This window comes from Mangifera indica, chromosome 4 (assembly GCF_011075055.1).
Source record: "Mangifera indica cultivar Alphonso chromosome 4, CATAS_Mindica_2.1, whole genome shotgun sequence".
Classification (NCBI taxonomy): domain Eukaryota; kingdom Viridiplantae; phylum Streptophyta; class Magnoliopsida; order Sapindales; family Anacardiaceae; genus Mangifera; species Mangifera indica.
In genome coordinates, this window is record NC_058140.1 from 9833662 (window position 1) to 9905750 (window position 72089).

A 72089-nucleotide genomic window follows, 5' to 3' on the forward strand; every position below is an offset into this window, starting at 1 on the left:
TTGAAATCAATAATTGAATAGAAAAACAACCATCAACTCTACTAAACTATTATCCTCAAAATAAATAACATAATCCATGAGTTTGATACCCCTATCAAAGAGGGATTGAGGTAAACCAAAAAGAGAAAATACTAACTTATTTAGGAAATATATCAATAATAATATTTTATAAATCAATTGACAAAATCTTCTAAATTATTAGTAATATTTTCTACCAAAGGTCTTCTCTACTTTCCTCTTACATGCTATTGTTGCCATGCATATCTTTTGGATTCCCCAAACTAGTAGCTTCAATATCTTTTGAATTTCCCAAATTGTCGCCCTACTTTTTGCCTTTATTTACACTTTTGGGCCTGTGCACATAAACCTTTGTTATTAGGCTTCCATCAGTTTGTTAAGGGTAAGAGAAGCCAATGAGAAATTTGAGTTTCTAGATGTGCTTTACACTGGATCTCTAACTTTATGATCTCAAAATGTTAATGATCAAGCAACATAAGAAAAATTACCAATAACGTGTTCTAAAGTTTATGACAGATCACCAAAAGCTATAAACTTGTCTTATACCGGGTTGAAGGATGATATTTGCGAGGTAAGCAGTAGTAGTTCACTTTCTTATGGTCTTTTGGGTTATATTTTGTTGACATGCTATGAATTATTAAACAAATGGAACTCCAAAGGTAATTGATTTTGAACATGCAATTAGTTAAGTCAGATACTCTTTACTATTGTGCATTATGGAGATTCAATTGCCATTTGTTGCACATTGGCACTATAAAACTCAAATGATATCTTGCGTGTTCTTAGGTCACTACATCAAAGGAAGTGGTAAGATAAAAGGTCTTTTATTCAACTATAGTCTACATTTGATTATCCAAAGATTTACCTCTCATCAATTTTACAAACCGAGAGGATCATTTTTTTTATTTTGGCATAGAAACAAGAATACCCTTATTCTAAGTATATCTCATTCTATTCCCTAACAGTCTATTTCTCCATTATGCCTATTAGGTATATCTCATTACTTTACATTGTAAGGCTAGGACTATTGGACTTAAACTGCAAGGATAAACACAACTTACTCTAATTTTGTCATAAAAATGGCCTTAAAAATATAATATTTTTTCAACACATTTAGTGAGAATAAAGAGAGCTTTATAACAGGAAAGATATCAGTGTAGGCAGCTATAGTAAATCCTTTCCAAGAATTAGGATTCCAACCACAAAAAATGTACACAAACTCCCCTATTAGTTATAACATGTGGTTTTTAAAGCTATGGGTTTTTCTTTTAGTGTTACAGTAATGGAGAGAGCTATCCCTGGCTATTTTAGAAGCTAGAAGGTTGTTGTTTCTTCAAAATACAGTATGCAACATGCTTCTTGCTTAGGGTTTGGTCTATGTCATTTCGGTAAGATGATAAAAAGGTTTCAAATACTACTAGTTTAAAGCTTGGAGTTATGTGTTTCCGTTTATATTTCTTTTCTTATTCAGATTTTTGGTTGAATTGTACAAATAATTACAATGTCAACATTTCATAATGAAAAGTTGTTACCTTAAATCAAATGATTCTTAGTTTTATGAAACAAAGCTTAATTTAGTTTGTGTTATTTTATGGGCTGAAGCTTTAGGGAAATGTTAGCTAAAAAGTTCCTTTACCTTCCAAGTTTCTTGATTTTATCAAATAATGATGTCCTAAGATGTCTTTGAACTCTATGCATCTATCATTTTCAAAGAAGCTTGTGCTTGATTTGTGAAGGATTTTGACAAGAAAATTAAATTTTTTAGATCATGTTCACATTATATGTAACAATGGTAATATAAAATTTACATGTTGTTTCAAGAAATAAAACATAGAAACATATAAATTACCTTGTACCTTGTACCTTGTAATTTGACTTGAAGTTTGGAAGCTTGAATCACTAAAATAAGTGATCTCTTGACTTGCACCCTTCAAGGAAGAAAAATGGATGCTTTCCCGGCAAAAGAAGAAGAAGAAGAGAAAATGTAATATTTTTCTACATTTCTCTCTATTTTATTAAACTAAAACTTGATGTTTATCAAGTTAAAGCATGTGTTCAATTCTCATTGGTTGATAATTAAGAGTAAGATAGAATTTCACACACATTGAATAATTTGTGCCTAAAATTATTCATTCTAACTTTCTAAACAATTTAAAAGTGTAAAATGACAATTTTGCCCCTTTTTTGAATCTTATTTGAAAAATACTATTTTTATCCGTGGAAAGTGCTAGTCAACCATGGATAAATATTTTTAGCTTCATAACACCATTTTCTTTCTTGAAATATGGGTGTGATCTTCAATGTTCATAGTGACGTAGTCGTTGATCCCATATCAGATGATACGTTTCATTATGTCACTGTATAACTCAAAACTATCGTTAACCGATATACTTCATTTTTTGCTACAAAACGAATCTCCTACTTATCATGTGGTGTCATCTAGCAATGTCCTATGACCCCTACATCACAATGAAGTTCAAGTTTCACATAATGTCAAATAAACCTTTCTTACTCACACTTACCATGTAGTGCAATCCCTCCGTCATTACATCTCGATTAAATTTGGATTCATAGAATGTCAAATCTAATTTTAATCTTTTCGAATATCAAGTCATACCTCAGAATGTGCCATATCGAAACTCTTTTCATGTGGACTTTTATCTACACTGGCTAGTGTCTTAGATTTTCATGTTTCTCGATATTCGTATAGGAACTCGGAAGCAATCGAGCTGACGAATCCCTGTATGATCATCACTTGTTCTCTCGCTCAAGCAACATATGATCAAAGTGGCTTCTGAACGAGACATGATTAGTCTCGTGGTATACATCATACGAACCATACTTTCTAGAACGAACACAACTGTGATATCTCAAGTCAAATGATCTATATACTAGTATGATTTACGATGTATCATTAACTACATAATAATGTCCATGTGATCATCATTCAATGGTCACGTTCGATAAACAATATAATATAATAACCTTTGATCAGTTCTCTAACCATCAAATGGTTCCATTGTTTACCCATGTTTATATCTATCATGTCTAATATCATCCATTGATATCTGTGGTGATATAACACACACCCACTATGCAATACTATTGCCCAAATAGATTGCTTATGCAGAGAATAATTTGATGATGTTTATTAAAACTCATCGGGACCTTTCACATGTCATATGCATGTAGCTAATATGAATGTAATATACAACTACAACATAGATATAAAAGTAACACAGAAAATATGTGAAGTGTTATTAATAATGTATATGCAAGATATATAACCCTTAAAACCAACAAAACGATTGGTTTTTATGACATATTCTAACAATTTGATACTCAATGATGTTTATAGGTTTGATGCATTCAAAACTCTCTTTATTATAGCCATCATATTATGAGAATACAAACTAGATTTGATACTCAAGAATAACATTTACATTCATGCAAGATCATGTCTACATTTATGAACAAGCAAGATCATGTCTATATTCATTTTGTTTATTACCAAACACTTCATATTAGCAATTAATAGTGATGTTTTCTTATTTTAGACACACAATTATCACTATATAAACAATGTAAATTTTCATTTTTGAAATTTATTGAAGTCTTCTATTTCTTTCAACGACCTTTTTTATATAGTATTATAGTTATCAATATCTTATGATATATGATACGTATCATAAAATGTATCAAATTAATACGATATAGTGAATATATCATATGATACAATATATATTATTAATACAAATTAATACACATTTTTAAAAAAAATGATAATATAGTAAGAGTGTACATAAAAAATTTTAAATTTTTAGGAATGTTTATAATATTTTTTAAAATGATAACGTGTCAAATAAAATTTTTTATTATTTTAATGTTCTATATTTTTAAAAACTATATCATACAATACAATATAATATTCGATACATGATATAAAAAATTAAGTTTTTAATATATGATACGATACATGATTCAACTACTATGCATGATATTAGAATAGGTTGAACATTTCAACTAGTGAAACAAATCAAACTCAACGAATGCAAATTCTTATGTCATTATATTGAAGCATGACTCATTAAATGATAAAATTGTTATTCGTAGATATAAAATTCATAATTTTGATTAAAGAGTAAATATAATTCTATTAATGATATTATTTGTAATACAGAAAAACATATTAGGTCTATGGTCATTAGTTTATATAAGATGATGTCCCATGTTGAGTCTGATTGAAGTTTTTCAATAGATTGAATAATAGAATATCAAGACAAAATAGGCCAAACGACTATTTTTCATCCAAATTTTAGTTTAATCTCAAAAATATATTTGCGATAGTTGAAAAATTCAAACATTTAACTATAAACTAACTTTTATTAAAATTTTCTGTTAGAGGTGATAGGAAAATCATCATTTTACCGTTAAACCCTAAAAAATTATATCATTTTTTACTCTTAGTTTATAAAACTAACAATTTCTTTTATAATTAAACTTAAAAAAACTTTATTTCTCCCTTTAGAGTTTCAATTTTTTAGGTGACCTACCAAAATTTGACAGCCTTGAAGAAGAAGCGTCTTTTCATTAGCTGTTATGGACGACAAAGTGGTGAACACAATAAATGTCTTCATTTTCAATTGCATTATGTAACATCCGAATTCAGGTGTGTCAGTAAACTCCACTTTCAAAATTACCTCTAGAGTTGATTTTATAACTTGTTGTGTAAAGAAATTGCAAAAGAATTATAGAAAACTGCTAAATGAGCAATATTTTTCAAAGGGGGTAAAATGGTCATTTTATAAAGATTCAAGGGACAAAGTGGGAATTAAAATTGAAGGACACACTTGAAATTATATGGTGGTGCTAAGGGTTTTTGGTAATTAGCTAAGGATAAAATAGTAATTTATGGAAAAGATTAAGGGCAAAATGGTCCAATAGGCTTATAAATTTATTTCTATTCATTTTCTCTCCCATTTTGCTGAGAACCTCCATTGTTGAGCTAAAAACTTTCCTTAACCAAAATTCGTCCAAAAACCTAGCTAAACCACCTAATTTCCAGAGGCCCCAGTTATAAAAAGTGTAGATCTGTCAATTCTGGTCAGTTCTAAGGTAAGAAATTTAATTTTTAAGATATGTGAAATTTGAGAGTTTGATGGATGATCATATTTTTGGTTGATTAAGGTTGCCAGAAAGAAGAAAAGAAGGTGAATAAGTTTAAATCATCTATATAGCCAATAAAAGGTAAGAATTGCATACTTTACATACTTGAAGTAAATTTGAGTTAGGTTATTTAAATAACCTTTACTTATATAAGTGTGTAAGGTATTAGAATTAAGGTGATTTATACTTAAAAGGATAAAGAAATTCATTAGGATTCAGGATGTAATTTTTGGCCATAAGGGTAAAAAGGTAATTTTGGCCATAAGGGCAAAAATGTCATTTTATGCGATATAGGTTAATGTTGTTTAATTATGTGCATGTTATGTGAAATAACCCTTATATTAAGCCTATATTGTATAATTGAAATTAATTTGAGGCATGATATATATATAAATGCATGAGAAAATAATATGATATTTGAGAAGGAATGAAAAGAATAAGGAAAAATAACAAATGCGCATATTTCATATTATGGTTATATATGCATACATGAGGAATCATAACATATGCATGATTTAGAAAAAATAAAGAAAGAGGAAAAATATTTTCTAACCATGCATGTTTTTACAATGACTCATATGATACAGGAAAGCAGAAAACATACTAAAAATCCTTACACGCCAGCTGTACTGTGTGGACAGCAAATAAAATAATCGGTTGTACTGTGTAGACAACCAGCTATACTGTGTGGACAGCAAATAAAATAATCGGTTGTACTGTGTGGACAACCAGCTATACTGTGTGGACAGCAAAGAAAAAATATCAGCTGTACTGTGTGGACAGCAAAGAAAAAAAAATCAGCTGTATTGTGTGGACAGCAAAAGAAAAATATCAGCTGTACTGTGTGGACAGCAAAGAAAAATATTAGCTGTACTGTGTGGACAGTAAAGAAAAAAAAATATGCGTGTAAGAGAGAATTATACTTTGTATGGTGACTGCAAGTACTATCATATGTAGTCTAAATCGATCAATGAGAATGAGAGAGAAACAAATTAGTAAATATTTTATGAAAGTCATTTGCATTAGAATTATGCATACAAGCCTGTGTGGCTGATAAAGAGTTGAGAAAGATGTACGATCAGAAAAAAAAAATGTCATGACACTCATACATGCATAAATCATAATGAGTGAATCATATCTGTATAGTAAGGAAATGAATAAATGTGTGAAAGAAAAGAATTATGATATGTTTTAAATGCGTATTCTGTGTCAATTATTTTGTTGTAAATAATTCAGACACGCTGAGTATGGAAAAGATTATAAAAGATTAATACTGGTATGAAATATTTTAAGTGTTTAGTATGATTTTCTTACTGAGCCATAGTCGCTCACTCCGTTTAATTTAATATTTTACAGGTAAAGAAATGCAGCAAAGGTTCCCGGGGAGCACTAATGAGACATGAGGCTAAGGGAGGAATGCACCATAATTTTGTTGACTTAAATGTTATGATGTATATGTAATATATATATAGATATGACTAGTTTGGAAAATTAGTTATAAAGTTTCTGTGGGTGATAATTTTTTTATGATAGTTATTATTATGTACTTATTTTATTTATTATGATTATGTGATGAAAATCCAGTCGATTGGTAGGACTGGTTTGTGTGAATTACAAATTGGGAGTGTTACAGGGCATAATGAAAAAGAGAAAAATATTCCCCGGGCCCTCTAAAATAGGGGAACTCATGCCGATTTTCTGTAACACACCCAATGGTTAGGAGAGGTTACACATTAGGTCCAACACAACTTTTTTAATATTGAAGGGAAAGAGAAGTGAATTTAAAATAATAATTAAATATTTAACAATACTGGGAACATTATTCATTATTTGTTTAAGATTTAAAAGTTTTTGTTTTTTTGGCACACCTCACATCTGATTCTATTATTTCAATACAACAAATTATATAATATTTAATAACATGATCCTATGTTATTTAAATACTTAATTATATATTTAACACTAAATAAATATAACATTATTCATACAAATATTTCGTCTTGTAAGTCAATAACGAAATGTTATTTTTTTCATGTTTCGATTTTGGTTTTAGTTTTGAAAATAAGGTATGGGTTTTGTTAACTTAGCCGACTTCAAAAATAGGTGTAATTAAACTAGATATTATTTGCATCTAGATTCGCTTACTTTAAATTAGAGTTTAAACTCGAAATCACCAAGCAAGTAATATCTCAATTTGAACTTAAACTTGAGACAAAATCAATTACTTGGCTAAAAATTTAAATTGACACCCTTATTTTTAAATTATTACATTAAAATTATAACTTTTAAATTTATCATTTACCCTATTCAAAATAAAAAAGTAATATCTTAATAATGAAAATTTAAAATGCAAAACCTTTTAGAGTTTACAAATATTGAATTATAAATTCCCAAACTCATTAAATCAATCATTCTCAAACTAGAATTTACCTCAACATTATTAAAAAAATAAAAAAACCCAAAGGATAAATGATTAAATTCATTTAGTTAGAAAGATGTATATTGAATAATTTCAAATTAAACAAAAAATAAATAATTAAATCACTTAATGACTATTAGTTTATATATACATATATATATAGAGAGAGAGAGAGGGAGAGAGAGAAAACCTCTCACAAAGTGCCAAGTGTCAACTATAAAGCTAATCTTTCACTTGACATCAAAGTGTCCATAATGCACAGTATTTAAGATGCTTTCATTATATATATTTTAGACATCAAAGGTGAATAACTTGAACTTATATAACACAAATGAAATAAATTATAAATTAAATTTCACTTAAACAGAAATATATTTATGTCACTACTACAAAAAACAATAAATATATCAACCCAAAAAAAGCCATTGCAGAGGCACCTCAATTCCTACAATCATACATATATTCTTTAATAACCCGATTTTCCAAAGAACAGAAACCAAAATTGAAGCATGAATAAGCAGTATTGATTGATTAGATTTGGGTCAGTTATCTTCAACCATTCATGATTTTACCACCACTGGCTTTGATTTTGGTCTTTTGTTACTGACACTTTTATTCTTGTTCATCTTTTGTTTCTGTCCATGAGGTTTGTGCTCATCTGTTTTTTCGTCAGGATACACTTCCTCAAACTTGATTGGTTTTATAATGACACCAGATTTCTTCTTCACCTGCAAGATTGTATTTGAGGAGAGAAATGAGAAATGTTCATACAAGGAAACACAAGCTAATCGATAACATATGATCGGTCAACAAATTATGTTCCCTTCACAAGGTGGGGTTGCTAAGGAAATGCACTGGTTAGGTCAGAATAGAAATGATATAAGAGGAAAAATCGACCAGAGAATACAATAGACTTTTATCCCAATGATATTTGTTGTAATATACACCTTTTATAAAAATAAATAAATAAAGATCATATGTTATTGATTGCAACACACTCACTTCTGGCTGATTGAGAGCTCCAACGGCAGTTGCTGGATTGAACTCGAGTCCAACAAGAATGCAAATGCTTTGCTTAAAAACTTCCTTTGATGTGAAAGGATAAGGCAATGTCTTTGTGCGTAATTTCTCAGCCTGCAAATCCAAGAACAAGAAGTTGTGTCATACAAACACATCTAGGCATGCTTACCAAAAGTTTTTTGAAAAAAAAAAAACACACATCAAGGCGTCATAAAGCAGGACATGATTATACATAAAATGAACATTTGGATACTGAAAGAATATGTTCAATATCTATTTAACCAATTTCAGTTGGATCTAGATTGATGTTGCAGCAACATATCAATTTAATTTTGGAAGTTTCTTTTAAGTTTTCCAGTTAAAACTTAAAACCAATTCTCAACCAAGCTACCCCAAAACCGAGTTTCTATCTATAAATGCAGCAGAAAATATAAAACCAAAAATAAAGATGTACCTCTTTTTTAGGTAACATAACAAATAATACAATAAAGACCACCAACCTTTTTATCCAACTTCTCAGAGATAATCACATGTCTAAGGTGAGCATCCTTCCTCCTTTTCAGAGCATCTTCATGCTCTTCCACCATCCAAGAAGGTAAGCCTTTCTTTTGCTGCAAACTTGTCCATTGCCCCCAACCTGAAAGTACATAAGGCTTTTCAGGTACAGGATTCTCTTCGTTCAAGATCTTTTCGTTATCCTTATGAAAATCTTCCTCCACATCATCACCAGCAAAAGCAAGACGAGTAAGTTCTTCTTAAAAAGGAAGTTTGTATGATGCTTTAGGTTCAGAAAAGATGATTCCATCCACAATCTCTCTCTTTCGACATCGTCGCTATCACTATTACTTTCCTCATTTGTCTCCTTCACAGTTCCAAGACCAAAACACAGAGCAAAGAAGTGAGAGGCTACTAATCAAATAAACATTAGAGCAAAAGCTGCAAAACAGACAATTGAAAGGGATAAATACCTCCAAACCTTGATTATCCACATGTTCGACAACCTTTGTAGGCTTCTTGGCATCAGTGTCTGTTAGGTACCTGGTGGTCACAGCTGTAACTAGGTGAACTTCTTCCTTTGTTGGTCCAGTGGAGAAGGGATTCTAGGCACTAGCAAAAATGCGTAGGATAGTTTGTATGACTTTCTACTTAATGTAACAATGATTATTGTAAGAAACAGAGCAAGCAATTCAGTAATCTAACTGGAATATTTCATTAAAAGATAGAGTGTGCATAACATTGCATATTTGTTATAACCAACACAAAACAATCGACACTCCCAAGCTTAATACATGAAATCCACCAACAATGCAGCAATATTCAAACAAACTATAAAAGCAATAAACCAACAAAACCCAACTCCCCACCAGCTTTCGAGAGGCTGGAACTCTCCTCTACTCCCTTTCTTCCTTTTCGCCAAAATTGCCTTCCATCTTCCCAGCTCACTATTTCTGGTTTCCTCACTGTCGCACATCCAATCCTCTGTTGCCAGCTCAGCATCCAATGTTATCAGTCTCCATTTTTCCCAGCATATCTCTAAACTTTTGTTGCATGTCTGATGTCCTTTCCACCACTGGAAGGCTACCACCTGGAGCTCCCCTAAGTTGTATACTAATATTGTTATTAGCATTCTCACCAACAGCTTTTGGACTATTGCCTTCCATTCCCATAACTTGTTCTCTGCCATTGCTATCACTGGTGCCCTCTGTCAGCTTCACTATTTGTACCATCGGTTTCATCCTTCTTCCACTTCTCCTCTTCTTTACGTAGACCCGAGCTCTAACAGTGTCCATCTTATTTTCACTTTTCATCTACATATTAATAGTTACCAGTATGAGAATGCCTGATTCTCCAATAGACAAGAAACTAAAGAAACATAATGAAGACAAAGAAGACCTTTTTCCATGTGTCTAATGCAAAAATATAAACATCATATGATGTCTTTGGACCAGGGTCTCCAACTTCATCAAAGCTCTGTAAACCACACGAATATTATTGTCATGCTAATGAGCAACAGGAAGACAGAAAAGTAGAAGCAAATAAGAAATCCCACTAAATCCTGATGACTCTCAAGACCTTCATTAAGTAAGGCAGAATCAATGTTAACATCCTTCTGCAAATCATTGTTTTTTCTATAACCAACTTCTAAATTTTCTTCAGGCTCCAGGTCAACTTCACTATCACTATTACAATAATAGTTATCTGTTTTGACCTAATTATTAGGTTCTGAAACCTCCTTTTGAACAGTACCAAAGACCCTTCTACCACTTGGAACATCTGCTTTTGAATTTTCTTCCTTACCTGTACCCTCCAACTCCTTCAATGATGATTCATATTCTTGAACAGCAAACTTGGCTTCTTCAATATTCCTTCCTTTTATTCATCCCACGCACCTATAACAAACAAAATTACTCAAAAAATAAGTAAACTAAAAGTTAACATGGTAATAGGTTAATGAGTTTACACCCAAAAGAAAAACAGAGGGCAGATTACCATTAAAAGGTAATGAAAACACTCCCGAATTAGGAATTTCTTCTTCTTCTTCTAATACTTTGAGTGTCATCTTGTTACAAACTTGGAAGGATGGCCAAATTTTCCAGCTGACTGAAGATTCCAGAAATTCATAGCAGCTCCTCCAGCAAGTTTCCAAACACAGCCTCCTCCTGCAACTTCAGTATTCCAGGGTCTTTCCAGCAGCAACTCCACTCAATAGTCTCCCAACATTCATTCACAGCCAAGCAAGAGAGGAACAATCATAATTATTTCTTCATTTTCATTGGCATGTAATATATAAATGTAATTTGACAGATTTCTATTGAATAAAAATCAAGCAGAGTTTACTATTTCATTTCCATGTCCATGATGAAATAATACTCTAGTAATATTGCTCTAATCCATAGAAATAAGTTCAACAACAAAACAAACATACATCCCACAAGGCAACAATAAAACAATAACAAACAATAAAATAAGAAACTAAAGGAATGCTGGGTTCTGAGAGCTAGCCCTCTCCAAAATGGTTCTACTACTAAAAATCAATATCCATCATAATCCCCTCCTCATCCATGCTTTTTCTATTATATGTGCTGCCTCCTAACAGTCAATGGACCCCACCTCTGAAGGCTCTTCTCTGAATACTGGAAAAAAGGCTTCAATTAATTTCAGCTGTCTGGGTGCTTTGTCCAAACTGCCCTCATCCATTTGGCCTTCCCTTTTGCTCTCAGCTGGGCCATTATCCATACTCCCTAGGCTACCTTCTATATTGTCTCCTTTAGGCCTGTGGTGATAAACTTTTGTAATTAAGTTCCCAACAATACCCCCCCTAAGAGTCTCACCTTGTCCTCAAGGTGAAAAGAAGGAAACTGCTCCTTGACTTCTATATAGTCCTCCCAAGAGTTTTCACATGGGGGTAGGTGCTGCCATTTGAGAAGAACTTCCAGGTTGCCATTCATAGCATAACGAGTTCCCAACAATGTCTCTGGTTGCAATTGGAGCTCTAAATCATCCGTGAGGTAGGTGGGTAAGGGTTGGGATTGAATTTCAATCCCTACCATCTTCTTGAGCTGAGAGACATGAAAAACGAGGTGTATTTTGGTACCCGGTGGTAAGAGCAAACGATATGCAACCGCTTCAATCTTCTCAAGAATGTCATAAAGCCCATAAAACCGAGGGCTTAGCTTCTCATTGGGTCGTTTAGCCAAATTTTTAAAACGATAAGGTTGTAGCTTGAGGAATACCTTATCACCCACTTTAAATTGGACTTTTCTCCTTTTTAAGTCGGCTTGTCTTTTCATGCGTTCTTGGGCACGATATAGGTGGTATTTAAGCTCATTCAAGATAACATCCCTTTGTTGTAGCAAAACACCCACGTAATCAATTTTGGATGCCATGGAACCTCACCTTAGTAATGTTGGAGGGTCACGCCCATACAAAGCTTTAAAAGGGGTCATACCAATGGAACTATGGAAGAAAGTATTGTACCAATATTCCGGCCAAGGAAGCCATTTGGTCCAACTTCGTGGCTGTTGAACACAAAAACAACGTAGATAAGTCTCAAGGCTACGATTAAGGATCTCCGTTTGACCATCGGTTTGGGGATGATAAGTTATACTAAACTTCAAAATTGTCCCCATAGCATGAAATAACTCGGTCCAGAAATGACTCATGAAGAGACGGTCTGTATCGAAGATAATGGAGCGAGGGTAACCATGAAGACGAACAATTTCCCTCCCAAATAATTCAGCCACATCTTTTACAGTATACGGATGCAAAACCAACAAAAAATAGGAATACTTTGTCAATCTATCAACTATGACGAGTATAGTATCTCCTTAACTCGTTCGGCGTAAGCCTCCAATAAAATCCATAATAATGTCGTCCCAAACTTTATCAGGGATTGGCAAAGGTTGCAAAGGTCCAGCTGGGCTCATAGCCTGATATTTACTCCTTTGACAAACTTCACAACTGGCCACAAAGTCCTTAATAGACTTTTTCATCCCAACCCAGAAGAATACCGTTGTAATCCTTTTATAAGTGTGGAAAAACCCCGAATGACCACCAAATGGGGAAGCATGAAACTTAGACAAAATAGCAGGAAGAACAGTGGAATGGGAAACAAGCACCAATCTACCTTTATAAAAAATGATCCTATTTTTCAACACAAAATTGGCATAGCTAGTCGGGTCCCAAAGTAAATCTTGAATGATGCCTCTATAATACTGGTTCGAATGAACCTCCTCTGCCACAATGTCACCCTCAACCCATGAACTAGTGGAGAGAATAGCTAGGTTAGTGCAAGTAGGTAATCTGGAAAGGGCATTTGCAGCTTTGTTTTCCACCCCCGATCGATACTGTATCTCAAAATCAAATCCCAACAATTTCATCACCCAACGCTGTTGATCACCACTCACAATTGTCTGCTCCATTAAATATTTGAGGCTCTTCTGGTCGGTTCGAACTATGAAGTGCTTACCTAATAAATAATGCCGCCATTTTTGTAAAGCCAAGACTATAGCTATTAACTCCCGCTTATAGATAGATTTTGCCTGACTCCTTGGAGATAAAGCTTAACTCATGAAGGGAATTGGTATGCCACCTTGTATAAGAACTGTCTCGATACCTGTAGCTGATGCATCTGTCTCCACAATAAATGATTGAGTCAAATCTGGCATTGCTAACACCGGAACCGAAGTCATAGTGTTCTTAAGAGTCTCAAAGGCATGTGTAGCTTCTTCTGACCACATAAAGGAATTCTTTTTCAAAAGTTGAGTGAGGGGTGCGACGATTTGCCCATAATTGTGAATGAATCGACGATAGTATCTCGTGAGACCCAGAAATCCTCGAAGCTTAGTAATATCCTGGGGAGTGGCCAATCAACCATACACTGAATTTTATTAGGATCTACAACAACTCTTGAGGCTGATATAATGTGACCCAAATACTCAAGCTGTGTGATGGCAAATGAATATTTTTTTCTGTTCAAGACCAAGTTATGTTCAGATAGCAAGGTCAATGTCATAGCCAAGTACTTAATGTGATCTGCAAGGTCTTGACTGTAAATCAATATATTATCAAAGAATACTAATATAAAACGACGCAAATAGTCACGAAAAACAATATTCATCAAGGTTTGGAAAGTGGCTGGTGCATTGGACAATCCAAATGGCATTACTAAGAATTCATAATGTCCATTGTGGATCCAAAAAGCAGTTTTATCAATATCATTATCAACAATGCGAATCTGATGGTAGCCCAATTTCAAATCTAATTTACTAAAAATAGTGGCTCCAGATAACTCATCTAACAATTCATCAATAGTTGGAATAGGAAACTTATTTGAAATCGTGAGCTTGTTGAGGGCCCTATAATCAACACAAAAATGCCAGCTGCCATCCTTCTTTTGAACCAGTAGAACCGAGCTGGAGAAGGGGCTGATACTTGGGCGGATGATGCCTGCCTGTAAAATGTCCTAGATCTGCCTTTTCACTTCATTTTTCTAATGATGAGGATAGCGGTAAAGGCGAATGTTGGGTGGAATGGCGCCCTTCCTCTAGCGCCAATTGTTGGGAACTTAATTACAAAAGTTTATCACCGTAGGCCCAAAGAAGACAATACAGAAGGCAGCCCAGGGAGTGGATAATGGCCCAGCTGAGAGCAAAAGGAAAAACCAAATGGATGAGGGCAGTTTGGACAAAACACCCAGGCAGCTAAAATTAATTGAAACCTCTTTTCTAGTATTCAGAGAAGAGCCTTCAGAGGTGGGGTTCATTGACGGTTAGGAGACAACACATATAATGGAAAAAGCATGGATGAGGAGGGGATTATGATGGATATTGATTTTTAGTAGCATAACCATTTCGGAGAGGGCTGGCTCTCAAAACCCAACATTCCTTTAGTTTCTTATTTTACTATTTGTTATTGTTTTGTTGTTGCCTTGTGGGATACATGTTGGTTTTGTTGTTGAACTTATTTCTATGAATTGGAGCAATATTACTAAAGTATTATTTCATCATGGACATGGAAATGGAATAGTAAACTCTGCTTGATTTTTATTCAATAGAAATCTATCAAATTACATTTATATGTTACATGCTAATGAAAATGAAGAAATAATTCTGATTGTTCCTCTTTTGCTTGGTTGTGAATGAATGTTGGGAGACTATTGAGTGGAGTTGCTGCTGGAAAGACCCTGGAATACTGAAGTTACAGGAGAAGGCTGTGTTTGGAAACTTGTTGGAAGAGCTGCTGTGAATTTTTGGAATCTTCAGTCAGCTGGAAAATTTGGTTATCCTTTCAGGTCTGTAACAAACTTGGTATCTGAGTCGTCGAAGCTAGGTAATGGTAACAACGAGAATGGAAGAGAGAGTTGAGGAGTTAGAAAAGCATTACAAAGACTTGGCTGAAAAAGTAGCATTTATGGACTAGAAATTGGGGCAAACCAAAGCCCTCACAACCTCACGATTTGATAACATAGATGGGAATTTGTATGAAATACGGCAATTATTATCGAAAAATGTCCTTCACTAGCCGTATAACATGATCATGAGTCTGTCGAAGCGGGAGACCTGAAGGCTCTTCAAACAGGTGCTAGAAATGCTGCAACAAATCCAAAATCTCTGGCTGTACTGTACAGTCCTCCTCAACAGCAGAAAAAGACAGCTCCACCCAGTAGGCATGGCTGCCGTTTTTCCAAATTTTATAGAACCAATGAAGGGAAGTCTCCTTAGTAGTTAGCGATGAGTCCCTTGGAGAATCACTTTTTGGCCATGCCATTCAAACCACATAGTTAGAGACTGCCAATCGCTGTGGATGATTCCCAGTGTCGACAGCCAATCCACCCCAAGAATTACATCCATATTTCCGAGCTAGAACACATGAAAATCTTAAAAGAAGGGAATAGAGTCCAAGTGCAACTGAACCTCTCTGTAAATTCCACCCCCTTGATGTGATGTCCGTTGTCTATAGTGATTGAAAATTCCTTTCGATGAACTAGAAGATTAAGTTCAGAAACTAGATGCTGAGAGAGAAAACTGTGAGTGGCTCCACAATCGACTAATACTACCACAACCTTTCCAGAAATTTTTTCCAGCAACTTTATCGACTTAGAAGAATTAATACTTGTCACAGAGTGTCTGGAGAGCTCGAGCACCTATATTTTTTGTTGCTATTCGTCTGTTGCTTCTTCAGATGGGAGGTCCGAAACTGCATTTTCCTCTTCATATAGAATGAGTCGAAACTGTCTGAACCGACACTGGTGAGTGGAACTGTATTTATCGCCACACTTGAAACATAATCCTTGCGCGATTCGGGCTTGAATCTCTGGCTGGGACAATCATCGTGGGGCTAAAGGAGAAAAGTGTGGCCTTCGATTTGGAATGGTGTATAAATTGGTGGTCAACAGAGGCGTTGACGTGTTCGTTAGGCAGGAATTGGAATGCGGTGGTGCTGGGTAGTTGGTAGTCACGGTTGGTATTGAGTGAGAGGCTAAGTGCGTCAACGGACTAGGATTTGTGGTTGAAGAAGTTACTAGAGCGATAATGGGTGGAGGAGATGCGTTAACTTTGGGCAAGTGATGGGAATTGGATTGGGTTTGGGTAAGGTTTGAGTAAGGATTCAGGTTTTGGACTATGGATTCAGCAGGTAAACAGATCGGGTCGGGGCCAGGTTGAGGGAGGGGCTGGGTTGGGTTAGTGTTTGGTTATTTATTAAGTATGGATAACAGTTTTGGGCTTTTGGGTTACGGGATAGGCTACTGTAAGTTGGGTTTGGGTGTGGTTGGTTTGGTCCAGCCCAATTATATGGTGGGCTTTGGTTAAGGAAGTGGGCGTGAGGCGATGGGCCTGCCATGTGTGGGTAGTGGTGGTCTCGTCGATTACTGTAATCAACATGGCCATAGTGTGGCCTGTAGTTGTTTCTGGAAGTCTCTTCGTAAACTACTCCGGCTCTAGGAATTAGAGGTGGTTGTGGAGGAATGGTCTGATTGAAATTCTGTTCTGTGACTGTATGGGTATCCAGTGGAAATAGTGTTTATGCATGACTAACTGTGAGAGTTGGCATAGTTTCAGCTTTTTTCCCTCTGACATTTTTTGACAATAATTGTCGTATTTCATACAAATTCCCATCTATGTTATCAAATCGTGAGGTTGTGAGGGCTTCGGTTTGCCCCAATTTCTCGTCCATAAATGCTACTTTTTCAACCAAGTCTTTGCAATGCTTTTCTAACTCCTCAACTCTCCCTTCCATTCTCGTTATTACCATTACCTAACTTCGTCGGCTCTGATACCAAGTTTGTTACAGACCTGGAAGGATGGCTAAATTTTCTAGCTGATTGAAGATTCCAGAAATTCACAGCAGCTCCTCCAACAAGTTTCCAGACACAGCCTCCTCCTGCAACTTCAGTATTCTAGGGTCTTTCCAACAGCAACTCCACTTAATAGTCTCCCAACATTCATTCACAGCCAAGCAAAAGAGGAACATTTAGAATTATTTCTTCATTTTCATTGGCATGTAACATATAAATGTAATTTGACAGATTTCTATTGAATAAAAATCAAGCAGAGTTTACTATTCCATTTCCATGTCCATGATGAAATAATACTCCAGTAATATTGCTCCAATCCACAAAAATAAGTTCAACAACAAAACCAACATGTATCCCACAAGGCAACAACAAAACAATAACGAACAGTAAAATAAGAAATTAAAGGAATGCTGGGTTCTGAGAGCCAACCCTCTCCCAAATGGTTCTGCTACTAAAAATCAATATTCATCTTAATACCCTCCTCATCCATGCTTTTTCCATTATATGTGCTACCTCCTAACCGTCAATGGACCCTACCTCTGAAGGCTCTTCTCTGAATACTGGAAAAAAGGCTTCAATTAATTTCAGTTGCTTGGGTGCTTTGTCTAAACTACCCTCATCCATTTGGTCTTCCCTTTTGCTCTTAGCTGGGCCATTATCCATACTCTCTGGGCTGCCTTCTGTATTGTCCCATTTGGGCCTGCGGTGATAAACTTTTGTAATTAAGTTCCCAACACATCTCTTTTGCTTTTGCAAACAATTTGGATGCCCCATCCTCTTTTGAATCAGCAGAGTTTCTATTTATATCTTCCTCATCACTACTATCATCACTGCCACTGCCACTGCTACTGCTACTATCCTTCATAGAGTTCATTTTCCTAGTCAAAATGGCATGCTGGTTGAGTTGTTCAGATATTGCAACTTGAGTGCCTTCATCTTGAGCATTCAAGCCAAGACGTTATAACGGCTTACTTGTCGTAGGCAATTCAATAATTTTTCATCAAGTTGTAATAAATAGTTATGTAAATGACAATGCATATGACAAACATACCTTGTTCAATGACACATAAATTGCTTACTTGTCGTAGGCATCAATTTATTCAATGACACAGAAACTTGGCAACATTATAATGGCAATCCCAAGACGTGAGTTTGTTAAAAGAACTACTTGGCAATTCAATAATTTTTCATCAAGTTGTAATAAATGATTATGTAAATGACAATGCATATGACAAACATACCTTGTTCATTTCAAGAAGCCCAGCACCATCTTCTTTATGAGCTTCTATAACCTTTTCATTATTGACTAATGTTGTCATTTTCTTCTCAAACTCAGTTCTACGTTCAAAGCAAGATGCTATTGCCCCCACAGTTGAAAACCCTGTGTTTGCATCTTTATAAAAAATAATAGTAAATGCCTCCCTATTCATCTTGACTAAAGGCTCCCACTTGGTAATATCCTTCTTTGAATATTCATACACTGCCTTCCTCTCCAACTTGTCTTGTTCTACCTTTGGGAGTGGTGCTTGAATGGCTAGACTTTTTATCCATTTGATGCATTCTCTTTCTAAGTTTACCATATCCAACTTTTCCTTGAAGAGGTTCTAAAGATCTTCAATAGTAATTTCACCATTGCCTTCTAAAACATCACGACTTGGATTAAATTCAGATTCTGGATATGCTTCAGACACAACCATTTTTTTCTTCTTGCCTAAAAACCACATATAGATAGAGGTCAGTTGTATGAGTCTTATTTCTAAAAGGAGTGGATAAAATGTCTTCTAGTCACTCGAACATTAATTCTCCACCCAACACATAGTTAGGGCACATTGCCTCTTGAATAACTATGTTGACAAACTTTCCAGTACCTAATAACAGATGTCATCTTCGCAACAAAATGAACCAGGTTAAAATGTAGAATTTTGATATAACTTTTTCACAATAAATAAAAGATGTTTATCATGACTACTCACACATTATAGGTGCTAAAATCTTTTTTTCACATATCATTAGCAATAATTTAAAGGCAAAATTCATATTATCTGAACTTGACTAATGGAGATATTTTCGTTGCAGTGTTTCCTTCAAAAACCCGATGCGTACTTGAATCCACCTTTTGTTTTCACAGGTTAAATATCCCAAAAATCATTCCTCCGCAAATCTGCAACTCCCTTCTTCAGTACCAGACAACACCCACACACTTTCAATCAACCTTCAACGTTTTCAGCATCAACAATGGTTCAATATTGTAAATGATTAAAGCAATGAAATAGTGCATGTATCAAACCACAATTAAATTGAACTGTGTATTCATTAATCTCAGTTTTGTATACATTAAGTTTGATTACAAAATAAACTCTTTTTCAATCCAAGATCTGAATTCTGATTACATAACAAGTGAGTACAAGTTCCACAAAACAGTAACAAAACATTCCACACAATATTCGAGAGGCTTGTACTCTCCCTCACTTCTCTATTGATTTCTCCCTCTGTCTTACCTCCTTCCTACTTTCCTCCTTTTTCATCTCATCCCCCCATTCTCACCAACTCTCTGTCATATATCATCCTTTCTTTTGAAGCTTCTTGGTCAAGGTTAACTACCACCTATGCCAATTGTTTTTGCTAAGCTGGCCATATCTTTTCCTACGTGTAACATATACATTAGTTCTAACATTTCCCCTCTCATCGAGAGGCACCTTGTCCTCAAGGTGAAAGTGAGGAAATAGGCTGTGGAAAGAAGTGAAAGGTTCCCATGAATTCTCACACTCTGGCAATTGCTTCCACTAAACCAATATTTCCAGCTCTCCCTTAGAAGAGTATCTGTGTTGCAATATTTTGAGTGGCTGAACCTCCAATTCCCTATCTTCAGTCATGTATTTAGGCAGCTGTTGAATGGAGACTGAGAGCCCTACATGTTTCTTAAGTTGTGAGACATGAAAAACGGAGTGTATCTTAGCTGAGGGGGGAAGTGATAATCAATAGGCCACTGCCCCTATTTTCTCAATGATCTTATAGGGCCCGTAGTAGCGAGGGTTTAGTTTTTCATTAGGGCAGGAACCTAGTAAGCGAAACCTGTAGGGTTGCATCTTCAAATATACCCAATCTCCCTCCTGAAACTGTAACTCTCTCTTCCCTTTATCAGCGTATCTCTTCATTCACTCTTGGGCTTTTGCTAAACTCTCTTTCAACTCATCCAAAATGATATTCTTTTATTTAATCATCTGATTAACCTCTTCCACTCTCGAAGTTTCTTTGACACACCTTAGCAAAATAAGAGGATCTCGTCCATACAGCGCCTTTAAGGGTGACATACTTAAAGAAGAATTATAGGTGGTATTGAACTAGTATTTTGCACAAGAAATCCATTTAGGTCATTGTCTCAATTGTCTGAAACAAAAGCTTCTTAAGTAAATTTCCAAGCTACGATTTACTACTTCTGTCTGTCCATCAGTTTGTGGATGATACAAGAGTTAAATTTAAAAGAAGTACCTACTGCTCTGAAACTTTTCGCCCAAAAGCGGCTTAGAAATAATCGATCTCGGTCAAAAACTATGGTTCGAGGGAATCCATGTAACTTGACTACCTCTCGAATATATTTTTGCACCACTTCACCAACTGTAAAAGGATGTCTCAGAGTTAAAAAGTAGGCATATTTGGTTAAGCGGTCAATTATTACTAAGATCGTATCCATATTGGAAGCCTTCAGAAGGCCTACTATAAAATCCATTGAGACATCCTCCTATACCTGGCTAGGAATTGGCAGCAGTTGGAGTAAGCCGGTTGAGGAAGCGCACTCGTATTTCATTCGCTGGCAGATATTGCATTTTGACACAAACTTCTGAATATCAGTCTTCATACCTTCCCAAAACAGCACCAAGGCAACCCTTTTGTATGTCCGAAAGAAGTCGAAGTGTCCTCCATAAAGTGAGGAATGGAATTTCTTCAGAAATTTGAGAATGAATGAAGAACCTTTGGGAAGGATTAACCTGCCACGGTAGAGTAGTTTTCCATTTCTCAAACTATAACCCTCATGGGCTTTTGGATTCTGCAATAAATCATGGATGATCCCCTGTAGCTTCTTATCACCGACTACCTCACATTCTATTTCATCCAACCCCACAATCTGCATTGCTGAGACTACTAGTAATTTGCCTTCAAATTTTGGATTTCGTGAGAGGGTATCCGCAACCTTGTTTTCGCATCCTGACTTATATTGAATTTCGAAATCGAAGCCTAACATTTTCATAACCCATTTTTGTTGCTCACTACCCAAAACTCCCTGATCAGTAAGAAATTTTAAACTGTGCTGATCTGTTCGAACCTTGAAATGGCGTTCCAGTAGATAGTGTCATCATTTCTGGAAAGCCATGACTATTGCCATCAATTCTCTCTCATATACTGACTTTTGACAATTCTGAATGGACAAGGCCTTGCTGATAAATACCAACGATCTACCCTCCTGCATTAACACCACTCCCAATCCCAACCTAGAGGCATTTATCTCAATTACAAATTCTTTAGAAAAATCTGGGAGAGCAAGTAGTAATACTGAACTCATGGCTTCCTTTAATTTTTTAAATGCTATAGTAGATTCATCCATCCATTGGAAAACATCCTTCTTCAGAAGTCTCGTAAAGGGTTCGGCAATTTTCCCGTAACCTTGTACAAATCTTTGGTAGCAACCAATTAGTCCTAAAAATCCTCTGAGATCACGTAGGTCCTTAGAAGGAGGTCATTCGAGCATTGCTTGCACCTTATGAGGATCGACAACTACCCCTTCCGCCGAGACGATATGCCTCAAATAATTTATCTCTGTCTGACTAAAAGCACATTTCTTCCAATTCACCACAAATTGATGGTCCCGAAGCAGCTCCAAAACCACCCGTAGCTGCCTCACATGATCTTCAAACCTACGGCTGTAACAATTCATTCATCGCTCCTTAGAAAGTGGCGGGTGCATTTGAAAGCCCAAAGGGCATTACGAGAAATTCGTAATGTCCATCGTGCATTCGGAAAGTTGTTTTCTCGGTATCTTCTTCCCTAACTCTAATTTGGTGGTAGCCCAACTTCAAGTCAAGCTTGCTAAATACAATGACTCCCAAGAGCTCATCTAGGAGTTCGTCAATAGCACGGATGGGGAATTTATCTTGGATTGTGATTTTATTGAGTGCACGATAGTCAACACAAAACCACCACCTACCATCCTTTTTTCTCACAAGGAATACTGGGCTTGAGTAAGAGCTCACACTAGGTCGAATCACCCCAACAGCCAGCATCTCTTGCACTATCCGCTCAATCTCGTTTTTCTAGAAGTGAGGGAACCTGTATGGCATGATCACATCCTCTCTTTGGGGGTAATCCAGTGGGTTTTCGAAATAAACTTCAATATTCTTATAGCAAGGGATTGAGTCTCGGATCCACAATGGGGCCTCCTAGTTCAATGTTCTGTGAGGCACTCCTATATTCTACTCAAAATCCTTCACCCCCTTCCGTCATGGAATTGACTAAGGCCTTCAATATAGATTTCATCCTACAAATCGAAAGATCACCGTTAATCCTCGCACGTTTTTCATCCCATTGGAACTTCATGGTCTGTAACTTCCAGTTGATTCTCACCTCCCCCAGTTTATATCACCAATCCACCCCCAAAATCACATCTACCTCCCCTAACTCAAAAGGAAAGAAATCCCGAGTTATGAAAATCCTTTGAAATTTTAATTCAACTTGTCGGTATCTTCCCATCCCTCTAATTTTTCGATCGTCCCCTAAAGTGACTATGAACTTGGTGGGAACCATCGGTAAGCCCAATTCTTCCACCAGTGTGTGTGAAATGAAACTATGGGTAGCCCAACTCTCCAATAAAATCAACACCTCCCTATCCCCAATTTTTTCAAAAAATTTCATGGTCTTTAGGTTTTGAAAACCGCTCACGGAACTAGATTGCAGGATTAATTCAATCTTTTTTTCTTTAAGAATCGCTTCCATGTCGTCACTCTTCAGCTCAGCATCATCATCTTTTTCCTTCTCTAAAGTGATCATAACCCTAATTTGTCGATTTTTGCAACGGTGACCAGGGTAGTACTTTTCATCACATCTAAAACAAAACCCTTTCTCAATCTTCATTCTGAACTCATCATTGGAAAGGCGCTGGTAGAAGCGTTCACAGGGTGCGTGGCTCATGGATGCCACCGAACTTGTCGCTCCTCTGTTCGGGTGATGGTCCCCTGAATTCGTCGAATGAAAATCTCTGGGAATGGGAGAATGCGTTGGTTTATTTTGAGGTTGGGTCAAGTTGGAATAAACATTGGGTTGGGGCAGGTAATTGGGTCGGTTATAATTTTGGGTTGGCAAGGAGAGTGGGCTGGAACCATGGGGACTGGGATAAGTGGATTGGGCTAACGTAATTGGCCTTATGGAGTGAGGGACAAAAAGGTTGGATGGTTGTGATTTTGGGCTTGGGCAGGTAACGCAAGTTCCGGGTCGAAGCCCCATCCTTGTGTCCAAAATCCAATTATCTGCAAGGCTCTCTCCATCATCTCCTCCAAGCAATGAGGGTTAAACATTCTAACCTCTTCTCGAACATTGTCGGCCAACCTAATCATGAAGAGAGCAGTCAAGGTCTCCTCGGTCACCCCTTTAACTGTTGTCGATAGGACCTTGAACCTCAACCTATAATTTTGAATTGAGTCGACCTGCTGAAGGATAGTAATTCTTCATAAAGGGTACGATCCTAGTTCGTCTGAAACCGCTTCAATACCTCACTCTGTAACTCCGCCCACCTTGTAAAAGCTTGTCGTTTTTTCCTCCATCTATACCAACTCAATACCTCTCCCTTCAAGCAAATACCAACAGCCACTAACTTCTCACCTTCCGTAAGCGTGTTGACCTCAAAGTACCTTTCAGCTTTAAACATCCAGTTAACGACATCTCCTCCATCAAACAACGGAAAGTCAAGTCGTCAGTATGGTACGTCACTACGAACCCCATCTGGTTCTGTCTCTTTACCCCTATCTTCAGAGGTTTCCACTTCCTCTCCTACCCTTCTCTCAACTCCAGGAGTGGGCGTCATCATTTCTCCCATTGGAAGGGAGAAAGATAGTGATGGCTCCTGACCGATTGGAGTTTTCCCCTTGTCATCAAGTTCTCGTCCCAACGTCGCACCTCTGAGATCCCTCAAATAGTTTTTAACCGTTTCCAGACTAGTTTATAATCCCTTGATTCTCTTACTTGTTTCTCCCATCTTAATTCCTAGCTCCTCCACTCTTTCCTTGGTGTTCGCTGTCTCCCTTTCCACCGCCTCCATCCTAGATTCCATCCTGGTTATCTCCCCTCTTGCTCTGATATCAATTGATGCGTACCTGAATCCACCTTTTGTTTTCAGTGGTTAAATTTCTAGAAAATCATTCCTCCGCAAATCTGTAGCTCCCCTCTTTAGTACCAGACAACACCCACACACCTTCAATCAGCCTTCAACGTTTTCAGCTTCAACAATGGTTCAATATTGTAAATGATTAAAGCAATGAAACAATGCATGTATCAAACCACAATTAATGGAACTGTATATTCATTAATCTCAGTTTTGTATATATTCAGTTTGATTACAAAATAAATTTTTTTTCATTTCAGAATTTGAATTCTGATTACATAACAAGTGAGTACAAGTTCTACAAACAATAACAAAACATTCCACACGACATTCGAGAGGTCTGTACTCTCCCTCACTTCTCTATTGAATTCTCCCTCTGTCTTGCCTCCTCCCTACTCTCCTCCTTTTCATCTCGTCCCCCCATTCTCACCAACTCTCTATCATATATCATCCTTTCTTTTGAAGATTCCTGGTCAAGGTTAACTGCCACCTATGCCAATTTTTTCTTTTCCTATATGTAACATATACGTTAGTTCTAACAAAACCTCACTTGCAATTCCAATGATTCCTTGCAACATCCTCGTCTGCCTTTCATCATTGTCATCTTCAACCTCATTGCCATGTTGCTTCGAACTTTCAACTCTATCACTACCATCATAATCATTCTCATCATCATCATTTGATAGCACATTTTCATCCTACACAAAGAAAAGAGACAACATACATAAGGAACATGAACTAAAGAAACCTTAACCAACAAATACTATTCTAGCTTAGACAAAAGAACATATCATTACTTCCTTAGGATGTATGAATGAGAAAGTGCAAAGAATGAATAGGCGAAATCACCACCATAATTACTTCATTAAACATAAATTCACTACATAACAAAAGTTGATGCCAACAAATTCCCTCCATACATATATAGACATTTAAACTATTTCTACAACATCTCGAGTATTCTTAACAATATTTAGCTTCACACCAAGCAAATCTATTTTGAACTTCAATTCATTACCAGTCTTCAAAAGTTTTCATTGATTACACATTACACCTTATTGAATGCAGATTTGCCCATCTCATAATCTGAAAATAGTGAATATTTAAATGTCCAGTTTATGCAAACAAAACCTTCCAATTAAACAAAACCATAGTTGTAACGTTACGACAATTTGACATAGCAAACTCTAAACAATTTCCTTATAAAAACCAATTAATATCTGAATTCAGCCAGTTACTAAACAACTTTAAAACTTGAATGCTAGCAAACATCAATTAGAATAATGGTACTTTACTAAAAAATATATAAACGAAACCTCAAAGTTGTCAGGCAGCTGGAATTCGTGATTAACGATGGAATCGTAACGATGGTTCTTCCTAGACTCTTCCTGAGGAAAAGGCTCTTCATACTCATAAAAATCATTACCTTCATCAAAATCTATGTCTTAGTCATTGCTGTTGTGCAAGGAACTGGTTTCATTTAGGCAGTCCAGTTCTTTTCACATAGAATTAGGCAACCATGGACCACTCCTTTTCCTTTTCATGTCACTGCCACCGCCCTTCTTGGAGCTTTTCTTCTGGTACTTGTGAGATTTTGCCCTGAGATGTGTTGTCTCAGTGGTTTTTCTCTTCTTGTCCGCCATTGCTGTTTATGATGGCAGCTAAAGGGCAGTCACTTATGAGGAAGGTTTAACTTATGTGCGAGGTTTAACGGCGTTTCCTTCGCATCCCGCAGCCTGGATTCTGCAGCAGCAAGTAGGGCTGGATGCTGCAGCTGGCAGCAAGTAGGGTGGCAAGGTGTTTTTGTGCCTAAGAACAGGATTGGGTTTAATTTAGGCTTTCTTTTTTCTTTTTATTTTGTAAAGAGAAAGGTTGAGAATAAAGAGGAAGAAGGAAATAAGAGAACATAAGCCTAGGTAGAACAAAATTTAAAGAAATAATATGGCAAATATCATCTTCCACATGATCTAACAATAAAACTGAGATAAACTGTCCTTCATAAAATGCTAGTCTCCAAAGATAAATATTTCTCGACAGCCTAAGCAAGCCTACACCTTATAGCTAATCACGTAGAGTGGAAAAATCATCTCCATCAAACAGAAGGATCATCACAAGTTAACATCTAAAATGACCCAAAATTATCAATAATCAATGTCCATCCAACAGAATAAATAGCAAACTTCCTGAAACACGTCTAGAATTAAAATAAAGCTAACATTTTAACAAAGTTAAACCGCATTTTTTTTTTTATGGCACTCAAGAAATCACCTTAATAGCAGTCGAAGCTCAGACTAAAATCCAAATCCAATCCGTACAAAGCAGTTTCAACAGAGAGAAAAAGTCCAAAATCAAACAAGGTATAAATCTCCAATTCCAAACACAGCAAGAAGAAATCGGTTGACTCACTTTGTTGACGTCGCCGAATGCTAAAGGTTTACAGGAGAATCGCCAGAATAAATGTCAAAAGTTCTTGAAGCCGCGAACAACAGAACCGGAATGCAACGAAGAACTGAAGTGCCGTGAAAAGCAACAAACGGCGTCGAAGTCGCGGCGACTGAACGGAGGCAGTGTCGACTGGAAGGATTGTGCGGCGGCAACGTTTAGTGTGAAGAACGAATGGAGGCAGTCTTCTTAGTCTTAGGTTTTAGTTAACTTCAATTATTCTTTGTAACTTGTAAGTGGAAGAAAGAAATGCATACCAGGGCATAGGGCCGGATACCATGTCGTTTCTTGCAAGTTGAAAATGTTTATACTCATGCTTGTTTAGAAATAGACTCGTTTCAAATTCGTTCAAGTTAAACACATCTAAAACCTGAGGAGAAAAACCCATTCCACTCCCCCACCAGCGGAAGTTTGTCATATTTTAATAATTTATTAATTTAAATGCAGGGCATGTCTGTGATAACTGATATTTTGGAGGGTAATAAGTTAATTTAATAAATTACCAGTTTATCTGTGCCAGTGAACGGAGTTATGATTAAACAAACACGACCAACCAATCAGGAATTTCTCCGATCACTTATTAGGGCTTTGAATTTTATTTCTGTGCGTTTGTTCTCAATATTTGTGGACTCTGACCTCACAATTCAGATAATCAACTAACCGTCGCCCCCTTCCTTACTTCTACACTGGTACGTTGCCTTGACAAGTGTTCACTTTACTCTCAATTTAAGCAATGATTTAGGGTTTACTTTCTCGCAATTTTACCCAATTTTCGTCTCTGTGCATATACAGAAGAGGTTTGTCACTAAATTTTGTGATAATTCCCGAAAGAATTGGTTTTCACTTAACTGTTTATGTTTATATGCTTCTGAATGTTTGTTCGGTGCTCTTCTTGTGTATGTCTGATTGGACAAGCTTGTTCACAAAATTAACTTTTTGCGTGTGGTATTTTTGCAATTTATTGTGTGGATGGATTAAAACGACTGTTGCTTAAGTATCTAATATTTACCCAGTTATTAATTTGCCATTATAATGTTTGTTTCAATGTGTTTTATTGATTAGGAGATATATCTCTGAGTGTCTTAGTATAAATTTCAAACAAATGCTCTTCACTTAGCACTGAATACTTACGGATGTTATTGATTTTCACATAAATATAGGCGGGTTTTGTTGTAATGGACGAACAAGCTGTCCTGTCGGACGGAACTGATCATGAAGAGGTGAGATTTCAGGTTTGCTTTCTTGTATTAATTGTCATGCATTTATTGAACAAAGGACAAATGATGATTATGGATAATGAGCAAAATGCGTTGAAGATGTTTGGTCTATTAAGGTTATACAAATGCATTGTGCTCCATAGCCAAAAGCATCACGGTTTTTTACTACTAAATACTAATAAACTGAAGGCTAGAATCTGTTTGGTTCTGTACTGTTAAAGCTGCTGAACTGTTCATTTGATTTACTACTTGTAGTAGTGACTAATTTGTTGATTATGTAATCATTAAGGATGAAAGCTCTACTTGTGGTAGCACTGTTGGAACTGAAGATGTTGACTTTACTAGTGCCTTTACCACTGACATGGTATGTAACTTATAAGAGGTATTTGGTTTAGGTAATGTTTTATTATCAAAATAGGGAGGTTACCTTGAAGATAGAGTATTTAGAAGATTATTGAGTATGAATAATTACTACGTTTAATAAAATTTGATAAAAATAGTTAAGTATAAATAATTATTGCATCTGATTAAAGGTAATAAAAGAACATTAGTAAATTATTTTACTTAAATGTTTTTAGATATAATTATTTTTAAATATTTTTTATATTATTTATTATATTAATTAAAAATAAATTTAGTTTTGTCTTAAAAAATTAATAAATTATAATATAATTATAATAAAATCAAGATTACTTCGATAATCTTTTAATACCTAAGGTAAAGGTGGTAATCAGACTACCACCTATATTACTTGCCACATTATCATTGGTAGTAGAATATTACCGTAATCTTTTATTACTAACAAACCAAACAAGATAATGTAAGGAATAAAAAATAGATTACCAAAGTAATCTTTAAAACCCCATAACCAAACGGCCCTATAGTGGTTTTTTTTTTTTTTTTTTTGTGGTTTGGAAGTTCATTAGTTGGTTTTTGACATGTACTTATTGTAACTGTAGGTTTTCAATAGTAGAGAAGAACTAATTGATTGGGTAAGAGATGTTGGAAAGAGAAATGGTCTGATTATTGTGATTAAAAATTCTGATGTTGGTGGAGATGGTAGGAGACCAAGAATTAGTTTTGCTTGCGAAAGGAGTGGTACCTATAGACGTAAGTATCAGAAGGGTGAACAACCAAAACGGCCTAAGACAGTTGGAACAAAGAAGTGTGGCTGTGCATTTGAATTGAAGGGGCTTAAATTAGCAACCGATGATGATTGGATGTTAAAAGTGATTTGTGGGGTACATAACCATCCTATTACACAACATCTTGAGGGTGAGGGGCACTCATATGCTGGTAGACTTACAGAACAAGAGGCCAATATATTGGTTGATATGTCAAAGAACAACATTAGCCCAAAAGAGATATTATATACGTTGAAGCAAAGAGATATGCATAATGTATCCACAATAAAAGCAATTTACAATGCAAGACATAAATTTAAAGTTGTAGAACAAGTTGGACAATTCCATATGCAACAACTCATGACTAAATTGATGGAGCATAATTATATTCAGTGGCATCGAAATGATGAGGATGAATGCATTAAGGACTTATTTTGGGCACATCCTTTTGCAATTGGATTGCTACGAACTTTTCCAAGTGTGCTAATTGTGGATTGCACATACAAGACTAATATGTATCCCTTTTCATTGTTGGAGATAGTAGGTATAACATCAACTGAGTTGACATTTTTAGTTGCTTTTGCGTATCTTGAGTCTGAGAGAGAGGATAACTACACATGGGCTTTGCAGAGATTAAGAAGTATGATGGAAGATAATTCGTTGCCAAGTGTCATCGTGACAGATACGGATTTGGCCTTAATGAATTCCGTTCAGGAAGTGTTTCCAAGAGCAAATAATTTTCTCTGTAGATGGCATATATCAAGGCATGTCTCAACTATTTGCAAGAAGTTATTTGAGACTAAAGAGAGGTGGGAAGCCTTCATTTGCAGCTGGAATGTATTGGTACTTTCTGTCACTGAACAAGAGTATATGCAACACTTGAGTGCTATGGAGAGTGATTTCTGTAGATATCCTCAAGCACTTGATTATCTAAAGCAGACATGGTTGGTTAGGTACAAGGAGAAGTTTGTTGCAGCTTGGACAGACTTGATTATGCATTTTGGAATTATGACTACAAATAGGTAAACTTGAATGTGTACAAAAGTCACATTTAGTCTTACTTTTGTTTCAATAACTGATTGCTGTGCAATTTTGTTATATTAGAGCAGAGACTACACATGCAAAATTGAAGAGGCTGCTGGGAGTACCCCAAGGTGATTTTGAGACATTTTGGACAAAGGTGCATGCTTTGTTGGAACTACAACACATTGAAATTAAAGCTTCATTTGAGAGGAGCTTGACTATTGTGCAGCATAATTTCAAAGATCCCATTTTTGAGGATATAAGGGGGTCTGTCTCGTTAAATGCAATGAACATTATACTTGGTGAATTCAAAAGAGCTGAATCCATTGGTTTAGATGTCTCTGCATGTGGATGTGTATTTCGATGTACACATGGTTTGCCATGTGCTCATGAGATAGCAAGGTACAAACAGGAAAATAAACCTATTCCTCTATTTTCAGTAGATCCCCACTGGAAGAAATTAGACTATGTGCCGATTACCCTGGATACTACGCTGGAGTTGAGTTTTACTGCTGAGATAGAGATGTTTGTCAGGCGTTTCAAAGAGACTGATGGTCCTGGTAAGCTATACCTATTGAAGAAATTGAGGGAGTTAACAAATCCTGCAACAACTTCAAATTCAGCAGCAACTCTGCGTGTTGAGCATGAGGTTAAAACTAAGACACAAGGGCAGCCCTCTTTAAAGGTTGATACATCTGCTCAGGATCCTTCAGAATATGAATATGCATTGTCTACGCTGGATAGTGATTCAGCACAGGTTAGGACTTCAAGTACATCTTCTGTGGAACTGAAAGGGAGGCAAAAAGAGCAGGCAGATTGGGCACAGTCAATGCAGCCTATATCATTTATTAATTCATTTCCAGTTGGATTGAGACCCTACATACATGATGTTCAAGATGTTATCGCTGATGGTCATTGCGGTTTCCGAGTTGTAGCTGATTTGATGGGTATGGGTGAGGATAATTGGGCTCAGGTAAGGAGGGACTTGGTGGATGAATTGCAGTCTCACAATGATGATTACGCCCAACTATATGGTGATACTGATAGAGTGCAGAAGCTCATATGTTCATTGTCATGTTTTCAGAGCAATCCAGGGAAAGACCACTGGATGACCATGCCTGACACTGGGCATGTAATTGCTTCTAGGTATAATATTGTTGTGTTGCATATATCTCAGCAGCAGTGCTTTACATTTCTCCCACTCAGATCTGTGCCTTTGCCACGCACTTCCCATAAAATTATCGCTATTGGATTTGTAAATGCATGTCATTTCGTGAAGGTATTTATCTTAGAATTAAGTGAAACTGAAGTATTTTCTAACCATGAGTATGCCATAATTATTTTATTTGAGAACTGACTTTGCCTGTGCTTTATGCAGGTCATTATGCATCCAGGTTCACCCATGCCACCTATAGCATCTGATTGGTTTAAATATCGTAATCCTTGTGCACAAGGATGGGAAGCACCATATAAAGCTCATATCAGAGTTTTCAAGGCCCTGGTTACAGATGATTTCTAAACCTGATTTATGTTTTCCTGTTGGAGTAGATGCACAGCCAAAAATTTTGCTCTCCTATGCTATCTTGTTAGATCATTACACCCTCAGGACTAGACTATTAGTTCTTATATACGGTTGTCTTGTTGCAGCTACTTCTCAACAATGAAATTGGGGTATTTCCTATATTTTGCTATACCCAAGCATATAAGCAATCATATATTGAGATTTCCTGTTTAAATTGATGTTATTAATTTAAATATAATGCATATATTAATAAGCACATACAAAAATTCTTTCGGAATGGGAAATCTTTGTATTTGACTCTAATTTGGTTCAGTGGATGACCAAGATTACTTCCAATCATGTTGCTGACGTTTGGTTTGGTAAAACTCTATATTAATGTCAGATTCTATGTACCTAGCAGCACTGACATGGTTTTCTTTTGATATATCATCAAATCTGGACCAGAAAACACTACTCTCAAATTTCCACCTCACAGAAATATCAAGCTGTCTGGATATGGCACACAACCTATCTAGATTTCTCTTTGGGACAAATTAATTTGATGAATTTGAAATAGTGGCAATTTTGAGAAGAAACTCTTAATTAAAGATAATTAAAGCATTATGCCACCTCCCATGTAATTTTTATACTTGCATTCTCAATGCATAGGCAGAAAGCTACATAGGTCATTACGGACTGAGAAGATTTGTCATGCTGAAAGGATTGATTTGGGGATATGAGTTTAAGTTATCATTTTCTTTGAATTTTGCATGAAAAGAAAAAGGATCAAATATCTGTACATTTAGTCTAAAGAAATAGTCCTAGCTTTGAGAAAAAAACAGTAGCTATAGTTGTCTTGCAATCAAATGGAGGGGAAACAAATCTGCAATGGGTAGAGAAGTTACTAATTCAAGTTAACTGTTCACATTTTTTACTTTCCATAAGAACTATAGGAATATGAGGTTTATCAACTTGATTCTTGCTCAAGTAATGACTTAAATTGCTTTTCTAATATTATGTTACATTCAATAGCTTCTTTACTCCTTCATCTTTTTCGTCTTTTTGTTATTTGTTTTGCTTATGCATAAAAGTTATATGCTTTTGGTTGGGTAAAGCTGCTCAAAGGTAACTGGACTGTATGCTCAAAAAAAAGGTGTAACCATGCTTAATTTTATCCAAGTTTCTTTTTAGAAAAGTATCCAGCCCTTGTTCTTTCTGTTTGTCCATTCTCCTAAAAGTTTGTTAGGAAGACTTCTACTGATCACTAACACTGGGACTGAGATTCTTGTCAGTGACAAAACTCAGGTATTACTTGTTCCTCCCGATCAATTTCAATATTGAAGCTAACCATTGAAGTAGTATGTAACTATTTTTTGTTGGCAGTACTGATCGCTTTTCATAACAAAAAGAACTGGGTTTGAGTGATCCGTTGTGTTGAAATTTCTGGATGCTCCTTTCAAAGGAAAAGCAGGAGTGAAAACAAAAATTCAGCTAGATACACCATGTTCAGAATTGCATCTTGATGAAGAAGCTCTTCTATTCTGTATGACCAGCAAGAAGAAAATCGATATGTACATCCGATTGCCTCTTATAGTCTAAATATTTGTTCCTGCTTTGCGTTGAACAAGATATTTTTGAAGATAAAACTGACGGATAGTAATTTTTTGTGCAAACCATGTTGTGGTGTCTATGCAAGGAAGCCTTGTTGTTTTTTGGTTATTTTGTTGTAGATGTATCAGTGGTTAGGTTACTTGTATTGTAAAGTTACATTCATGTATGTGCAGTTGTATTGCCACAATTTTCTGCCATTGATAAAATTGATTTGATGATGTGCATGTAATGGCAAAATGTCTGCAATTCAGTAGTGCTGTTGCATTCAGTTTTAATCTTAATAAGGCTTGGCTATTGTGTAAATATATTTAATTTGCATTTAGATGCAGCAAATTATTATAATTTAAAATACATGATTAATTATATAAATGATATATTATCATATAAATTATAAAAATTTTATTTTATTCGTTAATAAATTTATTTAATTGTGTATTTAAAATATTATATATATAATTTTATTAATTTAAATAATATAAAGGGAAATTATATTGAATACCCTTTTTACCCCTCTATTAAGCAAAAATATCCATTTTTTCTATTCTTTAGTAAAAATGTTCAATTTTCCTATTCTTTAGTAAAAATGTCCAATTTTCCTATTCCTAAACAAAAATGCGCTAAACTTTTTTTAAAATATCAAAATTACTCTTCACCACATCTATATAAACTCTTTCACTCACTCTTATTACACACACTTTTCATACCACTCAAACACTCACTTTCACTCTTATTTTTACTCAATATCAATTAGTATGGGTTTGTTCGGATGAAAAAAGTTTGTATTTCTGAATTCGAATTGAAAAAAATAAATTCGTGAAAAAAATATATTTATACGAATCTTAACTCAAAACATAATTTTATTTGTTAAATCTAGTTTGTATGTTATGTAAAAGCGGTATTTGAATATTAGATAATAATATAGAAGTTAAATGAAATGTTAAAAAATATGGAGGGCATTTAATATTACACAATATATAAAGGATTTAAATAACATATTAAAAATAGATAGGTATATTTTGATACAAAACAACATACAAGGGTGTTAAATGAAGTGTTAGATAATTATGGGGGGTCAAATAAAATGTTATAAAAATATGATCGGTATTTTGATATTAAACATTGTAAGAGCATTATAAATGAAATGTTAGGTAATTATAGGAGGTAAAATGAAATATAAAAAAATATGGGGGTAGTTTGATATTACATAATACATGAAGGATTTAAATAATATGTTAAGAATGGATAAATGTATTTTAATATAAGACAACATAAAAAGATGTTAAATTAAAGGTTAGCTAATTATAAGAGGTTAAATGAAATGTTAGGAAAAATATGAGGGTATTTTGATATTACATAATATATGAAAAATTTAAATAATATGTTAAAAATAAATAGTTATATTTTGATAATAAGGAACATACGAGGATATTAAATGAAATAATAGATAAGTATGAGGGGCTAAATAAAATGTTAAAAAATATGGGGTTATTTTGATATTAAATATTGTAAGAACGTTTTAAATGAAATATTAAGAATAGATAGATACATTTTGATACAAGATAATATACAAGAGTGTTAAATAAAATGTTAGATAATTATAGGGGGTTACATAAAAGATTAGAAAAACATATAGGGTATTTTAATATTAAACATTGTTAAAACGTTTTAAATAGAATGTTAAGAATAAATAAATGCATTTTGATACAAGATAACATACAAGAATGTTAGATAAAATGTTAGATAATTATAGAGGGTTAAATGAAATATTAGAAAAATATAGAGAATATTTTGATATTAAACATTATAAAAACATTTTAAATGGAATGTTAAGAATAGATAGATACATTTTGATACAAGATAATATACAAGGGTGTTAGATAAATTTTAAATAATTATAAGACGTTAAATAAAATATTAAAAAAATATGAGAGATATTTTGATATTAATAATTGTAAGACAATTTTAAATAGTTATTACAGATTTTTTGTTATAAATGAATAATTTTTTTCCAAAAATTTGTCATTGCAAGTTAATAATTAAAATGGATGGTTATACATCGGTTCGTTACTAGGGAGAATGAATTCAAGGTGATGACAATATAATGAAATATGTTAGAGGATCCAAACAATTGATTAAAATTCTTTATGGAACAACATTTGAGAGATTTATTCAACTTTTGAATTAGTTTTGCTGTCTTAATCCAATGAAAAACTATCTTCAACTATCAATAAAGTCAAGAAAATTTGAGCTCGACTGCCTTGTACAGATCCAAAATGATAAAGATGTCTAAGATCTTATTGATATGTCTCAATATTACATGAGTGTATTCCTATTTTTGTTACATGTATCCCCATTGAAGGACAAGCGGAAGAAGATGAAGAAGAAATTAATGGAGTAAAAAAAAAATATATGATTTGGAAAACTTGATTGATTTCAGTAATGACCCATTGTCATTGCAAACTCATTGGCTCATGGAGAGAGAGATAGGGTTCCCAACTAGGGTAACTTTGATGAAAATGATATATCTGATATTCCTTCTGAAGAGGTAGAGCCAAATATATGCCACCTGTTATTGAGGGTATAAGCAATTTACAACTTGAAAATCCTATTTTAGGTAGTGGAAATTATTCTGGGCCATTTTTTGACAATGTCCCCATTGATTCGTTTAGGTGGCTTCTTGATTTTCCTCTACAACCATCAACATCATCAGGTGATACAAGATCGATCCGAGAGAAGAATGATGTAAAACTTGGTGATATTTTCCATAATAAAGTACAATTGAAAATTGTTGTGAAGCAATTTGCCCTACTAAAAGGATTTCAATTCATGGTCAATAAGTCTGACAGGGGGCGATGAGATATTAAGTGCAAGGCTAAAAATTGTTAGTGGTATATACATTCAAGCAAATCCAAAGTCAGTGAAGTGTTTCAAATCAACCAAATGAATCCAACCCACACATGTTCAATTGATCAAATAATGTCAAACCACTGACAAGCTGAAGTCTGAGCTTTAGGTCAATTAATGAGGTCAAAGTTTGTGTTGATTGATAAAATTTATCGGCCCCTGCATTGTAAAAAAAAGCCAATTTTCCCCCACCCATGGTTTTCACAACATCAGCCAACTGTTTCATGTAAAATTTTCATAAGGCCTCCCATGGACTACCCCCTATGCCCCGGTCCCTAGAAGTTTGAAAAAACTAACTTTCCCCCCAACAAACGGTCGATCTCTCCTGCTCGTGGGAGAATTCATTCGCTCTGTGAGATCCACTGTTCCCACAGACAGAGCGCCGATCTCTTCTAACCCATTTTCAGACCAAAAAATCATCGTTTATGCCTCTAATTTTAACACAAATCAAATCTACATAACGTATAACACAAAACCCCTCAAGAAATTCAACAAAAACAACCAAAAATCAAAACATTTTATGTATTGTTCAAAATCGAAACCCTAAAGTATTAAACCTCAAAATCTCTCTCAAATCTTAATAATATGAACAATAACTTGATTCAAACAAGAGTAGAGAAGATGTACTAACCTTCTTTATCATTTTCGGTCGTCAAAAAATACGAAAATCTCTTTGCCCATGGAATGCCTATGGGTTGACCGTGGGAAAGGAAAATTTCTTTGAATTTGCACAGTGAAACCATGGGAAAATAACGTGGAAAATAAGAAAATTTCTTGATTTATATATAAGGGTAGTCTGGTCATTTCACAAAAAATGTATTTTTGCTTAAACCTGATTGTTTTGGGTAATTTCGTTTAGACCTCCTTAATTTTGGTCATTTAATATAATTTCTCTAATATAAAATATAATTATAGTTTAATTAATTAATTAATTTTTTTAGAAAACTATGCTTAAAAAATATTACAGTCACTGTCTAATCTGACGGCACGTATTTTGCTTGCACAAGGAACCACATCTAAACGAGCACATGATAAGATTTCCTGATTGAATATTCAAAAGACTGAAATCAAGGAATCCAACCTGTGAAACACTTATTTTTTACTTGTATAACTGTATAACTCAATCATCTGATAACTAAGCCTGTCCAAATTACTCTAGAAGCCAATTCAAGAATGGAGAAACCGCAAGACCATGAGAATGAAAATGGAGATACTGTGATTCCAGATGGTTCAATTTGTGGGTATGATTCTCTTCACACCCTTCTTAGCGCCAATCTCAAACCCCATCTCTTCAAGGTATTCTTTCTCATATATCTTTGTGTAGATTTTGATTTTATGACTTCGTTTTTATGATAAACTTGGTGGAAAAAGGATGTTATTAGTTTCTTGCCTCTGGTGGAACTGGGTTTTTGTTCTTTTTTTGATCTAGTATTTTATGAATGGTTAGTTCAGTTAAAAGGTAGATTGAAATAGGCCTGAATTTTTTCATTAGATTCCTTCTGTTTGTTCTACTGAACAAGAGAAGTTTTAATTACTTAATAAGATGATTGAATTACTGTTTCGCGGTGACTTTGAATCATTTTCAAGTGTTCAAATAGACAATTGAATAATTTTATATTTTGACTTGAAAATTTGCGATGATAGTATTGGTATTTTTGCAGGAAGTTCACCGTTTGCTTTTTGGTCTAAACTGTGGGAAGGCACTTAAACAGATTGATCTCCCAAAATCGGCTAAAGCAATCTCGTCTGAACATGATTTTGATCTGAAGGTTGGGATTTGACCTTTTTATTTATAATTTCGGTTCTTATAATAAAAGTAGATTATCACTTGACTTGGAAGAACAAGTGTGAGACAGTAATCACAAAACGAAAATCTTAATTGGCTATGAATGAGTTTTGAGTTCGTATGGTATGTTGGACATCACAGGAGAGTATGAACAAAGATCAGTTAATATTCTCGACCCTTTTTGAAATAATACCAGAAACTGGTGTTTACTCTCTCTTTTACTGTAACTGGCCATAGCTGTTGAATCTTATCAAATTTTCCTGCTTCAGGTCTCCTAAAGAAATCTCTAAAGCTTCCTCTCTTTTTGTGTCAAAATGGTGAGCTATTAATTTCTTTGACTTAAATCATTTTAAATTCATTTCAGGCTTTTTCCTTTGAAGCTGACAAGGAATTACTAAGAGAACCTCGAGTAGTTAGGGTGGGTCTAATCCAAAACTCTATTGCTCTTCCAACAACTGCCCACTTTCTGGACCAGAAGAGGGCTCTTTTTCAGAAAATAAAACTAATCATTGACACTGCTGGCACTTCAGGAGTCAAGATATTGTGCTTGCAAGTACGTGTTATGAAGTTTAATCATTTTGATCAATTTATTTTCCTTTATTTTCTGAAATTAAATAACACTTTTCATGTAATGTTAATCTAGGAAGCATGGATGATGCCATTTGCCTTTTGCACTCGAGAGAAGAGGTGGTGTGAATTTGCTGAGCCCATTGATGGGGAATCAATGCAATTTCTGCAGGAACTTGCTCGGAAATATAACATGGTAATCATCAGTCCAATCCTTGAGAGGGATGTTAACCATGGGGACACTATCTGGAACACTGCTGTTATTATTGGCAATAATGGCAACATCATTGGCAAGCACCGAAAGGTAATGCAGTAATTCAACCGATGGTAGTTCTATGTCTTTCTTCAGGAATTCTTTGTTTAATGAAATGTTATTTGACAGAACCACATTCCTAGAGTTGGGGACTTCAATGAGAGCACATACTATATGGAAGGAAATACTGGGCATCCTGTGTTTGAGACTGCTTATGGAAAGATTGCTGTCAACATTTGTTATGGGAGGCATCATCCATTGAATTGGTTAGCTTTTGGCTTGAATGGTGCAGAAATTGTTTTCAACCCTTCCGCAACGGTCGGGGAACTCAGTGAACCAATGTGGCCCATTGAGGTGATCTGTTTTCCCAATTGTCTTATTCTTGAATTCATTTAGTAGTCTTTGCATAAGTTTTTCCTAGTTTTGTTGTGGTCGACGGAAAATTGTGCCATATTCTTTGCATAGATGTGGAAGTCCTTCATTTGACGGTCCATCTACAGTATATTTCTCATGTAAAATAATGTGATTTATCTTATTATTGCACATGCTTAATTATCTAATGCTACTTGATCCTGAATGCACAAAAGACTAGACGGTTTTCTAGTAGATTGGTGCTTGATTCAGAATATGGATAAATGGTCATTTGTTGTTACAGTTGAAAATTTTACAGAATTTTCATTATATGCTTAGTTAAATTGTACCTGGCAATTCAAATGACATGTTGCTGATGGATTTACAGGCCCGCAATGCTGCAATAGCAAATAGTTATTTTGTTGGGTCAATAAACCGTGTTGGGACTGAGACCTTCCCTAATGCCTTTACTTCGGGTGATGGAAAGCCACAACACAATGATTTTGGACATTTCTATGGATCAAGTCATTTTTCAGCACCAGATGCTTCATGCACACCATCTCTTTCCCGTTACAAGGATGGCTTGATGATTGCAGACATGGATTTGAACCTCTGCAGGCAGCTGAAAGACAAATGGTGTTTCCCAATGACTGCTCGATATGAATTATACGCAGAGATGCTAGCCAAATATCTAAAGCCAGACTTCAAGCCTCAAATCATATCTGACCCCTTGTTACATAAGAAGGCTTCCTAAGTTGCAGGTAAATCTCAATGTAAAAAAATTGTATTCAATAAAATTCTGGCTAGATGGTCAGTGTAGAAACAAGTCTCTGGGTATCTTCTTGTGTAATTATTTAAAATATTGTTAATTATCCTAAAATCTTATGATAGAAGGGATAAATGATGATAAACCATACAAATTGAACCTTCCAATATTTATTAATACATAAATAGGTATATAGATAATGTGTCATTATGTAAATGAGTATTATTTTATTTTTAATTTAAAAATTTTCAATTATACGAGGATATATACTTATTTATATACTAAAAAATATGGGCATATAGTTTGATTGTTTTGTATTACTTGTTAAAATTGTCAAAAATTGGGATTCACTTCAAAACAAAACATGATATTGTTAAAGCAATTAATCTCAACAATCAAGCAAGCAATCAAGATTATCAATTAACAATCAACCCCAACAATCAAGATCATCACTAATAAACCAATCAATCTTATCGATCAAACAGTCAATTAAGATCACTAATCAAGCAATCAATTTTTCTTTTTTCCTTTTTACACCTCATCGTATATAGTATAAATACTGGTCTTTTGTGTATGAATCAATATATTTGAAATTATTTTTTTTCTATTCCATTTTTATGGTTTCAGAGCCACTCACTATGGCTTTGATAGACTTTAAAAGGTCTTTAGAGCCCATTACAGGTTTGTTGATGGTTGTGTTTTTCTGCCAACCACCGCGATAGACTACTACCTTCTTGAGTGCCGATCACCAAAACTGTTAAAAAAGGAAAAATGCAACCTTCACTGGGTTTCAACCTTTTCTAATGGTAGATTTACCTTAACACTGTCGAGTTATCTATTTTTTTTTCCTAATTATATTGAATTAATAAAATTGAGATTTATTTCAAATCAAAACATGATGTTGTTAAGTCACCTTCTTGTGGTTAAAATTTGACTGTTGGGGTATGAATTTCTTAGGACCTTTTCCACCATTATTTGGATTTTCGTACATATTAGTTGCAATAGACTATATTTCCAAATGAGTAGAGCCTATACCATGTCGAACAAATGATCATAAAACAATGATTAATTAAAGTTTTGAAAGAAAATATTTTTAAGTCAACTTAAAATTCCTTGAGACATGATAATTGCTGGGGATACATTTTCTTAATAAGTCATTTGAATCTTAAATTATAAAATAGGCCAAAGGACTATTTCCCACCTAAGGTATGCTGTTTTATCAAGTTTTCGTTCGTTAACTTTGAAAATTTCATTTACCCACCTGTGATTGGTTTAAAATTAACGGTTTTAAAGGTAAAATCATCATTTTATCTATATTATTAAAAATAAACTTAAATTGAATTTTATTTTCTCCCCTAAACCCTAAAAACTAACAATTTTCCCCAACCCAAGTTTTAAAAAACAACATTTTCACCCCTAGGGTTTTCAATTTTTCAGAGTTAGTTTTTTGGCGCTGTTTCTTCCTCTCCGATGACCTCCAAGCGATGCTTCTTCCTCTCTGGCGCAGCTTCCTTTCGACAGTTGTCCTAGGCACGGTCGTCAACGAAGACGACCGTGCTTCATCGAGACAAAGACGAGGTCTTCGTCAATGACGAAGACTCCTCATGGACGAAGACGCGTCTTCATCTCGATGAAGCACAGTCGTCTTCATCGACGACCGTGCCTAGGACAACTGTCGGAAGGAGGCCGCGCCGGAGAGAAAGAAGCGTCGCTTGGAGGTCATCAGAGATGAAGAAATAACGTCAAAAAACTAACTCCGAAAAATTAAAAACCTTAAGGGGGAAAATGCTATTTTTTAAAACTTGGGTTGAGAGAAATTTGTTAGTTTTTAAAATTTTAGGGGGGAAAATGAGATAAATTTTTTAGGGATTAGAGTTCCGTTAATTTTAACAGCTCATGGATGGGTAAATGAGATTTTCAAAGTTAATAAGGAGAAACTTGAGAAAACCGCGTACTTTGGGTGGGAAATGGTCCTTTGGCCTATAAAATATGGAATTACAGAGAGAGTTGCCACTTCTTATCATCCTTACAAAAAAGGACAAGTAGAACTGGCAAATAGGGGGATGATCAAACAAATCCTGGAAAGCCACTTAACCCAAATTGTAAGAATTTGTCCTTACAACTTAATAATGCACTTTGGGCTGATGGAATTGATTTCAAAACATCATTAGTTTTACGAAAAACATTGCTACTTGCCAGGGGAACTTGAACATAAAGCTTATTGGGCTGTTAAAGATTAATTCTAACCTCAGTGATGCTTGCAAGTTATGTAAGTTAAAACAACTATATGAATTTTTTTTTTTAATAACTATGGACTTCGTCTGATTTTATCAAACAAGTAAACCCGATATATAATAATTAGACCACCACCAATAGAGAAAATTGATCGACGAAGACCGTTCTTCTTTTGGAGATGAACAATTCATCTTCGTTAGTTGATAATGATCGAAAATAGAGTGCGACTGAAAGAGAAACTTGAAGGAAAGGAGAATGTTGATGTTGCCATCTCCAGACATTAATAGTGGTGGCTAAAAAAATTCTAGAGGAAAATGTTGATTTTTTAAACCTTGAGTGAGAAAAAATTTGTTAGATTTTTAAACTTAGAAAAGAATATATGATAAATTTTTAAGTTATTTTTGGGTATTTTAGCAAACCTTTGACAATAATAGTAAAATTTAACAAATGAATAAGTATTTAAATTTTTTATAATTAGCGAGTGAGATATTGGGTTTGCTTCAAACCTAGGTGAGAAATAGTCATTTGGCCAAAGGTTAATGGAAAAAGAGCCGAATTCTCTTTTTTTATCTTTGAATTCATGTAAAAAATCTTTTCCCAACTTCTGATGTCATTTTCTTTTTAAAAACTTTGTGAGAATTTCCCTTCTCTTCCTACAAACATTTTACTAAAACTTTACCGAGCTAGGTGTGAAAGATTAAGGAAGAATTCTCTTGGATGATTGAAGCAAAGGTCATTTGTACCATGCATGCACGATTTAGTTCGAAGCTCTTATGCAAAAAAGTGACGAGCAAGAAGACTATAACTTCGAAAAAATGTGCACAATGGACATGCAACAAGCATTAGGATATGTGTCCAAAAATCAAAAAGATAAAATTCAGTTCATAAGGAATAGACTAAGTAAGGAGTCTTTGGATGATACCTTATTGACTCCTGAGGTGCATTCTTGCGGATTATCGCAACGTTAGCTTCTTAATTTATGAACCCATTTTCCAACAAGAGCACAAATGTTATAGTTTTAGGAATATGACTCTAGACAATACCAATTTATAAGAAAGTTAGACGAAAATCATATTTCCAATTTATATAAGAAGTTTGAGTGATAATTGAAAAAGTTTTATGTATAAAAAAGATATAAGCTCAAAGTTTTATACTAGGCAACATCATTGGGATAATAGTTGGTGTATAATTAGGGGTTTCATCTATGCATGAATGAATTTTTCGAACGATTATTAATTCTAATCAAATTACTCCATCAACTATTCATGCATAAATTAACGTCAATTCTAATAGGATTTTGGTGAATATTTAATTAACTATTTAATCTGAGATAATGAATTTGAAACTTAAACATCACGATAAATCACTACACATCAAATGATATTAATGATGTGATTTATAAATAAAAGATTTTTTTATGATTACAAAAAAAGTGGTATAGTCAAATCTACAACATAACATTTCTGTAATGATCATCCAACAAGATATTAACTTTTACATAAATAAATATGTCATTAATATAAACATAACTCTATTAATTTTAATTCACATTAAGGGCAAGTTTCTAAATAGTCATTTGGCCAAAGGTTCAAATGTACTTTTCCCTTAAAAAAATTTATCTATAGGAGGGAATGAGAGAGGAGTAGAAGGGAAAGAAAATAAAAGATAAGATAAAATACTAGATGTAACATATATTATTTTTGTACTATATTGAAACTAGTTAGTGAGAGCACTATAAATATAGACATTTTGATTATTAGATTGAACCATATAAAACTTTAATTTTCTTCATTTTTTTATACAACCTTTGGAAAAATGGTTGAGAATTGTTTAGGTGCAACAACAACCAGAAGGACAGCTAAATCACAATGAGAACAAGGCGAAATTCCTACCAACTGGCAATTACCAACCCAAATCACAGGTCTTCAAAGTCTTATCTAATAACTCATCAATTACTTAGGATTCTATTAATCATGTGTGAAGTTTGGACCAAGTCCTATTCTCTGTCAAGTCAAAGGATGGGTAATGTTTAGGAATTTTCCTTTCTGTTTTGGCTATTTATTTGTTTGTGTAAAATACTTTCTTCTGGAAAGGTGTTGAATTTGTTGTGGAAAGGATTTTTTAGGTTATTTGTTCTTTAGTTTGCCACTACAAATTTTTATTGAAGCTGGGAGGTGAGTTTTTGTTTTAGTTTTGAGCAATATTATACATACCCGATTTGGGTATACAAATACACTTATATATGTCATCACATGATTAAGTATTATTTTATTTTTAATTTAAAATTATTAAATTATATAATAATATATATTAATAGATATATATATTTGCATAGCCAATTAAGAAGCAATCATTTATAGACTATAGTCTTTCATTTATTATTTATTTTATAATTTCTAATTTTGAGTTAAAATTAAAAAGGTAAATGGTGAAAGGAAATAAAGACTTGCAAAAAATAATTAGGAAGAAAATTTGGCTAATTTATTAAAAGGGGGTAAAATAGAGTTTTCAAAATTGATTGGGACACAGGGCAGGGGGGATAAATGAATGTTGGTTAATGGTTTCATGTATCAAAAAGAAAAATCCATTGGCTTGGCTTGGGTTGGCACCACACCACTCTTTTGTTTTTACAAAATTACTTGTTTTTTATTTACAAAATCTCTCACCACTCAAGCGTCATTATATATCCTCTTCCTCCCCTCTTTTCACTTAATCATGGCTTCCATTTCCTCTTCTCCATCTCCTCACCAACTTACTTTCCCTCCTACCCCGCACAAGTTCTTCCTCTTCAAAAGACAATCCTGCTCTTTCCCTCTCTCTCCTTTTTCCGATTCTACCCTCTGCCGTTCCTCCTCCTCCTCCGGTAACAACTCTACTCGCCTTCCCTGGGACTTCCCCATCCACGACCTCCTCAACAACCTCGTCGAACGCTTCCATTCCTTCTTCAATTCCCACAACCACAAGGATATTCCACGCAACGACACCGTTTCTGTCAATGATGACTGGGATTGGGAGAGGTGGAAGAACCATTTCGAACAAGTTGATGAACAGGAGCGCCTTGTCTCCATTTTGAAGGTCATTTCAACACTTTCCCCATAACTTTATCACTATGATAGATGAGATGACATTCTATTTGGCCTACTTGTGTATATTTAGGAATGATTTTTTCTTTTTATCAAAATGTTAATGTAGACTCTGCTTAGTGATGAATAAGTTATAGAGTTTTATTTTATTTTATGTAATACTTAAATTAGGACTAGAATCTTTATAATTTGACATTTTTTTTGTTATATAAACTGTTAATTTATACGGGTTTAATCATTATGCTAATGTATTGCTATTTTGTTACGAGACCTTCTTTTCTTTTTTCTTTATTCTATTAGACCAGTCTCTGAGTGTCATTCTCTTTATAACTTTACATTGGAGACTTGGCTGGTGACTAGGCTTATTGTCAGTTATTGTAGCAATGGCTTGAACTAAACTAATTAATTGATTAATTTTTTCCAGTGGATTGGTTGATGCTTTAACTGATTTACTTTACAATACCAATAATTTGATTTTTTTTTTTTTTAATTGTGCTCACTTTGTATAGATGAACCATGAACTTTTTATCTGTAGGGAAAGAAAGATCTATTTTGGCCAAAAAGAAAACATATAAGATGTGAAAAGAAAGATTTGTAGATTAATGGGTGTTGGATTCACTAGAAACTAAGCTTAAATCCATTATCTTTCTAGTAATTTCTGTTTCAATGCACCTGTTCTTTCGTTTTGATTTAAAATGAGCTTTTGAGAATCTTTGTGCAGTGTTTTCTCTGTGCCTAACTGAACCAGAAGTGATATAATTATTTGGTGTTTTGGGTTTGTTTACTTGGTGTCACATTTTTTATTAATTAGGCTATCTTAGATGCTAATATCTCTGTATCAACAGTCACAGTTAGGTAATGCTGTATACAGAGAAGAATATGGAGATGCTGCTAGGCTTAAGGTGGCAATTGCAGCTGCTGCTAATAATGACACTGTTGGCAGAGTGATGTCCAGCTTGAATGTAAGAAAATCAAATAAGTAGCAGATATCTCTATTTTTTTTTTTTCAAGATAAGAAGATAAAATTTAGGCTGTTGTTTTGCCTAACCTGTTTTCCTCATGCCAGAGAGCAGTAGTGGAAGAGCGTTATGAGGATGCAGCTATTTTACGGGATAAAGCTAGTACTGGATTGGTGAGTTGATATAAGTTTTTCTTAAAATGATAAACACACATGTAACTATACATTTTCTTTTATTCCCAAAAAACAAAAAACCTCTGTGCTTTTTGGTCCTTATTCATTTTTATAGTGATTTCCCTTTTGTATACTTGCTTGAATCATATGCACATGAATGCTCTTGCAGTATTTTGGGGCATATAATTAAGTTGCAATGGCAAGAACTTTGAATGTTGGCTATTTTGTAGATTTCTATCTTCTAATTGTGAAACCTAGTAGCAGATATAGCTTTGGCCTTATCTTAATTTCTGATACAAGAGAATTTTGATTAATTTCTGTTGTTAGTCGTTGGCATTTGGTTAACCAATTGGTTACAGCAGCTACTTTTAAGGAGTTTTCTGACCTTTTTTCTGGATAATCATTCCTCACACATGATCTTTTCATTTTCTTTCGGTTCTTATTTTCTGATACAAAATGTTTCAAGCTTCTTTTTATTTAAATTCTATTCTTTAATTTTTGTATTCCTATACATGCTTTTGTGCTTGAGATGTTGATTGCTTTCCTGTCATTATGGTCAAATCGTGTTTTGGTTGTTGGCTTTCAAGTTAAATATATTCTGTTCAAATTGAAATAAAGAAGTCAATAGAAAGAATGCCAAACTACTTGAGTGTGTGTTGTATCAGCTATTGCTGGGTGATTTGGCTAGAAAGAAATAATCAGATCTTTGGTGCGAAAAGGGAAGAAAACAACCAGAGTGGTGGGGTAAAGTCTTTTTTTTTCCTTTGGGCTTTGGTTACTCAAGAGTTTTGGGGTTATCCTTTTCCTTGCTTTGTCTCTGTTGGGAAAAGGTTTTTGGCTAAGTTTCTATAGTCTATATACTTCTTGTCCAAGGGAGTTATCATTACATGGCAGATATATAATTTGTCGCCTTGCCCCTAGTTTTTGATTCTTTGTGCACACCTTGTCCACACTCACCTTTTTATTATATAAACACAAACTTCTTATTTCTTCTGAAAACAACTGATTTTTAAATATCTTTGGAGGTTTTCTGTTTATGGATTTGAAATACGTTGCTGAATATTATATCATAACCGTGAATTACATAATTTCTTCTCTTGTACTGACTTCCAGGTGGGATGGTGGGCTGGTATATCTGAAGATAAGAATGATCCTTATGGTCTGATAATACGTGTTACTGCAGAGCATGGAAAATATGTTGCTAGGAGTTATAGTCCCCGGTAATCATTCAATCGCTTATGTAAGAGTTCTCAATAAAGTTCTCTTTGATTTATAATGAAGACCAAAACCATGCACAGAAGATGAAACCCTACATTTTTGGTGCCAAAATATTAGTGATGATGTCTTCTTTTCCAAGAAGGAACTCAAACCTTGAACTTGGACTTGTGCTTGTTTTGAATTTTTGTTTTGATGAATTTTGAAGCGTTTTTCACTGATCTTTTTCTTTCAGGCAGCTTGCTACAGCTGCAGTCGGTGTTCCACTGTTTGAAATTTATCTTACCATGAATAAGAAAGGTGAATACAAACAGCAGGTATCTTTTCTTTCCCCATCTTTTAGTTGTCATACTGTCTCTGATTGAATTATAACTATTCTGCTGGTCAAATCTGTGAAGGACTTATTTGCTATGTTGATTTTAGCCAAGAGAGTTATTTAAGGAATATTGAAACTTAATTAGGTTGGAGTGAGATTCAATGGGAGAGAGCAAGTCTAGATTAAATGAGAAATAACAAGATCAAATTATTGATCTAGGTTTAAGCAAGTTATCAAGAGAAAGGTCTATGGCACCAAATTTGAATTATATTAATGAAGACTCCAATTTTTTCCCCTTTCCCTGGGAATCAAAGATACTCTATTAAAATAAAAATTGTTCAAGAATGGACAGTTGTCCAAACAAAAAAGGACAAGCTGTCTGAGGTTCATAAACTATGCAAAATGAAGAATGCATCTCCTATTTCAGATTCATCAATGCTGAAAATCAAAACCTGTTATAAAATTTGCACAAAAATCTACCTGAGCTAGGTAATTGAAGCTCCCAATTATGTTGAATAAAGTAAAATGAAACATCTTGGAACACTAAAGGAACAGACAGCTAAAGAGAAGCCCAAAATCATACTTATCCCACATAGATTAAATCTTTCCCCCCTTGTATCAAAAAAAATTCTCCTATTTCATTCTAATTATAAATAGCCATAACTGCACAATTCCATAGGGCAACAACTTTTCTTGAGCTTCCCAAAGCAAAATGCCTCTCTAACAAAACCAAAAAAATAGGTAGAGTAAGGTTTGCCTGAATTAGATCAAACTTCTTAGAGCAAAGTGTTCTAAAAAATCTGGCGGAGGGCCAGTGCAAGAATAAGTTGTCTACGCTACCATAGTCTTTTTTACACAAGATGCATCAGTTTGAAGATAAAGAAATTTAAGGTCTTCTCTTTTAAATCAAATCATAAGTGTTGTTTAGCATAGCAGTTTGGAGTGGCACTGTAACTTTAATAGGAACTATGGCTTTCCAAATCCCAAGAAATATGAAGACTCTGCTGTTATGTGAACATTCTACCGTTTTATAGATTAACATCCCAATGACATCATATTTTTGGATGGATTAAAGTGCCATGAAGAAACCACTGGAAAATAGAGAGGAAAAAGTCACTCTAACTGTTGCTAATTGCTAAGATACTCAGTTAAATTTTGTTATAAGAATTTAAAAAATCTGATCTAATCAGGGCTATTATATTCTCTCCTCTGCATATGATTTTTACATCCACAGTTTCAAGTGAAAAGTTGTGAAATTTACAATTTAATGCCTGAAGGCTTAGCCTCATGGTTTTTGTAAACTGCCTTGCTGTTCTCTTTCTCATTCAAGTTATACTTGTATATGAATGTGCATTGAATATAATGTCTGTGGTTATGAACATAAAGATGCACATATTGCTAGCAAACATGGATAAAAATTGCTACTGTTACTAGTTTACGTATGAAACGTATGCATGGGTGTGTGCACTTGCATGCAATCATATATGCATTTGAATGAGCTCCACCCAAACTCAGAAGTTTAGTGTGGAGTATTGTTTATTTTTAACATGTTATCTTGGTAGATTTGAGGAGTATATTGTGCTTTTAGATTTTATATGATATTATAAATAGAGAGATCAAGAGGAACTACATAGTAGTCACAGTCCAACACTCCAAACGCTATTTATCTTCTTCTCTTTTCCCTTCTTTCTGCACACTTGCATTTTTCCCCGACCTAAATAGATCTATGTGAACCAATGTATCTGAAGAGATTTATGTGATTTTTAGGCTGTGTACTTAAGAAAGACTGGGGCTTTTGAAGATTCTTCTAAAGTTTCCTCAAAAGCATCAGGTGCCACCAGTGGCTTGAATCCATCAGGCTCAACAGAAGACAACAATGATCTTCTTGGTGTAACTACTGAAGATGTTGAAGATGGTGAAGATACTGATGATAATTCTGATCTAGCTGAGGGACTGTCTGGATTTCAGAATATATTGCAAGATATGATTCCTGGTGTGAGAGTCAAGGTGTTGAAGGTGACAGCCCCAGGGAAGCTAGATCGAGATTTTATATCTAAAGTAATTGAGCAGATAATAGAGGAAGAAGATGAAGAAAAAGATATTGAAGTAGAGAATGCTGAATCAGAAGATGAAGATGAAGGTGAAAGTGAAAGTGACAGTGACCAAGAGGGGAATGAGGTAGAAGTGGATGCAGTTCGTGGAATTATGGAAATTGGAGAGCAAAGTGAAATTACTGTCAAAGTTATGGTTGGTGGTCTTGTTCAGAAGCTGTCTGGCAGTATGCCTGTTAAGGAACGAGTTCCTGCTAAGCTAGAAAAGAAGGGACATTCATCGTTTTCCTTCTCTTTTGGGAAAGATGGAAAGCAACAGGATTCTGGTCCCAGGCAACTAACTTCAGTGGATCGCAAAGCTAAGCTACGAGGTCAACGCGGCATGGATAGTGTTATGTTTGATCTTGCAAAGTTTGTTGGCAAGGAGAAGATACCACTGAAGGTGGGCTTGCATCTTTGCTTTGCGTATCATTATGTAAATTTTAACAGTCGTGTTTTGTTCACTCTTTTCTTGTAAAGTTCCTACTGTTTTCTTACTAATGTTTAGTCTGCTCCTTCATCTATGCAGGTGCTCAAAGATCTTGGTGAATTAATAAATCTCTCTCTCAGTCAGGCTCAGAACCGTCAACCATTGTCTGGTTCAACAATTTTCCAGCGAATTGAAATAGCATCACCATCAGATCCACTAAATGGTAATCTTCCACCGATCATTACGAACATATGATGATGATTGGCTGCTTATATGGTTCTATTTACTGCATGTTTTTGTTTCTACTATCGTTTGCTGCTTCATTTTGTTATCTTAGACCTTGACCCCAACTAAGAGTTACAATAATTGACGATGGACTCATTTTATCAGGACTATATATTGGTGCACATGGTCTTTACACCTCAGAAGTCATTCATCTAAGCCGCAAAGTTGGCCAATGGAAAGATGATGGAGGGGCAAGGAATTCCTCCAATCTCGAGTTTTATGAATATGTGGAAGCCATTAAAGTAACTGGAGATCCTTATGTACCTGCTGGACAGGTAATTTACTTATCCAGTATATAGTTAGTTTCCGACTAACAGTGCTTTGTAAGACCTACTGAATAACATTGACTTTCAGCCCTGACACTGCATGCTACATTCTCTATTTTATGTATGTTCACATGCAGGGAAGCACTCCTGGATTGATTTTGTATAGGGTGTTCTCTATTTTTTATGATGAAGCGATGATTACTCTCTGAGAAAAGTGTATAGATTTGTTTCCTCTACTGGTTTTTTTGCGGCCACGTAGTCCACAAATTGTGTCATCTCAACTTTTACTGATAGGAAGTTTATAGTTTTCCTGTCAAAAAAAGAAAAAAAATATAAAATTAAACATATGGTATGCGTGTTCTGTTGTCTGTTGTGCCTTCATAACAGAAAAGTTTATTGGTGAAAGGTATGCATGTTCTGATATCTGTTGTGCCTTCATATTAGAAAAGTTTATTGGTGAAACTTCTGCTAGATTCCTGTATTTGGTCACTCTAATGTTTTTCTGTCTTTTGTGCAATGAATATGGAAGGTTTTGTCTTGTTGATCTTTGTGAACTCCGATGTTAGGTGAAATGAATTTTTACAAGCCCATATTGTAGTATTCTGTTTTTCATGTATCTGTGTCCGTTTGCGTGTATGTTTGTGTTCATTTGAACTGTTCTTAAACTATCTATTGCCTTATTTGGAAAGGGGTTTCCTCAAGCTAAACTTGGGGGGTTTATAGTTATTGGCCCCAGATGACTAACATTTCTGTCAATTTCTGCAGGTTGCATTTCGTGCCAAGATTGGAAAAAGATACCAGTTGCCCCATAAAGGAATCATTCCTGAAGAATTTGGAGTGGTATATTTATAGCATTTGAATTTTCATTTTTAGTTGCTCAAAGTTATTGTTTTAACCCAACTTTCTATTTTTTAAAGAGCTTCTTGTGATGTTATGCACATCTTAGATTGCTCGATATAAAGGAGAGGGGAGGCTTGCTGAGCCAGGGTTTCGAAACCCACGATGGGTTGATGGTGAACTTGTTATTCTTGATGGAAAGGTTTCTAGTTCTCTATTGTGTCTCCTTGTCTATTATATGTATAAACTGTCTTCTGCTCTTTTTGAAGCATCTGATATGTCTTTTAATGAAAGCATACCTAATGTTATTCATCCTGGAAAGAATGCTGACCATACAACGTAACTTTTTTATGCAGTACATCAAAGGGGGGCCTGTTGTTGGATTTGTCTATTGGGCCCCTGAATATCATTTCTTGGTGTTCTTCAATCGGCTTAGGCTTCAGCAGTAGATTCTCATTGTACATAAAGTCCGAGTTTTGCTAATTCTTTGGTCAGACTAAATTGGGTAAGTACTTACCAAAGTAGGTGAAGTAAAAATGAGTAAATTTATTTACAGGGCTGAGAGTTGTCTCTGCTGTATGGTTTCTTGAGACAATCATATGATAATATTATAAATCTTACAGAACCACCTTAAAATGTTTTTCCCTGTGCATAATATTGTTGAGCATATGCTTTCAATTATTGTGCTGAAAGGTGATCTTGGGGCACCTCTCTTGAGAATTGGTGGCATATGATATATGGCTAATGCATGATTTCAATGGTAATTTGATTTTCTTTAACGAATTATTAATTAATAACTGATTGTTTGATTTGCTATTGAAGAACTCTCTGTCTCTTGTCTGTGTATATTGGACACTTATTTTTATCAGATCACATCACTGAACCATGCTTATAATGAAGCATCAGTGCTAAATGCTATTGAGATTAATTAATGAATTCCTCTGTTGTTGGTGTTTATTAATGTTAACTGCCTTCCATGCATTCTATTGTAGTCTTAATTGTTTTGATGTTTACTTAGTGTCACTGTTATTGGGAACGTTTGAAAGTGCTATACAGTGACAATCAGTTCAAATGTGGCAGCATTACATGATTACTTGATTTCTGTTCTTTCTTTCTTTCATTTTTTTTCCTTTCTCTTTTCTGCCACTGGGTTTTGGATTCGGAATGCATGTTTCTGTCTTTGTCATATTTTACCTCTGTACAGAGGTCTTTTTTCACAGTTTTATTTTGGTGTAATTTCTAGCTGAACCAGAATTTTAAGACAAACTGGGAGAGGAGTCTGAATTAGATTGGTTGTATAACATTTTTGGAACATAACCTTTTGAAAGTTTCCTTCATTGTTTTTGTATTCAGATCATATATGTTATCTTGAAGTTCTTTTTGAAGTGGAGCAGCTGAGAAGTCCCAGATATATTCGGCCCCAATTTGAATGCCCAAGTCGCTGACTGGTGCACTTCTAAGCATGTATTGACCAGATGAGAATAATACCAATGCTTTGTGAAGCATTTATTCAGCCCTTCTACTGCTTGGTTTTTGGCTGTCCTCTCATCAATATATGTGTTAACTTCTGTACATACTGTCAGTTCCTAACTTTTAAGCTGTTGCGGTATTCTACAGTGGAGTTTTTAGCCTTGGTCATTTTATTGTTTAGTTTCCTATCACAAGCACAGTTGGGATTGCTCAATACCTTAATTAGGAAGTGGAATATCTCAGGAGTGCTGATGACCTTTTTTTCGTGCAGTTCCTTGTAACCTTGTTTAGAATCAGTTACTCTGTAATTGTAATTTTTGTCTAGAGTAATTCTCAATAAAGGGTACATTTACCTGTTATGTTTCTGAATTCCGTTGTTTTAATTTATTTCATTCTATTTTTGTTGCATTGTTGGCGTCTTTTGTAGTTGAAAAATGTGGTATGTTTCTTCTTCAAACATTCAGTTGGCTTTGTTTGGTTCGCTTTTGCTCTTTGTATATGTATGGTTTCTTATCTATTTATAGGTTGAAGTGTAATTTTTAGTTGACCTACCATGAAGTTTGGTAAAAATTACAAGCGTATATCTTGGATTTTGAAATTTTGTCAAAACCTCAGTTGAAATTTTTGAATAATCATTAACCTTCTGGAAGTCTCGTCGTCAGCTTTATTGGGGAGGGACAAAAACTAAACCGATGGGTTGTCTATAATTTTCTTCATATCCCAGAGGAGGTCAATGCAATTGTGGCTTTAAGCAATGCATATGAGTTACTACACAAATCTAAGAAACAAGGGGAATTGAAAGTTGGTGGAAAAGACACTGGAGTTGGATGTTTCTCCATGTGTGGTAAACGTCTGTTTCTATCTAATTGCCAGAGGAGCCTCCAAGAAACAATGGCCAAGAAAGTTTCTTGCAGAAGGCGCACTGTGAAAGCATGAAGAAATTAACACCTGCTGGGTCTTTTTATCTTTTTCTCTGTCCTTAGTTGATACTCTAACAAGCTTATTTACTTTCTGTATAATTATGAATTGGGTTGAAGATGGGGAAGGCTGCAATGGGTGTGATGGGTGTATAGCGAGTAATACTTGGTGTGGAAGCAGATAGGATTATTAGTAGAACCCGATTGTTCGTTTTGGATAGTTAACTGAAATCCTCTTAAATTTGCAGTATTATAGGTATGATTTGTATATCAAAAGATGAAAATTATAGACAAATGCAATTGAATTAGAGGCTACAATTCTGCCGTGGCATACTTCATACAGGATCAAGGAAAAATGATACTACCACCAGCACTGATACAATTACATACTTCCTGATTCTAACAACAAATTGTTTGTCATTGCAAGTCCCACTCAGGTATGTCCTCCAAAAACCTTTATCATTTCCTTTTGTGCTCTCTGATTATGATAAAGATGAACATGCAATGTGCTTAATTACAGTAATTTCACTGTCCTTTTCTTTTTCTGTTTCCCCACTTCTGCAATCCTTATGTAAGTTTTGAAGGACTGAATTCTGATTTATGTTTTGCTAACCATGAGATGCATCTTTCCTATGCACAAAATGGTTTTTTATCATTTACTTCTGTGTCTCTTTTGCTTTGTTCCATTTCAAGTGACCGAATTCCCTTTCTAGTCCTCATGTCGGAGCCTGGGCTATGTGATATAATGAAAACATGTTCACTCAAGTATCTTCTGACTTGAAGATTGTCTCGTGATATTGATAATCTCATCATCCAAACAAGTCGGTTACTGTGAATATCAGTGAACAATGCAAATTCTTGAATAAAAACATATAGCAGTGTTACTATGCACAAAATGGGTGTCATTGGAGTTATGAATTTTTTTATTTCCTTTGACCTTTATTTACACAAATGATGAACACATTAAATCTTGTTGCTGCATTCTTTTGGATATACAAGTATCCTTCTGATTCCTGTCTTGAGTTTCTTGATAATCACCTCTGGAACTGGATTTCATTTTTCTGGGTACTTGTTCATTTATAGTGCCTTGTTTTAGAACATGCTTACTGAATAATTCAAGAATTGGAAAGTTTTTGTTTTAGAACATGCTTAATGACGATATCATGCATATTCTGCAAATAGGAGTTTTAGAGCAATACATAGTCTACGAAATCAGAACCGGTGCTAATTTTATTATACTCGGTTTTTGTAGCAGTTGGCACATACAATACAACATCATCTTGAATTCTTCCACAAAGCAAACACACTATTTATCTAAAGACATGACCTCCAAACATGATAAGGCTTGGCTTAGACACCATACTTCATAAAGCTAGTATGCTCATGGTTTCTTTGGTTCACTGAAAGAAACCTGGTTTGCGATTTTAGCACCCCTTTCTTTAGCCATGTAAAGCCCCACATGATGCATAAATTGCTGCCAAAAACCCAACTTAAATGAAGGAAGATGCATACAAAAGAAACATATTCATTAGATAGAACCTTGTAGATAAGTTTACCTGAGGATGAGCCAAAGCTCCTTTGGTGTTTCTAGCAATGTGAAGAGGAACATCAAAGGTCGCACAGGCACGAGAATACACCACCACCTCCTCCAGAGGGACGAGGAACCCTCTGTTCTTGGCTGATAGTGTTGAGCACACAAAGTCCAGCACACATATATCTGTTCATACTCCCACCACTAAAATCTACACCACCACACAAATGTATGCTCAATTTAGGCTTTTGTGAACATTTGATGATACAAACTCAATATTTTTGTAGTAAATGCTTACTGCTTTGATGGAATTGTTCTTCACCCAGTCAACAAAGATGTTCGAGCCATCATCCTCGATTGAACCCAGGTATCCATCAAAACAGTCTTTGCGTCTAATTGTTACATTTGGTTCTTGCTCTAACCACTGCAAAGCTGTATTCATGTCAAAGTGAGATAGACATGTTTTAGAATTAATTCTGTATAATTTCTTAAGGATCTTTTAATTTACCAGGAACCAAATTAGATTCATCAGTTCCAGCAATACAGTGAGGAGGATATGGGTCCTCAGGCTTGTTTGGATGATGAGAATCTAGAAATGCCAGAACTGGTAATCTCTTCTCGCAGAATTGTCTGGCTATCCTTGCAGCTTCACAGATCATCTCTGAAATTTGTCTATTGGGGGCTCTTGGTGCCTAAAAGTAACACAAACATGGAACATCATTTGTAAAAATTCTAACGACAATTTTGTTGGCTATGTTACAGCGAAATTACCAGATTTCCAGCACCAACAGTGCAGAAGCCATTGATTATATCCACGAGAACAAGACCAGTAACAGCGTCATCAGACAAAACCACAGCTTCTTGCTCAAGAGGAAGCTCATTTGTCAAGATATCGATTGTTTGGGATACCATTTTTGCACCCAAATCAAAATGACCGGAAATGGTGCGTTCCAGAGACATTATTGTATAAGAAAGGTCAAGGCACTATTTCCCACCCAAATATGCAGTTCTCTCAAGTTTCCCCTATAAACTTTGAAAATCTCATTTATCTGGTTATAAATTGTTAAAATTAACGAAACTTTAACTTCTAAATACTTTATCTCATTTTCCCCTTTAAAATTTTAAAAACTAATAATTTTTCCCCAGCCTAAGTTTTAAAAAACAACATTTTCCCCCTTAGGGTTTTCAATTTTTTGGAATTAGTTTTCCGGCGACACTTCTTCCTCTTCAATGACCTCTAGGTGATGCTTCTTTCTCTCCGACGTGGCCTTTTTTCAGTGATTGTCCTAAGCACCGTCGTCGACGAAGATGACTGGTCTTCGTCGAGACGAAAACGAGTCTTTGTCTTTGATGAAAATGAATCTTCTTCGTCCAGAGACGAAGAAAAGGTCTTCGTCAACGAAGACTCTTTGTTGACGACGATGAGTAGGACAACTGCCGAAAGGAGGCCACGCTGAAGAGGAAGAAGCATTGCCTAGAGGTTGCCGAAGAGGAAGAAGTGTCACCGGAAAACTAACTCCAAAAAATTGAAAACCCTAGGGGAAAAAATGCTATTTTTTAAAACTTGAGTTGGGAGAAATTATTGGTTTTTAGGATTCAGAGAGAAAAATAAAATAAAATTTAAATTTATTTTTAATAATACAGATAAAATGACAATTTTACCTTTGAAACCGTTAATTTTAACCGATTACGGGTGAGTAAATGAGATTTTCAAAATTAATAAGAGGAAACTTGAGAAAACAGTATACCTTGGGTGAAAAATAGTCCTTTGGCCTATAAGAAATGATGCACTAAATTACAAGCTAGAGGTACACAAGTCAAAAAGGGTGATGGAATTTTGGTATGTGTCAAAAATTGTAACTTTCTTGAGTTGAAATGTGTTGATAAGGTTAAAACCATTACATCATCCTTCAAATAATTGATAAAGGGTCCATGCTTACCTCTATTATGAATATCCAAAATTGTCTAATTATTCATTTAAAAAAAATGGGATATGCTTGAGTTCAATTATAATATCCATACAAATAATAATATAAAAAGAACACAATTGATATATGTAACAACCATACATGTTTTGGGCTGATAATTTGGGTCAAGATTATCATATCATCTATCTTCATCAATAATCTAATTTCCAACTGTTAGCCCTTCCTTAAGCCAAAGCTTTTCTATGGTTGCACAATTTTTTATTTGAATAAGATGATTGAAAACTAAAATTTTTGAAAAATAAACATTAAAAAAAAACTCTAGAAATTAACATAAAAACCCATCAACTCTGTAAGATGTGAGATGACGATATAATACTCATATCTATGCATAATATTATCCAATTCACCAACCGCAGGGTTAGTTGAAGAAACAATTCCATTGTCAGACTTCTCTTTAAGAGATAGAAAGATGGGATGAATTCGAGATCCCTCTAATAACTCAAGTCTGTACTCTACTTATCCAACTTTTTCTTGCTAATTTTTGGAAGGCTCTACTCAAGATGAAGGTTTGCTTCAAAGGTCGGTAGCTTCAAATAGATTATGTCACCAACCTGTAGTAATTGCCTTTCAGTTGTGTGCTTATTAGCTTGCATTTACATCCTCTCTTGAGCCTGTGAAATACCCTTTTTAGGACACTACCTTCCAAAGGGAAAACGCCTCCAGAGAAAGATGTTATTGCTTAACTGTTAACTATTTAGCATGAATAATAACTCATCAATGCTGAATATAAAACCTTCACAATATAATATCATCCATCATACAAATGTAAACATGCAAGAGATGTCTAACAATCAACATAAAGAAAAGTCATAATGTGTGTGGTAAAACAAAAATGATAAAAATATAAACATAATTCTTGTAATTCTCTCATGCATATTCTCAGTTGACCGGCCACTTAATAGTTATCAATCATCTTATACCTACTAATTCATGAACTCATCATCTAAGGTAGGTTTGTTGACTCTAACTATAATCACATGAGATGCAATGCATGATATAAAACATATTTGAAACTTTAATAAAAGCATTTCTTAAAAACATTTTTTTTACTGAAAGTTGTATTGACTATGCATTAAACTAGATTGAGACAAAGATTGAACACTTTCGTTATGTGAATAACATAAACTTTCATAGTCACACAGTATAACTAAATTGTATTAACCCTTTCATAGGGGATTTACATAAAGGACTATCATAACACTATTACTAGCGGTGCACATAGTGGATTTTATGACACCACTACTAGGGGTGCACTTTACTACAAGCATGAAAAATCCTACGGTTACTGCCTTGAAACAATCTTAGAGAAAAAATAAGCATAAAACTCATGAGAAATCATAATTTTATGAGTGTTTATAAAACTATAAAACTCATGAGATCAAGTCCTACATACATAACTACGAGAACAAGTCTCTTATGGCTCAAACACCATAATGAAATTAGAAAACATGTGAAATATGCTAATATATCTTGAAAACATAATTTTCTGTATATTTCATATTCAATAGAATTACAATTATATAGGAGATTAGAATAACTAATTTAGGAAGACTATTAACTACTCCTATTTAAGTTTAGGAAGGATATTATAACATTCCTATTTTATACAATCTATATGATTCTCTATGATTCACTATTTATACAAATATCTCAACATATCTCAATAATATCTCAACACTCCCCCTCAAGCTGGAGCATATAAATCATATGCACCAAGCTTGTTACAAATATAATTAATTCGTGGCCCTCGAAGTGATTTTGTCAGGATGTCAGCAAGTTGATTATTTGACTTGACATGACTTGTGCCAATAATGTCAGATATAACTTTCTCTCGAACAAAGTGACAATCAATTCTTATATGTTTTGTCCTTTCATGAAAAACTAGATTGGAAGAGATGTGAAGAGCAGTTTGGTTATCATAAAATAATGTCATTTGTGGAACATCTGCAAACTTTAATTCTTGAATTAACTGCTTCAACCAAACAAGTTCACAGGTAACTAATGTCATAGCACGATACTCAGCTTCGACACTTGATCTAGCCACAACATCTTATTTCTTGATTTTCCACGATATAAGATTTCCTCCAACTAAGACACAATACCCAAAAGTAGATCGTCTATCTGAAGGTGAGTCTGCCCAATCAGCATCAAAATATCCAATTATCTATGTATGACCCTTATTCTTATAGAGTAGACATTTTCCTGGTACTCCTTTGATATACCGTAGAATCCGAACAACAACATCCCAATGATGGGTACATGGCGACTGAAGAAACTGACTAACAACACTGATTGAAAATGAAATATTAGGTCGTGTTATGGTGAGATAATTGAGCTTACCAACCAATCTACGATACCTCCCAGGATCATTAAGAGGCTCCCCCTGTCTAGGTAAGAGTTTAGTATTAGGATCCATGGGAGAGTCTATGGGTTTACAGTCTAACATCTCTGTTTCTTTCAGAATATCCAAAACATACTTTCTTTGTGAGATAACAATTCCAAATTTAGATTGTGCCACTTCTATGTCGAGAAAATACTTGAGTGACCCCAAATCTTTAGTCTGAAAATATCTAAACAGATGTTGCTTTAATTGCATAATGTCATCTTGATCATTTCTTGTTATAACAATATCATCCACATAAACAACCAAATAGATACTTTGTCCTTATGAGGTATGTCTATAGAACACTGAATGATCATACTTGCTTCTACTCATGCCAAATTCTTGAATTACTGTACTAAAACGCCCAAACCAAGCACGAGGAGATTGTTTTAAGCCATATAAAGAGCATCGGAGTTTGCAAACCAATCTAGACTCCCCCTAAGCAACAAAACCAAGTAGTTGCTCCATATAAATCTCCTCCTGAAGTTCACCATGGAAAAAAGCATTCTTGATATCCAACTGATGTAGAGGCCAATGTCTAATGACAGCTATAGAGAGAAACAGACGAATAGATGACATTTTAGCCACTGGAGATAATGTTTCATAATAGTCCAAGCCATATGTTTGGGTGTACCCTTTCGTAACCAACCGAGCTTTCAATCTATCAACCTTGCCATTCGGACCAACCTTAACAGTATAGATCTACCGATAACCAACAGTGTTGTGTCCAAGAGGTAATGGAACTAAATCCCAAGTACCATTGGCATGTAAAACAAACATCTCATCCAGCATTGTTTGGCGTCATCCAGGGTCAGAAAGGGTCTTATAAATATTGTTAGAAATAGAAATAGAAATAAAGGACAATGTAGACATAAATGCATAATATGGAGGTGATAAGCGATGATAACTAAGAAAATTATAAATAGGATAAGGATTACGAGTGAAACACATACCTTTGCGAATGACAATGGGAAACTGATCATCAGGAGACAAGACCTCAGTACTGGAGGAGATTGGTGCAGGAAGTGGAGGCATAAGAATCTCAGGAGTTACCTTATGAACATCTTCACCTGTAGGACCCATACTTGGCTGAAGAAACTCCTCAGTGAGAGGAGTAGACTCAGACGGAGAATTAAGAAAGGAGATAATAGAAGACAATGGAAGAGTTTATGTGATAGGTGGACTACCTAGAGAAGAAAAATAAGGAGAAGAATAAAAAAAGGTAACGTCTGCAGAAATATAATATCGATGTGTTTCAGGAGAATAACACCGATATCCTTTCTGAAGACGAGAGTACCTAAGAAAGACACATTTGAGAGCACGAGTGGTTAACTTATCCTGACTAGGAGATAGGTTATGAATAAAACAAGTATACTAAAAAATACGAGGAGAAAGAGAATATAGAGGTTATTCAGGATGTAAAATAGAGTGAGGTACCTGATGCTGTAAAACTGAAGACGACATTCGATTTATTAGAAAGCAAGCAGTGAGGACTGCATCAGCCCAAAATTGAGAGGGGATATTATTGTGTATAAGAAGGGTACGAGCAGTTTCAAGGAGGTGTCGATTTTTACGTTCAACAATCCCATTTTGCTGAGGGGTATAAACACAAGATGACTGATGTAAAATACCTTGAGAAGACATAAATTTGGTGAAAGGAGCAGAGAAATATTCAGTAGCATTATCACTACGAATGATACGGATGGTAGTAGAAAATTGTGTTTTTATTTCAGCACAAAAGTCTCAAAAATAGAGAATAACTCAGATGGATTTTTCATTAAAAACAACCAAGTGCAATGAGAGTAATCGTCAATGAAAGTAACAAAGTATTTAAATCCTAAAACAGACGCGACTCTACTGGGACCCCAAACATCTGAATGAATTAACTCAAAAGGGAATGCAGCCCGATTATTGACTCACTTGGGAAATATTTTTCTAGTATGTTTTCCAAGCTGACATGACTCACATTGAAGAAATGATAAAGAAGACAAACTAGGTACCATCTTTTGTAGTTTAAAGATACTAGGATGGCCAAAACGGTTGTGAAGAACTGTCAGAGACGCAGTAACTGGGCAGGCTACAGACTCAGATGGTAGATGTAAGCGGTAGAGACCCTGTGACTCACGTCCTGTGTCAATCGTCTGTCTCGTACTGCGATCCTGTATAACAAAAAAATCTTTAGTAAAGGTAATGACACAGTCTAAAGAATGAGTGAGTTTACTTACAGAGATGAGATTAAAAGGGCATTCAAGTATATAAAGTACAGAGTTTAAAGGTAAAGAAGGAAGAGGAAGTGCATGACCTAAAGTCGTTGCTTGAGCTACAGAACCATTGGCTAACGTGACAGCAGGTAGAGATTGAGATTTAGTACAATGAGCAAGTAAATTAAGGTTACCAGAGATGTGGTCAAAAGCACCAGAATCGAGAACCTAAGGTCTAGAATGAGAGGACTGAGTGAAGCATACGACTAGGTGACCTGGATGTGCACTAGAAGCAATGTTGGATGAAGACTGCTTCGATGCCTGATACTTGAGATATTCTTCGTAATCAGCACCTGTGAGAGTTAATGATGGTTGAGACTGATTATTAGAAGAGTGTGGAACATCCATCTGAATAACATTGACAACCTGAGGAGGACGACCATGTAGTTTATAGCGTTTGTCTCTAGTATGACCCCATTTATGGCAATAATTACATCGTGGCCAATTCCCCCGACCAGTACGTTCTCCTTGTTGAGTCTAGGAGGCAAGTGTAGATAAGTCTAGGTCGGAACCTATTATAATACTTGGAAAGGAGACACAGAGCAATCGAGCAAAAACCTCATCAAAGGATGGGATAACTGCACTAGCCAAAATTTGATCCCGAACATTATCAAGGTTTGGGCCAAGAGCAGCTAAAGTTAATACCATAAAGAATCTATCTCGCTGTGCCAAGTCTTCTGCAACTGGTTTACTGGTAGGAAAGAGATAATTAAACTCAGTTTTCAGTGAAGCCATCCGTCCAAGAAAATCTGACATGCTCAACCCAAGTTGTTTTAAATTAACCATATTAGACACCACTGAATATAGTTGTTGGATGTCATTAGTATAGAGAAGTTTAGCCTGAGCCCATAGGTCAAAACATGTCTGATATGCTTTAAAAATTGGTTAAAGGTGGATATCAATTGTATTTCATAACATACTACACAAAGCAGCATCAATTCTAATCCAGTGAGACTTATTGGTTTTAACATCCTCAACCTTAGTGATTAAATGGTCCTTGATTCCTTGTCCCATACACCATAACTCAATAGACGCAACCCATGAAGTATAATTACTGCTACCAGTTAATTTTTCATTTGTAATTATAGGCAAGGAAGTGAAAGAGAATGATATACTTGCTTTGGAGCTTTCAATAACCATAATAATCAGAATAAAATAGAAAACTTAATCCACCTGGTAGAAGAAGCATTGAAAAGCTCCCGAAGATGAGGTCGGTAGAAAAATCACAGTCTGAAGAGAAGAGAAAGACCGACAGAAACTGATTTTCGACGATAATAGCGGCAGACAGTGACAGAACGACACGTGGATGGTCGGAGGAGGATCACTGGAGCTTTCTGTAATTGACAATGTCGACGGTGAGACAACACGCTCTCCGGAGAAGCAGATTAGAGATCATAGCCGGAGCAAGAACAACGGCTAGCACGTGCGAGATATTCCAGCATCGGATGACAGTGGAGTTTCCACGGATGGAATCGTCGGTGTCGTCTGAGTCCAATAGAGAGGGCGATGTCGTTTCACAGTCGTTGGAATAGGAGATCGACGACAGAGAGTACTGAAAGGACAAGTCGCGCGTGCAGTGACGAACAACAACGGGACTTCGACGGGTTTGACGGCGAGACTATTCTGATCCCTCCAGTGTGAGCGCAATCACAGGAAAATGATAAAATCACGGTGATCGGAGAAACAGTCGGAAAGGAGGTTTTTATTTGTCGAAAACTGAATAGAGGATGCCGGAACAAAATTCAAATTCTTATTCTAGGCTCTGATACCATAAAAACATAATTTTCTGTATATTTCATATTCAATAGAATTACAATTATATAGGAGATTAGAATAGCTAATTTAGGAAGACTATTAACTACTCCTATCTAAGTTTAGGAAAGATATTATAACATTCCTATTTTATACAATCTATATGATTCACCATCTATACAAATATCTCAACATATCTCATGCATGAAAACTTGTTATGTTTTCCTAAATTTGAATACACTCATGCATGAAAACTTGTTATGTTTTCCTAAAATATGAATACATGTTCAAGCCCTTTAATAAACTTCTCTTATAGCTTACATACGCATTCACCCTTGTAAATCTTACTCATGACTCACGCCTTTACTTTATATGTCAACTTGGCATATTTTCATACTTCTAGGTGCTTATAACATTTGTTTTAAACTTATAGAACACCTTGTGAAACGAGTGTTCATGAACTTGAAACAATCGTTCATCTATTTGGCTCTGGAAACAAATATTCACTATTATAGAACATGCATTCTCTCTCTTTTTTAGTTAATGGGCATTATGTTCTCTTGAATGATTATTCTTATATCTTAGATCCTTTTTAGCATATGGAACAATTGTTCTTCTCTTCAGAACGAATGTTCCATCACGATGGAATCTATGTGTTTGAAATGAATATCTCTGTCAATGGAACATGCATTACATTGCAATTTTTGTTATCCTATTTTATAAATGAAGCATGATCCTTATTCAAATTACAAAAGATTGACTAATTCTGTGATCACCAAAGCTTCAAAAGTAAAAGACATGTTTTTCACTTATGCTTCTAGAAAGCAGGGTAAAACATGTTTTTACTCCCTTTACAAAGCTGTCAAAACTCATGTGCAAAGCGGATCCAAAGGTGCATTATTCTAAGATTCCCCTGTAAAGATGCTTAATAATTTTCAAGGCTGCAAGATTTCTAGCAAGGCTGAAAATTCGTGCAATAACTCAAGTAAAGAATTCAAGCTATGTAATAATTATGTTTCAAAAATAGTGAAAAATTTTATTATAAATGTATTAAAGTTCTTAGAGGAGAACACATGCCTTTTATATTACCCTTCCTTTGATATCAATAAAATTCTCTCAATTTTCTTACGTTTGGATTTTGAAGATTTTGGATTTACAAGTTGTAAGTATTCAAATTTTTAAAGTTTCAATATTATTTTCAACTAGTATTGGCTCCTCCATGGTTCTGACGCCAACTAGCATGGATCATTTTGGTATGGAAGTGAAATTTAAATAGATTGATGCGTAATTGGAATTTAAATTAATTTTGAAATAGATTGATGCAATGCAACTTTTACCTTTGAAGCTTTGGTAATTATAAGAGTTTTTAATATTCTGTAATTTTAACAAGGACCAGACTTTTTTTAATTTTCAAAAACTCTATGAAATGATTTCATCAACACTTCTAACTTTTTATAAAATTATAGTTCATGCCTCAAATATATGATTATACATATTGACACCCAAATTTATAGTTATACTAGTACAATTCATACTATCATTTGTTATCATTCTTAACTTGAAATCAGAAAAAAGGAAGAAGGGGTAAAAGTGAAAGGAAAGAAAAATAAGTGAGTTTTTATATAATTCACATTTTTAAAGAGTTTATTTTTTTAATTTTTCTCATTCATGATTATATGATTATTTTGAAAAATAAATAAAATTATAATTTTGCTTTTTAACACAATGTTAAGTTTTTTTTTTCATTAAGCTTGATTTTGGGTTTTAAAAAAGTATTATTTATATTATCTAAGGATGGAAAAGTCTTTTTAAGCCAATCCTTGTGCTAAAATATAATTTACTCTATTAAAAATGTCTGTAAATCTAAATAATTTAATTGAAAACGTAGGGATGAAATTGTCATTATACCGTTAATACTATCCCGTTCCCATCCGTCCATCCTCCGACATGCGACACGCAACAGTCAACTCAACGTCATTTTTATATATTTATTTATTTAAATAAAATAAAATAAAATCCACTCAAAAACTCCAGCAAGAACCAGAACCAGATTCTATGTTAAACCCAAATCAAATCCTCATATTATCTTCAGATGTTAACTTCAATCAACAATCCATCTCAATCCCTTTGACATAGCATGCAAATTCAATCTCTCACCTCACCTTCTTCATTCCCCACTCCTTTTTTCCACTCAACAACCACTCTTTTCCCTCCAAGACCACACTGTCACTCCCCAAGTAACCTTGTTTTCAGACAAAGAATGGCTTCTGGTTCCGGGTTTAGGGTAGTTCGATCAGAAAAGGTTAATTCCTTGACCGTTTTGGACGATGATGAAAATGGGTTTCCTACTTTAATGGATTATGCGGGTAAGGGAGGACTCAACGTGGGCGATGATCTGGTGGTCTTGTTGTATCATATTCAGTATGCTTGCAAGAGAATTGCTTCTCTTGTGGCTTCTCCTTTTAACTCAAGTCTTGGTAAACAAGTTGCTGGTGGGAACATTGGCTCTGATAGGGATGCACCTAAGCCCCTTGATATTGTTTCAGTAAGTTTTCTTCTCCTGTTCTCTTTCTCTCTTTTTTGACAAGATTGTTTTCATAATTGTTTGATGCAGTTAATCTTGAAAGTTTATTGAAAGTTTGTTTATATGTAATTAACGTACAAGTCTCATGTGGTAATATCTGGATTGTAGATTTTGCTTGTAAGTATTTAATTTAGCAATTTTACAATTGAGTGAGCATTGTTCATGATTTTGGTGACTATGTGGACTGTTGGACATGTCTAACAAGTTCGTTTATCACTTAACCCCGCACGGAAAATGTACCTCTTTCATGCAATTGGACGTATAAGTTGTAACGAGATTCATGGCTTGAGAAGTAAATTTTTTGTTTTTGGCTTGTGGGTCTACTTAGAAATATAAAGTTTTTTCCCTTGTTCTTAAATTAAAACACACAATTGTTGGCTGCTTGTTGATCATGAGAATACGAAGCTCCTATTTGTTCCGAATTAAGCAGAACCTTACATGGGACAATTCTTGGAAATGCGTCTTTTTTCACCTTAATCCACATTCATTTCTATCGTTTAGGAATTAGGATCAACATTCTTGTTGTGGGCATGCTAAGGGTTTTGCCATAACTTTTATGTAATTTTGTATTATTGTAATACAAATATATTTTAATATGAATATGCCTTATTGTGAAATATTAGAAAGAACTTAGGAGATTATTTACTAATTTCTCTAGCTCTTCAACACCTATCTCAAGATCTTGTAAATACTTTGCATCTCATTTTAATGGCTAAAATATGTATCCAAAAATTTTAGGATTTCATATTTGATGCTTTTACTTGCCAAAATGAATTTATTTTTTGAGGCTTTCAATTTGATGTCACAAACATGAATAGTCCTTATGTTTTGATACCAAAAATCTACTCCACCATCAACCAAATAATTTTACAGTTAAGCATTATTGTTGTATATTTTTTTTAAAGTCATAATTGGATTGAGTTAAGGATTGGGATAATGACAAGCATGGGAATAATGATTCCAATTTGTCCTATACGGTTAATGGGAGGAAATCATAAATGTTTTCAGGTCATTACATGGCACATCCTCGTCCTTTAGGTTATGTGTTTTTAATAACACAAATTGCAGGAAGGTTTCACCTCATTCATAATCCGTTCTTGTGAGATCAATACCATTATATTCTCTCTTTCTCATAAAAAAAAGTATAAGTGAATGTATTTTTCAATGAGTATATAATCACCTCTTGTGATGACTAGCTTAGCAGCACCTTTTGTGAAGGATTCCTTAGGATGTACCTGATTGGTACATTCACACTTTGCTACATATACCAGCTCTTTGGGCCTTTTTATGCTTAATAGAGGACACTACAATTTTTATTTTTTTATGCAAATGGATGAGCCATAAAAAAATATCACTGAAGGAATAATTGTTTAATCATTATAGATATCTTTTACTCCATTGATGACAATAGTCATGGTTGATTAGATTTTCTTGAAAATTTTCTTGGCAAGTCTATGAACAAAATGGTGCCTTGGTCAATTCATAAGGTAGATTCTTATAAAAATTTGAAAGACATATCCAGCATAAGTTAAACTCATACAATGGATATTTATGTGTGAATTGTCATGGTTTGCACCATTTAGTTTTTCATACTCTATGTTGTTTGCCAGAGCAAAGTACACATATTTAAGTAGATCTTCAGAGAAAATATAGAGCCATGGATATATTGATGGAATTTTACAACAGTCTGGTTAGTTGAAATGATTAACATTAACATGTTTGATTAACGACAACCATATTCACCTTCCTTGCTGACTGTGCCATGCCCATTGTCTCCATAGCAAATTGGTTTTCTTTGCCTTACAAGACTACCAGTAAAGAAATACATCTGATGATAAAAACCTCTTCTTGTGCAGAATGAAATCATTTTGTCATCTCTTCGCCATTCTGGAAAAGTTGCAGTCATGGCTTCAGAAGAAGATGATTCTCCAATTTGGATAAATGCTGATGGCCCATTTGTGGTGGTTACAGATCCTCTTGATGGTTCCCGCAACATAGATGCCTCTATACCTACTGGAACTATATTTGGGATTTATAGGCGTCTTGTGGAACTAGATCATTTACCTGAGGAGGAGAAGGCTCAACTGAATTCACTGCAGAGTGGAAGTAGGCTTATTACTGCTGGATATGTTCTCTATTCATCAGCCACGGTCTTCTGTGTTAGCTTTGGTTCAGGAACACATGCTTTTACTCTAGATCACTCAACAGGAGATTTCATTCTTACACATCCAAACATGAAGATACCTTCTCGAGGTAATGTAATAGAATTTTAGGCTCCAAGTATCTTAAATCTGAAACGCAATTACATTGTGAAGATTAATGTGATCTTCATGACAACTATCATTAGCATAAGCAGACTGTTTTAGTAATTAGATTTTACCTGTTTCATTTAGTTGGTAATTTGAGGGAAATTGTCAGAACCTATTTATGGTAAATCTTGATTGCCTATGACTTTATTAGAAGTTCATCATAATGGTTTACATTTTCAAAAGAGTTGCTTAAGCTCTACTGACGATTGATGATACCATCCATTATCAGATTAATTAAATGTGTGCTTGTCGCAATTTCAGGGCAAATCTATTCTGTAAATGATGCACGGTACTTCGACTGGCCTGAGGGTCTAAGGAAATATATTGATAGTGTGAGACAAGGAAAAGGCAAATACCCTAAGAAATATTCAGCACGTTATGTATGTTCTTTGGTTGCTGATTTCCACCGAACTCTGTTGTATGGTGGAGTAGCAATGAATCCAAGAGACCATCTCCGTCTAGTGTATGAAGCAAATCCACTTAGTTTCCTGGTGGAGCAAGCTGGTGGAAAAGGTTCTGATGGTAAAAGTCGGATTCTATCAATTCAGCCCGTCAAGCTTCACCAAAGACTGCCTCTATTTCTGGGGAGTTCAGAGGATATTGAAGAGTTAGAAAGTTATGGAGATGTTCAACAAAAAGTAAATCCAGGTTATGAAGTTTGATGCTAATTGATACCCAAGAGTTGCGGTAAAAGTTCTCCTTCTATGTTCAATTCATTGCTTACTTCTCACCTGTGTTTGTAGAAAATCATTCCAAGTTGTCCAATTTCTTGTACAAATCCAACTTGTTCCTGTCTCTGTTACAAAGCGTGAAATGGTATTTCGAATCCGAGATGCAGAATAAAGAGTATTTCTACCTTAACCTTCTCTTAATTCCGTTTTACATGTAAAGGATGTTCCTATGTACAATGAAACACCCAAAGCTTCAAAACTTGAGCATCGTCCAGTACACTTTTTTATGATCCCATCTTCATTTACCTCTTAAACCAATCCCAATACGAGGAAATATGGTCTTCAAAATCATTATCTAGATATATATATTTTTATTATTATAACTAAGGATCTCGTCTGTATTTATTAGACGGATAAATTCGAGATACAATAATCAGACTTATAAATATTGCCTAGAATTTCACTCTATCTGGAACTCAAATTACTTTTTTTATTAATATATCATCAGCATGGTCAGCAGACGGCCAACAATACATAGACATCGGAATTTGAGGGTGATAGAATCAACTCAGATAACTGAACCCAACTTTATTGAAACCATAGAAGAAACCAGGCTTACGTGAAGAGAGCTTGCTTTAGGATGAGACAGAAACTTATAAAGGAAGTAATCTTAGGAAATATCAGCGTGACTGCCATAGTTTTGAGAGCAAATTAATTTTGCTCCCACAATGAATTTTAATTGAGGTAACAATTGTAAGAGGACCAAACCATCATCTTTCTACAAATGAAGGGACTAAACTTTGTTATGAATTTGAAACTTTCGATTTTCCTTTTGAAGTGTTTAAACTTTATAATTTCTTTAATAGAAAGACTGAACTTTCTCTAATTTTAATTAAAAATATCAAACTGTCATTTCATTAGGTTTCATATAACTTTAAATAAAAATTCTTAAATAAATAAAATGTATTGAAAAAAATATAAACATCAAAGAATTTCAAACAGATAAAATGCATAATGGCAAAGTTGTTGGAAAGATATAATTAACATTTAGAGATTATGCCTGTTTTTATGGGACAGACTAAATTTTTTTTATTTCAATTGTGAAAATTTAAAAATTTAGTTCTTTTAATAAAAAAAACCAAATTCGATCAACTAAGAATTGTCCATATCAACCAAGAATAATTCTGGTCATCATTTTTTAATAAAATATAAATTCGCATAATTAATTTTCAAATACATTAAATGTTGAACTCATTTTTGTATAATAAAATATATAAGTTTGGTCATTACAAAGAAAAATTATAAAGTTTGTTTCATTTAATAAAGAAAAAAAATTTCAATAATTTCATTAAAAAAGGATAATAGTTCAATAATTCTAAGTAACTTTATGTCAAATATATTTTAAAGAAACTAAAAATATATTTGACATAAAGTTGAAAAGGATGAGTTTTGCAAACTATATATATATATATATATATATATATATATATATATATATATATATATATATATATATATATATAGGGTAAATCTGTTGATTGGTGTTATTTAATAGAGAGATAATTGTCAGACTATATGTCTATTAATTGACTAAGACTTATTAAGATATAAAGAGTTTGATAATTGAAATCCGTAGAATGATAAATGAAAATCACAAGTTTATCAATTGATAAAGAGATAAAACAACTACGATTATTTTTTTAGATTAGTTGCTAAAGTGGGTATGTTGATTCTAAATACTTAATTAAAATTTGAGTAGCTTAAACTGGAACAGAGATAACTAGAGTTAAGAAAGGAAAAAGATAGATTTAATTGATTGCGTGTAAGATAAATTATTTTTACTTACTGAGTAATTTTCACTTACTCTTTTTATTTTTCATTTTGACAAAATTGGAGGTGATAGTGGTGAGGCGGTTGGGCAGTGATGGAACGGTGGATGGACTCATAGGCATGAGAGAGTGACTTCATTATATGATTATGATTTATATTTATGATTTGAGAGA

The 72089-nt window shown here is 34.7% G+C and overlaps 4 protein-coding genes and 2 pseudogenes across 7 annotated transcripts; 4 read left to right on the forward strand and 2 right to left on the reverse strand.

Moving 5' to 3' along the window:
- Positions 1 to 8061: 8061 nt before the first annotated feature.
- Positions 8062 to 27711, reverse strand: LOC123214259 (annotated as a pseudogene).
- Positions 27712 to 27769: 58 nt separating this feature from the next.
- On the forward strand, positions 27770 to 32328 carry LOC123214484 (PKS-NRPS hybrid synthetase cheA-like). 3 transcript variants are annotated; one of them, XM_044634273.1, is made up of 6 exons: positions 27770 to 27917; positions 28389 to 28448; positions 28735 to 28809; positions 29405 to 30591; positions 30674 to 31738; positions 31971 to 32328. In XM_044634273.1, the coding sequence occupies exons 2-6, from the start codon at positions 28404 to 28406 to the stop codon at positions 32005 to 32007; spliced, it is 2409 nt and encodes an 802-aa protein (XP_044490208.1). In that variant the 5' UTR covers positions 27770 to 27917; positions 28389 to 28403; the 3' UTR covers positions 32008 to 32328. The 3 variants fall into 3 exon arrangements, with proteins under 3 accessions (XP_044490208.1, XP_044490206.1, XP_044490207.1); XM_044634271.1 differs by having other exon boundaries at positions 27775 to 27917; positions 30674 to 31871; XM_044634272.1 differs by lacking the exon at positions 28735 to 28809 and having other exon boundaries at positions 27775 to 27917; positions 30674 to 31871.
- Positions 32329 to 37683: 5355 nt separating this feature from the next.
- LOC123212763 (beta-ureidopropionase) lies at positions 37684 to 40498 on the forward strand. The gene is made up of 6 exons (XM_044631949.1): positions 37684 to 37904; positions 38270 to 38377; positions 38759 to 38947; positions 39038 to 39265; positions 39344 to 39568; positions 39954 to 40498. The coding sequence occupies exons 1-6, from the start codon at positions 37782 to 37784 to the stop codon at positions 40317 to 40319; spliced, it is 1239 nt and encodes a 412-aa protein (XP_044487884.1). The 5' UTR covers positions 37684 to 37781; the 3' UTR covers positions 40320 to 40498.
- Positions 40499 to 45182: 4684 nt separating this feature from the next.
- On the forward strand, positions 45183 to 54059 carry LOC123213832 (protein EXECUTER 1, chloroplastic-like). Of its 2 annotated transcripts, XM_044633438.1 has the most exons (12): positions 45186 to 45641; positions 46495 to 46611; positions 46716 to 46781; positions 47895 to 48001; positions 48232 to 48313; positions 50080 to 50805; positions 50932 to 51055; positions 51223 to 51392; positions 52149 to 52223; positions 52330 to 52422; positions 52577 to 52725; positions 53574 to 54059. In XM_044633438.1, the coding sequence occupies exons 1-11, from the start codon at positions 45282 to 45284 to the stop codon at positions 52667 to 52669; spliced, it is 2013 nt and encodes a 670-aa protein (XP_044489373.1). In that variant the 5' UTR covers positions 45186 to 45281; the 3' UTR covers positions 52670 to 52725; positions 53574 to 54059. The 2 variants fall into 2 exon arrangements, with proteins under 2 accessions (XP_044489374.1, XP_044489373.1); XM_044633439.1 differs by lacking the exons at positions 52577 to 52725; positions 53574 to 54059 and having other exon boundaries at positions 45183 to 45641; positions 52301 to 52422.
- A 1748-nt stretch (positions 54060 to 55807) lies between these two features.
- LOC123213834 lies at positions 55808 to 57113 on the reverse strand (annotated as a pseudogene).
- Positions 57114 to 66534: 9421 nt separating this feature from the next.
- LOC123212904 (fructose-1,6-bisphosphatase, chloroplastic) lies at positions 66535 to 70343 on the forward strand. Its single transcript, XM_044632139.1, has 3 exons — positions 66535 to 67067; positions 68963 to 69359; positions 69677 to 70343. The coding sequence occupies exons 1-3, from the start codon at positions 66660 to 66662 to the stop codon at positions 70075 to 70077; spliced, it is 1206 nt and encodes a 401-aa protein (XP_044488074.1). The 5' UTR covers positions 66535 to 66659; the 3' UTR covers positions 70078 to 70343.
- The last annotated feature ends 1746 nt before the right edge of the window (positions 70344 to 72089 follow it).

Excerpts from the sequence above, each read along its gene's own strand:
- LOC123213832 (XM_044633438.1), top strand. The coding sequence starts at position 45,282 with ATGGCTTCCATTTCCTCTTCTCCATCTCCTCACCAACTTACTTTCCCT. Across the intron at positions 48,002-48,231 it reads GCTAGGAGTTATAGTCCCCG|GCAGCTTGCTACAGCTGCAG; the intron begins GTAATCATTCAA and ends TTTTTCTTTCAG. Across the intron at positions 52,423-52,576 it reads TTGTTATTCTTGATGGAAAG|TACATCAAAGGGGGGCCTGT; the intron begins GTTTCTAGTTCT and ends TTTTTTATGCAG.
- LOC123214484 (XM_044634271.1), top strand. The coding sequence starts at position 28,404 with ATGGACGAACAAGCTGTCCTGTCGGACGGAACTGATCATGAAGAG. Across the intron at positions 30,592-30,673 it reads GGAATTATGACTACAAATAG|AGCAGAGACTACACATGCAA; the intron begins GTAAACTTGAAT and ends TTGTTATATTAG. Across the intron at positions 31,872-31,970 it reads ATGCATGTCATTTCGTGAAG|GTCATTATGCATCCAGGTTC; the intron begins GTATTTATCTTA and ends TGCTTTATGCAG.
- LOC123212763 (XM_044631949.1), top strand. The coding sequence starts at position 37,782 with ATGGAGAAACCGCAAGACCATGAGAATGAAAATGGAGATACTGTGATT. Across the intron at positions 38,948-39,037 it reads TCAAGATATTGTGCTTGCAA|GAAGCATGGATGATGCCATT; the intron begins GTACGTGTTATG and ends ATGTTAATCTAG. Across the intron at positions 39,569-39,953 it reads AACCAATGTGGCCCATTGAG|GCCCGCAATGCTGCAATAGC; the intron begins GTGATCTGTTTT and ends ATGGATTTACAG.
- LOC123212904 (XM_044632139.1), top strand. The coding sequence starts at position 66,660 with ATGCAAATTCAATCTCTCACCTCACCTTCTTCATTCCCCACTCCTTTT. Across the intron at positions 67,068-68,962 it reads AGCCCCTTGATATTGTTTCA|AATGAAATCATTTTGTCATC; the intron begins GTAAGTTTTCTT and ends CTTCTTGTGCAG. Across the intron at positions 69,360-69,676 it reads CATGAAGATACCTTCTCGAG|GGCAAATCTATTCTGTAAAT; the intron begins GTAATGTAATAG and ends TCGCAATTTCAG.